Source organism: Ochotona princeps, chromosome 16, assembly GCF_030435755.1.
Source record: "Ochotona princeps isolate mOchPri1 chromosome 16, mOchPri1.hap1, whole genome shotgun sequence".
NCBI lineage: Eukaryota > Metazoa > Chordata > Mammalia > Lagomorpha > Ochotonidae > Ochotona > Ochotona princeps.
The window spans coordinates 29,291,905-29,363,318 of record NC_080847.1 but is presented as its reverse complement, the minus strand read 5'-3'; the positions used below and the strand labels follow the sequence as shown (position 1 = coordinate 29,363,318).

Sequence of the window (71,414 nt, the reverse complement as noted above, 5' to 3'; positions counted from 1 at the left end):
GAGTCTCTGATCTGCCAGGGGTGTAGGAACCCAAAACGTACCATCTTCTGGTTCTGGGAACTCAACACTGTAGCTTCCTCCTGAGTGTTGGCTTTGCTACCAGTCATAGACACTGACTCCAGCGATCTGGAATCCCAGCATTCAGACCCCCCTGCTGACAAATGTGGACTCCAACAAGTCCACCTTGACACATGGAGCTCCGGTTTCTACGTCTCACATAATTTTTCTTTCTGATCCCTGACTTTGTGCCAGGCAAGCCTCCTGAGACCCACCTTAATGGCCTCCCAGGTCCCACACCCAGGATCCTGAAGAAAGGCTGAAGAAAGGGTGTCCCCAGACAGCTTCTCATTTAAGGGCCCCTGTGTTCACCTGACATGGCGGTTGGTGTCCAAGTCTCAGTGTTTCCGGGTCCGTTTCAGGTGCCTGATTATGGACCGTGGGATGGTCAAGAGGCGAAGCCTTGGTCGGTTACTGCTGTCATTGTCAGGAAGGTCATCGTATCTGCTGGGTGTGATCCCTGCATGGGGAGGGGACTCTCAGGCTGATGGAGCAGTGGCAGCTGAACACACTATGTGCATGTGCTCACACACAGATCGCTGAGGCCATGGGCTAGGCCAGGACTGTGAACTTACCACTGAACAGCATTTGGAGATCCTTGTTGCTAGCAAGCCTCTGGGCTCTTAGGCGGAAGACCTCAATATCATCTGTGGGAATGAGGAGAAGGATGTCAGAGTGTGTGTGAGGCTCAGCAGGCCCCTGAGGAAGAGGAAGGAAGGCGCAAACTCCAGGGGACTCCTTCCTGCCTAGTGCACTGCTCACCACCACATGCTGCAGGTCTTTTGCCTGACAGTGACTTCCCCTACAGCTCTCAGCTCAGGTGTCATCTCCACTAGGGACCTTCAGGGTGCACATCCCCTCCTGCCCATGGCATCACTGCTTTCTCTAGAGCATGTGACCTCTGACATGGGTATTTGGCTGTTTGTTTCTCTACTGGTCTCAGTACAGAGCAGGATGCACCTGAGTAGACATTCTTAAATATTCCATTCTTACACTCTTACAAAGGCTAGTTTCTGTGTGCCAGTGTGCGGTGATGAGGGTTAAGCAACTGCCTTTGATGACAGCATCCCATAAAAGCATCAGTTCATGTTCCAGATGTTTCATTTTCTTTTAAAATATTAGCTATTTTTGTTTTATTTGAATGGCAGAGTTCTAAAAAAAAAAAGAAAAAAGAAAAAAGAGGGAGGCATCGCTTCCTGCTGGTGGTTTACTCCCCAGATGGCCTCAATGGCTGAGAATAGACCCAGCTGGAGTCAGGAGCAGCATTGGCATTTCCCAGGTGATGCAGTTCTGCTGCTTTTCCTGACATGACAACAGGGAGATGGGTCAGAAGTGGGGCAGCTGTTACTGAACAGGAGCCCTTGCAAAAATAAGACATGACAGGACACAGCCTAAACCATTACATATTAGTGCTGTACCACAGGCTGCTCCACTTCCAATCCATCTCCCTGCTGATGGGCCTGGAAAAGCAGCAGAACTTTGTCACATGCTGGGGTGCTGACAAAATGCCAGGCTCTGGGATTCAGCCTACCCAGCTCCAGCTACAGCAAAAATTTGGGGAGTGATCAAGCAAATGGAAGATCCCTCTGTCGGTCTCCCACTACTGTCTCTATGACTTTCAAATACACTGACTCACAGAAAGAGAGAGGGGAGACAGATCTTTCACCTACTGATTCATCCCACATTGGCCACACAGCCTGGGAACTGTGCAAATCTTGGGTTGGTCCGATGCTGGGAGGGAAGAGTTTCCTGTGAGTCTCCAAGGTGGATGCATAGGTTCAAGGACTTGGACCATCTTTTCCTGCTTTTCCAGTTGATCAGCCAGGAGCTGGATTGGAAGGGGAGCAGCTGGGGCTTGATCTGACACCCATATGGATTGTCTGTACCACAGGCAGCAATTTTAGTCTACTGTGCAATGGAACTGATCCCAATAAATACATTTTTAGACAAGAAACAACCATCGTTGTAAGCATCAGGGGAGAGACCCAGTGGGTGGAACATCTCTCCATCTCCATCCCTGCCTATGAACAACAGAATCCACAGGACAAGTAGCTCTGTCCTAGACCTTCATGTGTGCTGTCATCACCTTTAGCACTCAGCCACCCTGACCTCCCTACAGTGCTAGTAGCTGACGCACATGGAAAGGAAGTGACCTGCATGTGGTCTGACAGCGGCCAAGGGTAGAAGACAAAGCTACACCCAGGACAATCCATGGTACGCTATGGGAAAAAAAGCAAGGACTGTGCTGTGTTAGTCATCTGTGTCTGTTCCTCATCCCCCATCCCAGGGCAGGGCACAGCAGATATAGTTACCACTAACATCCATCACTATCACTCAGCTTTGAGAACCTGATAGCAGCATGTTGGGGGTGGAGTGAGTGGAGAATGCAGAGTACTGGGAAGGGGGACCTAGGAGAGTAAGGGTGGGTTGATGATCTTCACCTTCTTGGATCAGCCACCGCCGCACAACTTCAGTGACATCAAACCGCTGCCAACCTTCTGTGTTGCATGAGCTCATGGTGTGATTGGTGAGGTAGATCCAGGTATTGTTTCTGCATTTCTGGAAGACAAAAACAGGGCACTGGGCTGGCAAAGACGTTCCAACGCACTGCATATTTCACCGCCACTCTACCTGCCCATCCAGTCCTGCCCTGACACATACATTGTTGTCAACAGCTTCACCCTCCTACAGTACTTGCAGAAAGCAGAGACCTAGACTCCTTGGTCCTTCACCTGCTGCACTCGCTGAGGGGTGTGTGATGTTCTCATCCCTTGAGGCCACAGTCACCACTGCAAGGCTAAGCCTCTCCCCACCACACAGCCCCCTAGGCCAGGCATCTGTGGACAGTGTTCTGGGTCTGCAGGGGACACAGCCAGCAGATCTGACAGCCTGGGCATTTGAGCTGGTGGCTATGTTAGATGTCATTCTCTGACAGCAGTGGTTGATAAGGCCTAAGAAGGACAGGCCTAAGAGCCTGAGGAGTTTGAGTCTTGTACAACTCCAGGAATATGAGACTGATGTGGTGCTACAGTGAGTTCAGTTACATTCTATGATGCTGCAATCCGTGTTAGGACCTGTATGATTCTGGTTGTTCCACTTCTGATGCTTGCATGCTCTTGAGGCTGGCAATGCAACAGACTATATCCCACCTGTTCTGCCACACACATTGGAGACTAGGATGGAGTTCCGGGTTCCTGGTTTGCACCTGGCCCCACTATGGTCATTGCAGGTGTTTGCGGAGTGAACCAGCATATGTACACTCTCTGTCTACACCTTTCTGTTTCTCAAAGAAATAATGGTAAAAGAAAGCTCAGAGTCTGAAGTTGTGGTACAGAGGTGTGACCTGTGCCTCAGGCATTCCAATGGACGTAGGTTAAAGACCCAGCTACTTACCTGTGGTCCAACTACGTGTCAATCCTCCTGGGAAATGAGTACAGGCCCAAGCACCTGTGCTGCTGGCACCCATGTCAGGAACACAGGTGGATCTGGGCTCCTGGCTATGACCTGGCCCTGAACTAGTCATTGTGGCCATTTGAAGAAGGAACTAACAGATGAAAGATCTCCCTATATTGTTACCTTTGTCTCAGTCCCTACATCTTTCTCTCACTGTCTCTATTTCTGTAACACTGGCTTTCAGCTAAATAAATAAATCTTTAAAAGAAACCTCCAAGAACCACCCAAAGAGATCATAAACCGGGGCTGAGAGAGACCCAAGAGGGAAGTGGTGGGGTTCCCCGTCTTGGGTCACTACTCCCGCGAGAGGGCATGAAAACTAGGACGGTGGCTGGGGTGGCTAGAAGGAGAGGCACTCAGCAATATCCGTGAGGGACGGATAGCTGAGTTGGTTGGAAGGAACTAAGCTTCAATGCCCATTGACAGGTACTGGAGCCATATGGGAAGCGGGACAGGCTGGACTAGTCTGCTATGTATACTGGCAGGCCAGGGTGAGGGGCAGGCCTGGTGGCGGTTATTGTGGGTCACCCCGACTGGGCTGCAGCTCCCACTGGTTGATGAAAGAGTTGAGTGCGTGCTGGGCAGAACCAGGCTGGACTGCAACACCCTTGGTTCTAGTGCAAGTCGGGACTGAGAACGGAGCCAGCCCAGCAATTGCAACCACCAACTGATTGTGGCGATGGACTGTGCCGGACCCGGTGATTGCTGGAACATGCGGGAATCTGATCTGGGAATACCTCTAAGTCTCTTCGGTGATCTCCCCAGTCGAACTGCTGGACTCAGAGCCCTGGCTAGGAGAGGACGGAGGACAGAACAGGTCAATCAACCACCTCAGCTAAACGTTGGGCAGCGAAATACTGGGCAAATGAAGACTCCATGATGGAGTGTGACAATCAGTGGCTTCTTCAATGACCTAATCGAGCTGGGAGGGATGTGACTGGCAGTGATCCATAACTGGAAGACTATCAAGACCACTTGAGCAAGTATCTCAGCATGCCCCACATCTGGGACCTTGGGCGGGTGGGAGACTGGGTGGGGATTCTCCCTCAATATCCCCCTTCACCTCAGATACATAAATAATATAATAAAAATATATATTAAAAAAAAAAACCGCATGAGCAAGACCCTTGGAGAATGCCTTACATTGGATACCCTGGTATGGTTGGGAAGCTGGGTGTGGCTTCTCCCCTTATATCTCCCCTTTCCCCAGATACAGGAAGGAAAAAAGAGAATGTCAAAACAATGGTTTCACTCACTTTCCTCTAGCCCTTGACCCTTTGTACCCTAATCAAATATGTAAAATTATCAAAAAATAAAATTTATTTAAAATTAAAGAAAAAAAAAAAGAAACCTCCAAGAAAATGAATAAAAAGTAACAGCCACTATCTCTATGATTTGGGAGCCCTGAAAATATTTCCTGCTCATAGCTTAAATTTTAAGCAAGTTCCATGTGGCCAGTGGCTCCCATAGTGAGCAGACAAGTTTGGAGCCTCCAGCCTTCCCAGAAATTTCATGTTTCAGAGTCATGTCTTCTTTAAGGGTCCAGAGCACTGAAACATTTTTCAGAGTCTGAGAGTTCTGAAGTCCCCAGGAGTCCCTGTTCTGAGCTCCTTGAACCTCTGCAGGGCAGCACCTTCCTCCCCACCTGATCTCAGCTTGGGCTCTCACCTCACCTCATACAGTGTAAAAGACTGCTCCTTCAACTGCTTGCGCCCATACAAGTGCAGCTTTGCCCGGAATAGCAATGCCGGTTCAGGTACAGCTTCCCGAAGCTCCGTTTTGTTGAAGACCATGTACATGCTATGTGGGGTGTTCCTGAATTGTTTATAGATTGCTACGATGAGAAGGTGAGAGAGGTGTCAGGAGATTGGCAGGGGTGGAAGCAGAAGGGAGGTCCTGGCTAACAGTTGGCCCAGAGCATTGGAGTTGCACTGTCAACTTAGCTGAGGGACCTTGGGGGCATTGGTGTCCCCTTTGTGGTGGCCTCTGCCCTGCAGAGTGGGTCCTAACTGCATGACTGCATGGAGAACCCCCTCTACCTGTCCAGGGAGGTGCTGTGCGACTCGTACCTCCTGGCATGTCCAGATCTACTCTGACTGTTCTACTTTGGACTCATTCAGTCCCAAGGGTTCCACGACCTCACTCTGCCCCCTCAAACTACCCCTTTCCCAAGTTGGTCCCCTCCCTGGAAACCGTTTCCCATCCCAGGGATTCTCAGTTTCCTGGGATTCCCTACTCTATGCCTTTCTGTTCTGGTGCAAAACACCAGGACCCTCAGCATGAATCCCCTGCTGCCCTCCCGGATCTTGGATTCTCTCACCAGCTTCTCCCTTCCCACTGGATGCACGGCCTGATCTTGCATTCCTCATAAACCCCACCATCTCTCTCTCCACAACTCTAGCTGTCCTGCTGTTTCCTTATTCCCTGGATGTGGCACTTAACTGGGGTCCCTCACCCAGCTCTGTTCCTTCAATTTTTCATTTTGTAATCCTCTAACCTCTGGGTCTGTTTTCTCCACTGGCTCCCTTTCCCAAAGTTTTGGGGCTCTGCCTGACCCACAGAGTACCCCTCTCTGCAGTTCCTTCCAGGTGATCCCACATTCAAGTGCCCTAAGGGAGGCAACCACCTTGCCCCTATCACATCTCCACTGGAACCACCCTGGATGACTGTGTGGCTTCTGTTCATTTGGCTGCCTTTCCCCAGATCACATCGCTAAAGGATAAAGAGCTCAGAGGCACCCTAAACAGGATACCCATGCCTCCCAGGTTTGAGCGCTACAGGGATGCCCCTTCCTCCTTCTCCTTTCCTCTGCCTTGCACTGTAATGATCCCGAGTTCTCCAACTCACCATTGTTGATGTCCACCATTCGCACACGGATGAAACTGAGCGTGTCCTCACTCAGTATGCTCTCTGGCATGTTGCCCAGGCTTAGTGGACTAGAAATCACAATTCTGGGCATCCATAGTAGAAGCCACAGCAGTGGCAGCATCTGCAGCCCAGTGGGCAGCATGGAGAGGCTGTGATGGAGGTGTCTTGCTGTCCACGAGAAAACCAAGACAAAGATGGGCAATCTGTGGAAACAGCGGCTGGACCGTCTCTGACAGAAGAGTTAGGCAGGTCTGAGAAAGGTGTGGCAAAGCCTTCCTGGCTGACAGAGTCCAGAACAGTAGTGTGGCGTCGTGGTGGGTAAAGAGAATGGGCTGATGTCCCCAAACTCTCCCTCCTCTCTGGCCAGCTCAGTGAAACTCCCAGGTGCAGTAGTAAAGTTTTAGAACTTCTGACCTTTTATGCTAATCATTTAGCCCTCCTCTAGCTCCTCCTCCTGCTCCTCCTCATAGTGAAAAATGCCACTCACTTCACACTCTGGCCTCAGGCAGTTGTTTGGTGGTTCCTTTCTCTGCTCTGGACCTGCCCTGGCTGCAGGTGGCCCTGACCCAGGGGTACCCCAGAGGGACAAGGCAGTTCCGGCACCCAAGGCACATAGGTACCTAGGCATTGCTGTCTGTCCGATGCCCTCAGGGCTACTGCCTCCCATATCAGATCCCAGTTGTAACCCCAGCTCCTCTGCTTCTCATCCAGTTTCTTGCTAATGTACCTAAAAAGGCAGTGGTCAGCTGCTCCAGCATTATTTCTTGCCTCTCTATGGAGGCCAGGATGTATTTTATGTGCCTTCCTTCAGCTTGGCCAGGCTTCATTGGGGAGAACCTGTGGATGGAAGATCTCTGTCTCTCTCTCCCCCTATGTCTCTTTCTTCTACATTATACCTTTTACATAAATAAATGAAGCTTCATTAATAAAGCACAGATTCTTGGAAATTCCTCTTTAATGAGGTAGCGCCTGGTCTCTCCTCCCCTTGAGTCTGGCTAGTGCTGGGGCCTGGCTTCTCACTCACAGAACAGTGTTAGAGTGTGACTCCCCTAGGCTGGGTCAAAGAAGGCATTAAATTCCCCCCTGGTTCTCTCTCTCAGGATGCCACACTGTAATGTTGGAGGGAGGGATGAGGAGAGAGAAGCAGCCATGAGAGAGGCACATTCAGGGAACGGCTGAGTCTGTGGCCAACCACCAGCACAAGGTGAATGGCCCATGGAGGGGGCAGGTCTCCTTTTGCTAATCTGGTCTGCATGTACGTGCAGCATTGGTTGACACCTGACTGCTGATTCAGGAGAGACCCTGACTTACAAGAAGCCTGTGAGAGATAAATGTAAGGGGGGGGAATCCCAGTACCTATGAAATTGTGTCATGTAATGCAATGTAATTAATGAATAAATGAATATTAAAAAAAAAAAAAACATTTGTTTTGGGGCCAGATCAGTGGCATATCAGAGTAAATCTCTGCCTGCTAGAGCCAGCAGCATATATGGGCACTGCTTTGTGTCTTGGCTGTTCCGCTTGGGATGCTTGAGCAGAAAGTGGCTCAAGTCCTTGGGTCACTTCACACAAGTGGGACCCTGGAAGAAGTTTCTGATTCCCAGCTTCAGATCAGCTCAGTTTGGCCTTTGCAGAAATTTGGGGAGTGAATCAACAGATCAAAGTGCTTTCTCTCTGTTTCTCCTGGTCTCACTGAAAAATTTTCCTTTCAAATAAAAACAAGTAATCTTTAAAAAAAAAAACCCCAAACATTGTTTATTTGGGACAGTATTGTGACACACTTGGTTAAGCTGCCACCTGAAGCTCCAGTATTGGACAGGGCATCCTGCTTGAGTCCTGATGCTCCATTTCCAATCCAGCTCCCTGCCCAGAAAAGCACCTGAAGCTGCTCCAGGGGCTTGGGCCTCTGCCTCCCATGAGGGAGACCTGGATGAGGCTCTTGCCTCTGGGTTTCAGCCTGGCTCTGCCCTGGCTGTTGTAGCCATTTAGGGAAAGAACCAGCACATGGGAGATCTCCTTTGCCTCTCCCTGTTTGCTTTTAAAGCTGCCCTATGTGTTACTACAACTGTGTGGCTGGCTGCATCTCCTCAGTTTTACAGATGAAGAAATTGGGGTTGAGGTGGGGAAGGCATTATCCAGAGACCACTTGATTCGAGTCTTGAAAAAACCTAGGACAGTCTCATGACACCTGCGAATCAGCACTTCACCCACAACCCATTCCCCCCTGCTTTCCTTCCTTCCTTCCTCCTTCCTTTCTTCTTTCCTTCCTTCCTTTCCTCCTTCTATCCTTTCTTTCTTATTGGTATTTTTTTTATTAGAAAGGTAGATTTACAGAGAAGAGCAGAGACAGAAAGATCTTTCACTGATTGGTGCTCTGCCTAAATGGCTAGAAGAGCCAGAGCAGAGGCAATGCAAATCCAGGAGCCTCTTTCATGTCTCCTGTTGGATACGTGCTCCCAGGGACTTAAGCCACTTTCTGCTTGGGAACCTTAGTGCCCCAGACCATTAGCAAGACCCTGTGTCAGAAGTAATCAGTTGGGATGTAAAGCAGCATATATACGGGTTGGTTGCCCGGACACTTGAAAGTGGCAACTAGCCTGGGGAGCAACCAAACCAGCCCCCCAGCCTCCTTTTACTTGATCATACCAACCCACCTTTTGCCTCTGCTTCTTATAGCCCCAACCTGGAGTCACCAAAGACCACAGACCTGGGTTCCAGTGCTGCTCCTTGGGCTGTCACAAGGAATCACTCCAGTGTATTCACCTGCAAATGGGAATCAAAACAGAGCAATGGGAAGGAAGGAAGTAATGCTAGGAAGGAAGAACAGGAAACACTTTCCATGGGGCCCGGGACACTCAATGAGCTGGCAGTGTGCTTTTGGCAAAGTTACCCAACCTCCCTGTGCCTGTTTCCTGTTACAGGATTGCAGATGATAGCATGCCCCAGGGTTGTTCTAAGCAATGCATTCTTTAATGAATGTTCCTCCTCCAAGGAGAAGCCTTCTGAAGTCTACAAAGAGCAGGCAAAGCCCAGAGCACAGCACCCATGGCTGGTAATGCTATTACTGATTTTTGAGTGGTAAAGGGGAGTGGTTGGTTTGTAGGCCACCCTGGGGGATTTTAACCCACAGCGCTGGGGCATGGGTTTTAGGAGGAGTTGAATGGCCTCACTCATACTACTAATATGGATGCCATGTCCCGGCTATAGCTAGGTTCAATGGCTGCTATGCTAGCTTCATGCACCTGAACTGTATACAATATTCTAGAATGCCTCACACTCATGATCATGCCATTCTTGGTCTTTATCAGTCACTAGTGTCAGAATGATGTCTAACATAGCTGTGAGCCCCCAGAGCCCAGGTTGCTAGATGGGCGGGCTGTTTGCTCTGCTAACCCTACAATATTATCACACTAAGCTGGTCTGATAACCCTGTGTTGGGTGTTTGGGAACACATTGGTGAGTAAGACAGCCCTGGGTCCTTCCCGATAGAGTGTAGTTCACTTCCAGAATACTTATGAGTCCTTGAAACAGCCTTGGCATGCACAGACACTTTGAATGAGTGATGAGTGAAGTGCGATTGGAAGGCATGGGGTTGGGGGTCATGTGAGGGTGCCCTAATTGCCATGGGGGCCCAGAAAAGGCACTCATACACATTTGGGGCTCTGGAGGGGTGCCGGGAGGAAGATGACTGTTCTGATACTCAAAGGATAATTTATATGGCTAGATAAAGTAGGGATCAGGGGGCAGAGAGCGGTGCCAACGACCAGAACAGCTACCTGGCAGGATGTCTGCTGAGTCCAGGACCAGACCTGCAGGCAAGAGGAGCTTAGAAAAGATCATTCAGTTACTGCAGACACCTTTATCCCACACCTACCCTACAGAATGGTCCAGGAGGATCTTTATCTCTGACTTTTTATTGCCTGTGGCACCATGCTCAACTAGTGCATGTTTGTCAGCAACTAGCACTGTAGCATGGGCAGGGTGGTTGAGGGTTAATGGCAACAGGACACTGGAAGGGTCTAGGACAGAACATCCTGTGGTTTAAAGTCAGATGGTGAGGATGGTTCCTCCTCAAATGTTTATTAAAATTTTTGTTATTAATAGATTCAATGAAATCTAACTTAATAATACAATATTTATTATTCATTATATTATCATATATTATATAATTATGCATTATTATCCATCATATATAATTATATAATTATTATATTTAATAACCATAATTATTTATTAATATATTTGACAGGCAGATTTACAGAGTAGTCGAGAAGAAAAAATGAGTGAATCTTTCTATTGCTGGTCCTCTATTGAATCAACAACAACTGAATCTGAATCTGTCCCAGGATGAGCCGTGAACCTGAATTCTACTTGGGCTTGCAGTTGGTGGCAGGGCCCTGCACAGGGTTGCACTTGCACCACTTTCCTATTTGATAGGAGTCAGAAGTGGAGTTGCAGGCATTTGAACAAGTGCCCACGTGTGAATGCTGGCATTTTAGGTTTCTGTTTATTTATTTATTTTTAATACATTTTATTATTGTTGTTATTATTTTATAATACAGTTTCATATTCCCTTATCCCCTCCCCAGTTCCCTCCCCCCCAGTTCCTCTATATCATTACTAACATATAGTACATTACTGCATATAGTTCTTCATACTCAGTCTTATGTCCATCATTGCGGGCATAGACAATGGCAGAGAGTCCAGAATCCTTTTGTCAAGATATAGTAAACAGTTTCATTGTAAGTCCATCTTTGTCTGGAAGCAGAAATGCATACCACACTGCATCCTCACATCTGGATGATTGTCTCCATTTCACAGCTACTGTACATCTCCTTAAATGAAAAGTCATGATTCAAAATCAACAATAGAAAGAAAAGAAGAAATTTACAATGCCATGAAGTTAAATGATATGACATTCTCCATTACACAACTAATGTACATCCCCTTAAATGAAAAGTCATGATACAAAATCAACAATAGAAAGAAAAATAGAAATTTACAAAGCCTGAAGTTAAATGACATGTTACTAGATGTGGCAGTCTCCATTACACAACTACTATACATCCCCTTAAATGAAGAGCCACAAAACAAAATCAACATCTGGGAGAAAAAAGAAATTAACAACATGAAGAAGTTAAATAACATGCTACTAAATGACTAATGTGTAGCTGAAGAAATGAAAATCAAGATCCTTCTTGAAGAAAATGATGTCACTGCATGATCTACGAGTCATTGAATGATTTAATCAGAAGGAAGTGTTTTGAAGAGATGAAACTAACAGAAAACAACAAAACCCATGTGACATAGTTTCTGCTGATCTTTGTTGAAGTGTGTCTCCTCCAGACAATAAGCAGATGGGTTTTGTTTTTTAATCCAGTGTACTAATCTATGACATTTGATTGAGCTTAAGCCATTTACATTCAGAGTTTAATATACATGGGTGTTACTTTGGTCCTGTCATTTTAGGAATGGGTTGTTCATTGGTTTAGTCTTATGTTGTCATGTTACTGGAATCTTCTTCACATTTGCCTTTGGTTTTGGTAGGTGCTATTCCTCTTTTCTGTCAAGAGAACTTCTTGAAGTATCATTTGTAGGGCAGGTTTGGAAGAGGCAAATTCTTTTAGCTTTTCTTTATTGTGGAAGAATTTTATTTCATTTCAAACACAAAAGAAAGTTTTGCTGGGTATGTTATCCTGGGCCAACAATTTTTTTTTTTTTTTTTAGAATCTGAAATATGTCACTCCATTCTCTTCTTGCCTGTAGAGTTTGCTGTGAGAGGTCTCCTGTGAGTTTAATTGGCTTTCCTTTATATGTCAATTGATTTTTTTCACATGCACATTTAAGGATCTTTTCCTTATGTTCAATTGAAGAGAGCTTGATTATCATATGTCGTGGTGAAGATCGCTTTTGATCAAGCCTGTTGGGAGTTCTGTGCTCCTCCTGGAACTTGTTTCCCAATTCTTTCTCCAGATCAGCGAAATTTTCCTTTATTATTTCATTAAATACATTTGCAAGCTCAGCTTCTCTTTCTGCACCTTATGGGACTCCCATAACTCTTATATTTGGCCTCTTAATAGTGTCTTTTAATTCTTGAATACTTTTTTTAGCCTGATCCAGCCCTGCTTCCAGCTTTTTGTTTGTTTCCCCATGGTGACAGAAAATATTATCCAGTTCTGAAATTATTTCTTCTGCTTGCTTCATTCTATTTTGGAGACTCTCCACTGTACTCTTAATTTGCTCTACTGTGTTCTTAATTTCTGATATACCAGCCTTGATTTGCTTTATTGCTTCCTTAAATTCTTTGAACTCTTGCATGAGCTTCTCATTGTTGATCAGAATCTTTAAAATGAGTCTAATGGATTCTGTGTGCCCCATTTTCTCAATGGTTAACTCTGAGTTAACTCTGAGGTTGGCAATGGGTTTTGCTACTTTGCAGGGGAGTCTTCAGTAATATTCATTGTGCTTTTGTCTCTTCTTTTGCTCTTGGTCATTGTACTTCTGGTTAGCAGAGTCTTCTCCTTGGGGCAGGTTTCTAAGTTCTGTCACCCACAGGGCTACAATGCGATTCTACTTATTGTGGTTGGTACACAACTTTTTCCTTGCAGCCACTTGTGCCACAACCTCCAGCAAGTTCCAGGTCTGGGTTCTTATATCAGATTTCCACCATGGTCTCCACAGCCCCAGCTCTTGTCTCACCACTCTCCACCTCCTGTGATACCATGCTGAGGCTGCACTGTTGTCTCTGCAACCTTTCTCCCACTTCCGGTTGGAGCAGGTCCCAGGATTAGAGAGACACCAGGTGTCCTATATAATTAGGTTGTTGATGGCGCTGATCTTGCTGGAACCTGTTTGGCATTAGGTCTGGGTGCCACACAGACCAATTTTGACCGGTAGGCTGCCACAGTCAGTATTATTTTCCTGCGGGACCAGTGCAATCACAGACCTCATCAAGTTCTCGCGAGATCAGCACATGCGCAGTTCACTATTGTCCCCTGCAGTCCCAAGCAATTGCCACAGTGCCCAAAATGGCGCCTGATATACAACCACTACAGTTCTTGATCTGCTGGCCGTCAGATCCGAGGGTTATGCAGACCTGCCCTGGGTGGAATCCGTAGAATGCCACGTCGTTGCAGTTCACTGAGTCAGAAATGAGCTCACTTTCAGCTCAGCACATGCTCCGTCCCTTCCCTTGCCCTTTCCTCCTTACGCAAAATGGCGCCCAATTCAGCTCTAGGGGGCTGACTGGGCTATGGAATCCACTCTGTTCTCGCACTGCCCATCTGAGATCTGCTGCTCTGTGTCTGCTCCTGATCAAATCAAAAGTACCAGTAGAACGGACAGTTCTTGGTCTGGGTTTACCACCCGAGCTCCCAGTGAAAGTCCCTTCCCACCTGGTTGCTGGTGGAGTTTTGGATGCTGGTCGAGTTCAGATCGCCATACTGGAGTATCAGTCTCTGCAACACCACACCATTGTGTCTGCTGCTTTCCTGTGTCGGTCAATCTCCAGGTACCCCTCTGCTGTTGTTCTGTCCCTTCCTATTTCCTGAAATAGGTCCTCTCTGCTTCATATTGATTAGATGTTTTTCTGTCCGTTTAAGCGTGTCCTTACCCTATTCCGCCATCTTGATTCTCTTAGGCTTCTGTTTAAATTATGGTGCCATAGTGCCGGCCCATTCATCCTGCTCTTTTCCTGATCTTGGCTTCTGTCTGCTCAGTCTCTTCTGAGGCTTGACCTCAGCAGCACATGACTACACAAGAGGCTCAAGGCAAAGGGGATGAAAGAGAGTGTCCCTCAATAACTCTAGTTTCCAACGTCCTGAGACACTGGTGATTCTGAGTGACCTGTTACATATGTGACCAGGCCCTGCTCCACTGCCAGGATCCCAGTGGGAATGCAGGGCAGGCCAGGAGGATGCACCTGACCCCTGCCTGTCCCCCTTGGCCTTGTTGCTAAGCAGAGGCAGAGGGCGGTGGTGACCAAGGCATCCTCTCATCCCCCTCTTGCTTCTGATAATGCCAGGCCTTGCCCTTGTCCCTCCCATTCCTAACCTTCTTCATTCAGTCAATGATTCCCATGTTCCATGTTTGAGGTGCTCACCATGGGACAGGCCTTCCTGGCGCTGGGCACTGGTGACAGGACACATTCCTTTGTGCCACTGTTCTTGACCTCATGTGATTCTCACAACAGCCATAACTCAGGTATTCCTGTGATAAAGGTGAGAAAAAAAGGAGCACAGGGATAAAGAGGGTCTTGCCTGAGATTAGACAGCAGAGTTCAGGTTCATGGCAACGTCTGAAATGTACCTTACTGTACTCTGGGTTTCTGCATGGACGTTCCACCCATTCATTTCCTCACTCCATCCCTAGCCACAGCTACTCCTATTTTTTATTTTGTTGCCCCTTCCTTCCTTCCTTCCTTCCTTCCTTCCTTCCTTCCTTCCTTCCTCCCTCCCTCCCTCCCTCCCTTTCTTCCTTCCTTCCTCCCTCCCTCCCTCCCTGTCTCCTTTCCTTCCTTCATTTCTCTCTCTCTCTTTCCTTTCTTCCAAAGATTTATTTATTTTTATTGGAAAGACGAATCTACAATGAGAAGCAGAGACAGAGGAAAAATTCTTCCATCCCCTGTTTCACTCCCAACCAGTCACAATGGCTGAGCTGAGCCAATCTTCTAGATCTCCTACATATGTGCAGGGTCCCAAGTGCTTGGGTCATTCTCTGTATTCTCAGGCAACACGCAGGGAACTGGATGGAAGTGGAGTAGCTGGGACAGGAATCAGTGCTCATGAGAGATCAGAGCACACGAAGGAAAGGATTAACCATTGAGTCATTGCTCTAGGCCCACATTTTTCTTTTTGTGTCCATTGCCTCCCAGTCCCACATGTTGCATCCATACTTGACTACAAAAACAGAATGCTACATCCACCACAAATTTTAACACAAGGGGAGGTAAGGCTACTGACCAACCAACCAGCATCAACATTCTTAACAGAGTGAGGCCCAGAACAGCACATTCATATGGTTTTTACAAAGGCAGCTAACAAAAGCTTCTTGTGGCTGGACAGCTTGTGCCTGGCTCTTCTCTGGTCTAGATTCAAGAGAAGCAGACTTAGGCGTTGCAGCCACATGTGAGAAACCCAGACTCAGACTTTGATTCCTGGGAATTGAGAGCTGTCTGTGCTGAAGGTCATGTAGACGGCTCAGCCTGCAAGTTCACACAGCCTCACATAGCTTCATCACCAAGCAAGCAAAGCAGAAGTTATAAAAGTGAAAAGTATTGCAATTAGAAATGAGCCATGTTAACTCCATTTTGTTTTCAACTCTATACATACAGACTGAACTTCTGGAACAGGCAGAGGTGACAATGCCCACGGGCCAGAAGCAGCAGAGCAGAAGTCAGCCAGGCCCAGGTGTTCGGGAGGTAGTGCAGGGAGGGATAGTCATCACCATCCAGTGTGAGTCATGGCTGCTGTGCATCGGGTCCTGTGCAGAAGAGGAGCCAGCCTGGGCATCTATGGCCACCACTTTCACCCACTGCTGTACCCCCCCACAGCCCACAAATCCAGCCTCTCCCAGCACCTCTCAAGACACACAGGCTTGGGATCTAGCTCCTGGGTCCCTTTAGGGGAAGTTGTGCATCCTGTCCCCAAGAAGAATCCCACCCAATCCCAGAGACTTTGATTCATTTTCTTTCAGTTGAAAAGGCAGATCGGATTTACAGAGTTAAGGAGAGACAGAAAGAAAGGTCTTACGTCTGCTGGTTCACTCCCCAAGTGTTCACAATGGACTGGGGGTGAGCTGATCCAAAGCCAGGGACCAGGAGCTTCTTCTGGGTTCCTCACAGTTGGTGCAGGTTACCAAGGCTTTGGGCCATCCTCTACTGCATTCCCAGGCCACAGCAGGGAGATGGATAGGAGCAGCCAGGACTAGAACTGGCACCCATATGGGATGCCTGTGTTTGCAAGGTTGAGGATTTAACCATTAAGCAAATGTGTTGGTCCCTTTTTCATTCATTTTCAAGGGCTTCACGGATGAAGGCATGAACTTGCTAACTGCTAATGATCTCTCAGAGTAAAATCCCCTGAGGTAGAGACAGTTTTCAGAAAAGGACATTTGTGCCAAAAAGACATTTGGTGCAGTGTTTAAGACAAATTTTGACCCAGAGTCATCATGTAGTAAAGTAAGTTTCCGTTAGAAGCAATACATCCCATATGGGTGCTGGTTTGAGTCCAAGCCGCTCCACTTCCCACCCAGCTCCTAGTAATGTCCCTGCAAAAGCAGAAGAGTATGGCCTAAGTGCTCTTGGACCCCTGCACCTACATGGGAGACCTGTAATCTCTTGCTACTGGTTTCAGACCAGTCCAACCCTGGCCTGTATGTATGAGCCACTGGAAGCAACATCTAGCAATCTCTCTCCCTCCCTCTTTCCCTTTTAACCTTCTCTTTAAAAACATCTTCAAAAGGATACCACTTGGTATCTCCACATCCCTTTTCACAGTACCTATATTCATCTTTGTTCCACATCCAAGCTTGATTTCCTACTAAGATTGAAGCTAATATAAACACATACGTGTAGTTCCCTACACTTCTTAGCTGTATCTGGGGAAAGCCAGGGCACCTGTCAGCTCTGCCCTGCTCCCATGGCCTCTGGGAAGGGTCCACAGTCTCAGGCCAGGATTGAATGGGCACTGACCAGGATGACACAGCAGGTCTGTCCCTTGTGAGGGAGGCAATTGTGGCTTACTGCCACCCACCCGAGCCTGCATGACCAGTAGGCACCAAGGGGGGCATCAGGCCAGCAGGGAGAGTCAGAGGCAAGAGGCCATGGCACACTCTTGGGGTTTCAGCCATGCCATGGCCACAGCCTGGAGAGGGGCCAGCAGCAGAGGAGCCCAGGAGCTCGGCCTCTGAACGGGGTCTCAGTTGTTCCATCTACTCTAGAAGTTGGGACTGCCTGTGGAGAACAGACCTCAGGAAGGCCTGGACAGGGGAGGGCACGGACTTCTGGGGAGAAGGTGTGGCCTTGGCCCTCCAGTCAGAGCCAGGGTGGCCTTTGTACTCACCTTAAGGGGACACAGATCTGTGTCCACAGTTCAGGGGAAACTCTGACGAGGACCCTCAGGACTCTGTCACACACCTCAGTGGTTTTCCACAGGATTGCTGGGCCTGCAGCAGCCAAAATGCATGAGTTTGTGTGCACAGAAAACAACTCAGCAGGATACCTGCAGTACAGCACACCCATGGGGGACCCGCCCTCCTGAGTGGACCCAGATGTGTGCCCAGAGGGACCCTGCAGGACAGGATGTGAGACCTCCAGGACCCTGACTCACTCAGCACTCCGCTTCACAGGCATGTCCTCTTCCTCTGTCTGTGAGCCCCAGGGATACCAGGAGGCCTCACAGGACCCTCAGGGGTTTTTCTCAACTGGCCTCAACTGGTCTCTCCTGCTGAGTGCCTGCTGAGAATTGCAGATGAGAAGAAATTTTCTGAGACATGACTTTCATAAAACCGCCCAAGGTGTTCTGAGTTGGGAATATTTGCAGACTGTTCCAGTTGAGCCTGCCAATTGCAAAACCTGAAATTGCAGGCTCTAACCTCCCTACAGAGACAGGGAAGCTCAGCTGTGGATAGCACCCAGCCTAGCCCAGCCCCTCTTCCCCACACAGACCACATGGAGCTCAGCAGGGTCTTGTGCAGTCCATGAGGCTTGGAGTGGGACCGGGAGATAGGAAAGGCGGTCTGAAGCAGTCCGAACATGGTGAGAATCCATGAGGCGCCTTGTGCCATCGCTCAGTAGAACTTCCAAAAACTGCCTCACCTGCATCTTTCTAAGTTTCATAAAGATCCACATCAGTTCTGTGCTTTGTGAAATATCCCTCAGAATCCTTTACTTTTCCCCTAATATTTATTGACTTGAAAGCTAGAGCTTCAGAGAGACAGAGATCTCCCATCTGCCTGTTCAGTCCCCAAATGACCCTAACGGCCTACAGGAGTGGTCTCACCCAGGAGCCACAGTCTCCTGTATGGGTACCAGGTGGGGTGCGAAGGCAAAGTACTTGTGGTACAGTCTAGGTTAGGGCCTCATATTTATATCCTCGGTTCTTATCTCTTATGTAAGAAACCTTTTAAGCACAGGCAGTAACACAGATTAAGAAAATGATAAGATTTATTCAGAGGTTGAGGGATACAGGCACATGAGGGCCACATTCAGGGAGAGTGGACCAGGAAGCAAAAGGGTAAGGGAAAGAGGTTGCTACCTTCTGTCCCTGGAGTCCCTCCTTGGACAAACAGGAGAGCAAACCCCCACCCAGCATGGGCTGTAAGGGCTTGAAAGGGGAGTGGTTATGCACCTGCAGTCCACAGCCTGCCCTCCCACCCCTGGTCTCCAGGTAACGATATGTAAATGTCATTGGGCATTGGATTCACAGAGGGGTAGAAAGGATTACATAGGTGGGGGCAAGTGTGGTTTCCAAAGTCTTGACCCTGAACTAGCTGTCTACCTAAGTCCACATCACCTGAGCCCTCCTCGTCTCCTTTTCCAGGCGTATTAACAGGGAGCTAGATGGGGAGTGGAGAAGTGAGACCTGAATAGACCCCACCTGTGATGCCCACTGAGCAGGTGGCACCTATCCCTGCTGAGTGTCAGTGTCACCTCACTTCCTATAGGAGAGCTATCTCTATATAATATCTATGCTTACAAAACATCAAACTTCATATTTATATAGTTAATATGTGTATAAAAGGTCAATTATATTTTTGTATGATGTGTAGTGTAATATCCATTTATATACTGTGTAAATATTCTCAACTTATATATCATAGTTATCTACATAATAAAAGTATCCAACTCAATGTATACTTAACATATTTATATAATGTGTGATTCTAGATATAAATATCCCTATTCTAATCTATAAAATCTGGTATCAATATTAGAATATAAGATGTATATTTGTATGTATTAAGTGCATGGTTAATATCTTTATGAATATTCTACATGTATTTCTGTATCTAAAGAAATATAATCTTTATATACAATTATGCTTTTATTTAGTCATTTATTTGATTAAAGATAGGCTTTAATTACAATCTACAGCAATAAGAAGAGACAGAGTTTCCACACGTTGCTTCACTGCACAAATGGAGACCAAGGCCACAGCTGGGCCAGCCCTGAGCCAGGAGTTCATGCTGCTCTCCCACGTGGCTGCTCGGCACAAGCCCCTGGACCATCGTCTGCTGCGCTCCAGACCTGGTGGCAGGGAGAAGGATCAGAAAGGGAACAGCCAGGACACAAACTGGTGCCCAGGAGGGCTGCTGGTGCTGCAGGAGGGAAGGCTTTACCTCTGATGTCACAAAGCTTGCCCCTAGAGTATCTACTGATAGATATTATTAAGGACAAAGTAATTTTGGATGCAAACTCATTTTCATAATGCATGGAAAACGTGCATTATAAAGACCTACGCATAGAATTTGAGATTCTTTTTTCACCTGAAAAACTTTTTGATTTTAATTGCAATTGTCCGTATACTTTCTGAATCCCTGGTACTTGTGTGTACCGGTTGTCCCTGCATGGGTCTCTCAGTGTCTGAGGTTAGCAGGCTGCTTCTCTGTGGCATTGCTGCATGATTTGGAAAAGAGCAAGGTGTACCCACCACCTGTATGAGATTCAGGTCTGACCCTTACCAACAGCCTCCCCCCTGAGCCCATAGCCTGCTACACTGTGGGGAGGCACCTCATCACCTCAGCCCCTTTCTCCCTAAAGATGCAGGCACAGGGAATTAGATATGATGATAGGAGTTTCATGGGGAAGGGACCAACTCCCAGTCAGGGAACACTCTGAAAGAAAGGCCAGGGCACCACTGCAGGGTTCTCAGCAGGCAAGGGGTGGGGTTCCAAGGCTCTGTTCAGCCCTCTCCCTCCCATTCTCACTGAATTATAGCAGTCTGGGCCCCAATTGACTTTCAGCTCTCTAATCCCACAGTGCTTCAGCTACTTGGGTCATTGCCATCCTGGCCATCCTTCCACTTGCCAGAGCTCCAGGCACCTGGCTGTCCTGAGCTCCCATAATTGAACCTTCCATTCCAGCCCTGGCAACAGGCAGCAGCACATGTGTTGCCCTGCCTGGCAGCTAACAGGATGTCTGCCTCTAAGCATGGAGCCCTGCATCCTCTTGATCAGCCTTCCAATTTCTCTGCCTCCAGGATGAGTGTGTGTGTGTAAGAAGCACAGGATGCTACCATTTCATCCCAGAGTATGGATATTCAGAGTGTAATGTCTCAAGATGCCAGGGGACTGGCTCTGGGGTCTCTGATCTGCCAGTGGCATAGGAACCCAAAACATACCATCTACTACTTCTATCACCCCAACACTGTAGCTTCCTCCTTCCCAATGGCCTTGTTACCAGCCACAGAAACTGAATCCAATGATCTCAAATCCCAGCATTCAAAACGCCGCACTCTCTTCTGCAGGCTACCTTGCCATTTGGAGTTCATTGTCCCCTACCTCATATTCTAATGCTTCCTGATTCCCACTCTTTATCAGGCAAGCCCCCTGACACCCCTTGATACCCACATCTTGACCACCCATATCCCACGCCTAGGATCCTGAAGAGGCTGAACAGTCAAGGCCTCCTGTGTTCACCTGAAGCAGTATTTGGTGTCCAGGTCTCAGTATCTCCGGGTCCTTTTCAGGTGCCTGGCCTTGTCCATTGGGGTGGTTATGAGGCGCAGTATGGGCTGGTAAATGCTGATGCCGTCATTGTCCAGAAGGTCACCAGGTCTGCTGGGTGTGATCCCTGTGTGGGGTTGGGACTCTCAGCCAATGGAGCAGTGACAGGTGCACAGCCATGCATACATGCACATGCCTGCTCACACGGAGATCACTGAGGCTGTGGACTGGGTCAGGGCTATGTACTCACCACTGATCTGCATTTGGAGGATATCAGTATATGTGCCGTCATTTAGCTTCTCAGGTGTGAGGCGGAAGACCTCAAATTCCCCTGTAGGAATGAGGGGAATCGTGTCATTGTGAGTGTGAGGCTCAGCAGACCTAAGAAAGAAGAGGAAGAAAGGAGCAAACTCCAGGGGGCGCCTTCCTGCCTGGGACACTCTTCACCACTACATACTTCAGTTCTCTTGTGTGCCAGCAATGTCCCCTGCAGCTCTCAGCTCAGGTGTCATCTCCACTAGGGACCTACAGGGTGCATATTACTTCCTGCCCATGACGTCACTGTTTTCTCTAGAGCATGTGACCTCTGACATGGGTAGTTGGCTGTTTGTTTCTCTACTGGTCTCAGTACAGAGCAGGATGCACCTGGGTAGACATTCTTAAATATCGCACTCCCACACTCTCACAAAGGTTAGTTTCTACGTGCCACCATGTGGTATGGAGGTTAGGCAGCTGCCTTTGATTCTGGCACCCCATAAGAGCATCAGTTCATATTCCGGGTGATTAATTTCCTTTTTTTTTTTTAATATTAGCTATTTGGGTTTTTATGTGAATGAAAGAGTCCCAAAGAAGGATGGCAAAGCTTCCTGGTTCTGGTTTACTCCCCAGATAGCCTCAATGGCCAGGACTAGTCCTGGATGAAGCCAGGGGCTTCATCGAGTATCCCAGGTGATGCAGTTCTGCTGTTTTTCCAGACATGCCAGCAGGCAGCTGTGTCAGATGTGGAGCAGCTGCTATTGAACAGGAACCCTTGCAAGAGTCAGGCATCACAGGATGCAGCCTGAATCACCATACCTTCATTCTGGCCTCAGGCTGCTCTACTTCTGATCCACCTCCCTGCTAATGGACCTGAAAAAGCAGCAGAAATTGGCTCTGTGCTAGGGTCCTGATACAATGCCAGACTCCGGGATTCAGTCTGACCCAGCCACAGCTATGGCAGGCATTGTGAGAATGACTACACAGGTAAACATTTTATCTATTCTTCCATTCTGTAAGCCTGCCTTTGAAATAAACTTTGATTTGAAGGCCAGACTTACAAAGATAGGGCAAGAAGGAGACAGAATCCTCCATGCATTAGTCCATGCCTCAAATGGCCACAATGGCCAGAACCGGTCATTGGCTGGGTCAGACTGAAGCTATGAGACAAGAGTTTCATCTGAGTCTCCCCAGTGGGTACAGTGGCCCCAGGACTTGTGTTATCTTCCAGTGCCATCCCACGCGTATTGGTAGGCAACTAAATTGGAAACAGAGCAGCTCTGGTCCATTCCACTATGCAACGACAGAGGGCATCATAAATAAATGTTGAAACAAGAAAACAAGCAGCTTAGGAGGCAACTGGGACCACCCAGACAATCAACCATTTCCACATCCCCACAGTCTGCCTTTAAACAACAGAATCCACAGTACCAGATGCTCTGTTCTAGGCTTTTCGTGTGTGCTGTCATCACCTTTAACCCTCAGACACCCTGACCATCCCGCAGAGCTAGGAGCTGACGCACATGGAAAGAACGTGACCTGCTCATGGTCCCACAGCTGCCAAGGGTAGAAGGTAAAGCAACACCCAGGCCTTTCAAAAAGTCACATGAGTGATAGAATCTTCTCCAAAGATAAATGATGTTTTCTAAGCTCCTCCTTCCTGTGGTCGCTGGGCTGAGAGTCTAGACTCAACAGAGCTCACACACAGGAGATCCCACCAGGTACTGGCTCTAGCTCAGGAACCCCTCACTCCTCACTGCTACCTACTGCCCTAGCTACAACTACAACCGGCCAAATGATTTTCACTGCAAGCCTCAACACAATCAAATTCCTCCAACTCACCCTCCTACAATCTTTGCCTGAGTCTGGGCACCTTCTCTGGACCTCCACAGCTGCCCTCAGTGTAACTTCAATCTCTCTGCCTTCACTTCCCCATTCAGGGCATCATGTGTTCATGGTCACTGCTGCCTGCCCTGGCTGTGGTAACACCTTGTAAGTGTGTGGGAGCGAAGTGGGCTACATGGGACCAGGACTCAAGGCTGTCCTGTTCACCACTGATTCCTGCTCAGCCATGCCACCCAACACATCAAGTGGAGGGATGGGCCTGTGTGAATCCCAGACATGAACCCATCAGGAGGGTGAGAAATGAGGACTGGGTAGGGAAGTGACACAATCCTTTCATGGACAGATCCAGTGTGCCAGGATTTCCCTGACTCTGGCCTTTGCATAGGTGTTCCCTTGCCCAGAATCTCTGGTCCTTCCTTCTGGTCCTTCCTACTTTAACTCATCTCTCAAAGTTTATCTCAGAGAAACCGTGCTCCAGGCAGTCCTCCCTGGCTCCAGGCTGGGGCATACAAAGGCTTGGGGCTCCTCATCCCAGCCCTGCCCACCCACCCTAGATCATCATTGCACAAACACAGGTGTGTTACCCGTTCCTTCCTGCACTAACAAACACATTACTCATGTCCCAAATCTGAGTGTCTGATACCAGCATGCAGTGAGGGCAGGGTGCAGAGCCAGGGGACCCAGGAGAAGCAGGACTGAGGCAGACAGACCATGATCTTCATTTCTGTGGCTCATCCACTGACACACCACTGCAGTGACATCAAAGGACAACCACTCTGCTGTGTTGCTGGGGGCCAACACCCAGTATCTGATAAAACGCCAGGACTTCTTGCCGTACCTCTGCAGGACAAACAACAGGGAACAAAGATGCTGGAGACTTGCACATACCTCAAACTAGCACATGTGCCCCTCCCTCCAGCTGTTCCTCAGGCCAGACTCCAGCTCCTGGCTTGGTCCTGACCCCAGTGTGGCCATTGTGAAGCAGCACATAGAGGATCTATCAATTTGCATTTCTGCTAAATAGATGTCTTTTTAAAAACCCAGTTTTTATAAACAGCTGGTCTTATGACCAAAAGAAAAATGAGTGGATGAATACAATACTCCAGATTCTACAGGGAGAACCTGAAGCCTTAACCTTTGTGAGGAGCTACCAGGCCATGTTCTCTTGCTGCCATGCCAGTGAACCAGGAAGGTGTCTCATGTATCTGGTCCAAGGGACCTACACGGGAGACCTGGACAGAGCTCCAAGCTCCCTGCCTTGGCCTGGCTCTCCCTGGCCACTGCAGGCATTTAGCAAGTGCACCAGAAGACATCAACTCTGTATCTACATCATTGTCTCAAATAAATTATCAGAAAAGTAAATTCAGGGACTAGAGTTGTGGTACAGAGCATTAGGCTATGGCCTGGGACTCAGGCATCCCAACTGGGCACAGGATAAAGAGCCAACTGTTCTAATTGAGGTCAAGCTCTGTGCTAATGTGACTGGAAAATCAGCGAAAGATGGCCCAAGTGCCTGGCTCCTGGAGCCCAACAGGGAGAGTCATCTGTACTGCACAACCTGGACTGTGCTCCTCCTCCCTCCCCTCGGCCATCTCTCAGGAGCTAACCCAGCACCTTTTCCCCCACTTGGCCTCAGGTCTTCTCTGGCCTCACCTCAAACAGCAGCACTGCCTGCTCCCGATTTTGCTTGATCCTGTGCAGTTCCAGTTCTGCCCGGGTCAGTATCGATGGCTCAGGTAAGGCTTTCTGGAGCTCTGTTTTGTTGAAGACCATGTACATGTGATGCGGGCTCTTTCTGAATTGTTTATAGATTGCTAGGAGGAGGAACAGAGAGAGTGGTCAAAGGATTGGCAGGGGTAGAAGATGCAGGGCACTCCAGGCTGAGTGGGCCCAGAGGGTTGGAGTTGGACCCACACTTAGCTGAGAGACCTTGGTGGCCCTAATACCCTGTCAGAATGGTCTTAACACCCTGCAGAATGGCCCTAATACCCTGTCTGCCCAAAGTCACCGCAGCAGGGTACTGTGTGACTCACTTCTCCCAGGGCTTCAGCCTCAAAGGTGCATCCCTCAAAGGCACAAGAGGAAGGAAGCTTCATTGTGTCCATTTAAGACTTGGGGAAACTGAGGCCTAAGGACATCCATGTGCCCCACGGCCCCCTAGGTAGCAGTGAGCAAAGTGTGATTGCAGCTCAGACAGCTTGTTTCCAGAGCCTGCAGCATCTGTAGCACTCAGCTCTTCTGAAACCCTGCAAGGTGAGTCTGCGGGTGTGGCTGCTGTCACCAACAGCTCCCTCCCCACCTTCCACAAGTTTCAGAGTCACTCTAGGTCTCAAGTCCCAGGGACAGAAAAGAGAACTTCCAGGCATTGGGGTGAAGGTGCTATTACTCTGGGAGTCCTGGAGTGAGAGTTTGCGACCCAGATTCACCTCTTCCTGTGGGGCTTCCTGGACTCCCCCAACCCAAGTTAGTCCAGTCCTCACAAGAACCAGGAGAAGGGCAAAGTCCAGGCTTAGGACAAGGGACAGGAAGTGAGGAAGGACGGATGGGAGAGGCAGGAGGGTGCTCATGGAGAACAAGGGGGACACAGGAGGGATGCTGTACTTTAGCAGCAAGACTGGCTGGGTTAACTTGTGATGAAACACAGGCACAGGTGCAGAGCCATACATCTTTAGAGGAAGTGCAGGTGGCTCAGGCGAGAGGCTCTGAGTGACAGGAACAGCTGCCACAGGCCAAAGTGAAGGCAGAAGGAAGGCCAGACAAAGCAGTGGGCAGGGATGGGGCATCATGTGGACACAGCAGCCAACTGGGAGCAGGGATGAGTCATGGACCCTCATGCCCACTGCCCAACAGAGAAAGTGCCATGTGGAGGATGGCCCCACACTCCTCAGACATGCCACAGCCTGGGATCCCTCACTGGTGTGCAGTGGGGTTGGGCCAGCAGGAGCTCCATACAGCTGGAGTGAGCTGGGCAGGATGAAACACAACCATCATGGTCATGACTGGATCCACCCTAGGCTCTGCCAGAAATCCTTAGGCTCCAGGGCTGAGGAAGGAAAGGGATGTGAAGGTGGGACGGCTAGACACTGGGGTTTTCCCAACCTTCACGGTAGGATCTGTAGCTTTGTGGTCTGTACTATGGGTGTTAAGTTCTGTGGGGTGCTCCTTCTCCCTTCTGGATGCTGCAACTCCTGCCCTCACACATGGCAACCAAACATTGTGGCCACGCCCCTATCTGCTCTGTTTTCTTACCATAACCTCTGACAGGCACCATACCTGTTCTTACCCCCACTGTGTCTTTTCATTTTGGTGAGAAGGACCGACATTTTCCTCATGTGTCTTCTGCTGTCCTCCCATTAGCATCGTGTCTCAGTTCTTTTTCATCACACAGACCACCACCTTTCTCCCCATGGCCACTTCTGGACTGTTGTTGGTTTTCGCAGCCTAGAGGTGGGTCCCCTCTTCCTGACACTTTGCTGGAGTTCTTCACCTAACTCTCTTCCTTCAATCTTCCCATTTCGTGACCCTCCCCCAATCTCAAGGCCTGTATTCTCCAATGGATCCGTTTTCCAAAGCTCTGGGGCTCTTCCTGTTTCCATCCCTCTCTGCAACTCCCTCCAGATGAACCTTGCGTTCAAGTGCTCTAAGAGAGGCAACTGCCCTTTTCCAAGCTTTCTCTCCTGAACTGCCCCTTATGACCCTGCAGTTCCTGTCCACTCAGCTCACTGTCCTTGGACCACATCACTAAGTGGTTCCCTGTGCTGGTGGGAATGACCCTTCCGCCTGCTCGTTTCATCTGTTAGCAATTCCTTCCCATGTCCCCAGTCCTGGATGCTCCCAGATCCCCCGGCTTACCATGTCTGGTGCCCACCATTAGCACCTTATCAACCTCTGTGGGGTAGTACTCAGCCTCTTCCTCTGGCTCCACTGTGGTGGTCTCGTTGCCCACTGCCTTGGGCTCCGCTGTGGTGGTCTCGTTGCCCACTGCCTTGGGCTCCGCTGTGGTGGTCTCGTTGCCCACTGCCTTGGGCTCCACTGTGGTAGTCTCATTGACAACTCCCTCAGGCTCTTCTGTGGTGGTCTCATTGCCGACTCCATCATGAGTTCTATTGTACAGAGTGGACATGTTTTCATTGACTGCGCTATTTGTCGCATTCTCTGGGATTGGTGTGCTATAGAGCCCCGGTTTGGGCATCCACAGTAGCAGCCACAGTAGAGGCAGCATCTGTAGCCCAGTGAGCAGCATGGGGAGGCTGTGATGGAGGAGTCTCGGTGACCTACAAGAAAACTAAGATGGAGATGGGTGAACTGTGTTACCAGCAAGTGGAAGATCTCCGGCAGAAGAGTTAGATCAGAGAGAAGCAAGGCAAAGTCTTCCTGGCAGTCAGAATCCAGAACAGGAGTGTGGGGTTGTGTTGGGTGAAGGGGGTGGGCTGGTTTTCTGAAGCCAGCCTCCTCTCTGGTCAGCTTAATGAGACTCCCAGGTGCAGTAGGAAAGTTTCAGAACTTTTGACCCCTATCCTAATCAGTTAGCCCTCCTCTAGCTCCTCCCTCTGCCCCTCCCCACAGTGAAAAAAATGCCACTCACTTCACACTCTGGCCTCAGGCAGTTGTTCGGTGGTTTCATTTTCTGCTCTGGCTCTGCCCAGGTTCCAGGTGGCCCTGACCCAGGGGTACCCCAGAGGGACATCCCAGTTTCCACAGCCAAGGCACACAGGCACTGAGGCAGTGCTGGCTGTCAGATGCCCTTGGGACTGCTGCTTCCCAAATCAGATCCCAGTTGTAACCCCAGCTGTTTTGCTTTTCATCCAGTGTCCTGCTAATGTTCTTGAGAAGGCAGTGGTCCATGGCTCCATCATTTCCTGTCACTCACATGGAGACCAGGATGTGTTTTTCGTGCCTCTCCTCAGCTTGGCCAGGTCCTACTTCAGTTGCATTTGGGGAGAAGCAGCGGATGGAAGGTATCTCTCTCTCTCTCTCTCTCTCGCTCTCTCTCTCACGCTCTCTAGATAAATGAATGAATATTCAGAAAATAAAACAGATTCCTGGAGAGTCCTGTTTCAGCAGATGGAGTCTGGTTCCTCCTCCCCTTGAGCCTGGCTGGTCTTAGGGCCTGGCTTCTCACCCACAGAACACTGCTGTGGTGTGACTTCCTAAACTGTGTCAGAGAAGGCTGTTGCAGTCAATTAGGGAGTGAACCAACACAAGAATGAGTGATTTTTTTTTATCTCTTCTTCTCTCTGTAAATCTGCCTTTCTCACAGAAACTAAAATATATTTTTAGAGAATTATTTGTTTATTGAGACCAGTAGAGATAGACACTTGGTTAAGCTGCCCTCTGAAGCTCCAGTATTGGACAGAGCATCCTGTTTGAGTCCTGATGTTTTATTTCCAATCCAGCTCCCTGCCCAGAAAAGCACCTGAAGCTGCTCCAGGGGCTTGGGCCTCTGCCTCCCATGAGGGAGAACTGGATGAGGCTCTTGCCTCTGGGTTTCAGCCTGGCTCTGCCCTGGCTGTTGTAGCCATTTAGGGAAAGAACCAGCACATGGGAGATCTCCTCTGCCTCTCCCTGTTTGCTTTTAAAGCTGCCCTATGTGTTACTACAACTGTGTGGCTGGCTGCATCTCCTCAGTTTTACAGATGAAGAAATTGGGGTTGAGGTGGGGAAGGCCTTGGAAGAGACACAGGTCCAGAGGCCACATTTCAGAGACTTGAAAGAATCTAGGATATCTTCATGACACCTGAGAATGAGCGCATCACCTGAAGAACTAACTTCCTTCTTCCCTCTCTCCTTTTCTCGTTTCCTCCATCCATCTTCCATCCATCCTTCTTTTCTTCCTTTATCCTCTCAAACTCCAACCCTTCCTCCTTCCCTCCCCGCTTTCCTTCCTTCTTTCCTTCCTTCCTACATCCCTTCCATTCTTTCTTATTGGTTTATATTAATTGGAAAGGCAGATTTACTGAGAAAAGGAGAGGCAAAAAGATCTCCCATTCAGTGGTTCACAGCGCAAATGGCCAGAATAGGTAGAGCTGAGCTGATCCAAAGCCAGGAGCCTCTTCCATATCTCCTGTTGGATACAGGATCACCACTACTTGAACCATCTCTGCTGCTTTCCCAGGCTATTAGCAAATTGCTGGGTCTAAAGTAGAGCAGCTGGGATGCAAACGAGCACACACATATGGATTACTTGCCTGGACACTTGAAAGTGGCTATTAGCCTGTGGAGCCTCCACACAGTCCACGGCCTCCTTTTACTGGATGATACCAACCCACCTTCTGCCCCTGCTTCTTATAGCCCCAACCTGCAGTCACCAAAGACCACAGACCTGGGTTCCAATGCTGCTCCTTGGGCTGTTGTTCACTGTCACAAGGAATCACTCCAGTGTATTCACCTGCAAATGGGAATCAAAACAGAGCAATGGCAAGGAAGGAATGCTAGGAAGGAAGAACAGGAAGCACTTTGCATGGGGCCCGGGACACTCAGGGAGCTGGCAGTGTGCTTTTGGCAAAGTTACCCAACCTCCCTGTTTCTGTTTTCTGTTACAGGACTTGCAGATGATAGTGTGCCCCAGGGTTGTTCTAAGCAATGCATTCTTTAATGAATGTTCCTCCTCCAAGGAGAAGCCTTATGGAGTCTACAAAGAGCAGGCAAAGCCCAGAGCATAGAATCAATGGCTGCTAATGCTATTACTGAGTTTTGGGCAGCAAAGAAAGTGGAGTGTTTACAGGAGAAATTGGGATATTCTGATCCACAATGCTGGGGCATGGGCTTTGTGAGGAGTGGAATGACCTCACTCATACCATTAATATGAATGCCATGTCCCGGCTATAGCTAGGTTGAATGGCTGCTATGCTAGCTTCATGCACCTGCACTGTATACAATATTCTAGAATGCCTCATGCTCATGGCCATGTCATTCTTGGTCTTTATCAGTCACTGGTGTCAGAATGATGTCTAACACAGCTGTGAGCTCTCAGAGCCCAGGTTGCTAGATGGGCGGGCTGTTTGCTCTGCTAACCCTACAATATTATCACACTAAGCTGGTCTGATAGCCCTGTGTTGGGTGTTTGGGAACACATTGGTGAGTAAGACAGCCCTGGGTCCTTCCCGATAGAGTATAGTTCACTTCCAGAATACTTATGAGTCCTTGAAACAACCTTGGCATGCACAGACACTTTGAATGAGTGATGAGTGAAGCAGGGACTTGAACCTGCACTGCGACAGGAGAAAGGATGCCCCTAAAAGTGGATTACCTGCTACACAATAACACCTGCCTTTAATCCACCTCCATGAGAATCTTGGTCCTCAATGTCAGGGCAAGGGTCAGCAGCCTGGCATCAGCTGAGAACCTGTTGGAAATATAGAATCTCAGATCCATCCTTGAGCATCTGCGTGTTAACAGAGACCAGGTGACTGGTATGTAAGAGTAGAGTAGCTTGGGCAGCTCTGGCCAACAGAAGCGGCTTCCCTTAACCATCTCTACTCACTGTACACCTTGTTTCCACCAGCCATGAGGGATGACAGGGAGCAGGAAAGAAGGGTTGCCAACCTAACCAACTCCTTTAGCCCTTCTGAGACTTGAGGACTTAGCAGTAATGAGCAAGCGAAGCTGCTTCTGTGCTTCTGATGCCATAATGAGGACTTCCGTAGGCAGGTTTTTGTTTGTTGGTTTTTTTGAGTATCCAGGTTGTATCATTGCTTTCTGAGGCTTTCTCCAGTCTGTGGCCCATTTGGCACTCAGAAAATCAGGTACAACAGCTCAGGATCCATGGTTGAGGATGACAGTGCTTCCATGTGGCCATGTCTTGGAATTACAGAGAACTTGAAATTCCACCTCATAGACTGGGCCATCTCAGAGCCTGCAGTTTCCAGGACTGGCATAGCCTTAGCCATTTGCTAGGGAGGCTAGCTTTGGAAGCAGGTGCTGGACTAGGACATGGAGGAATATCCTGGCTCTTAATACAGGTTTTCAAATCATGTGGCAAATTTCCTCTGTTGCGAGAGAAAGAACCCTGCTAATGTATAGCGACTCTCTTTATTCTCTCTTCTCACCTGTGTTGTATTACTCAGTAGAGCCAGGCAGTGAGTCCTGAGTCCTGGGATTATCATCCCCCAAGCAGTCTCAGGCTGTCAGTGTCAGAGGGACTAGAGGCTGGGACCTGCTTTCTTGATGGCATCTCAAAAGTTTTTAAATTTCACAAACATAGGAGGTAGCACTTTAGCTCATCGGAACTCAAGTCCTTGTACCTCCACTGCTGATCCAGCTCCTGCTGCTGTGTTCCCAGCAGGCAGCAGTGGAGGCTCAGATCGTTGGGACCCTGCCATCCCTCTGCAGGACCCTGGTCATGCTCTGTTCTCTCTACTCCAGCCTGGCCCAGCCTTGGTTATTGCAGGTATTTGGGGGGGTAAACTCTCTGAGAAGAGAACTTTCTCTGTCTTTCTCTGCTTTTAAAATAAAGTAAATATAATGACAAACTTTAAAAATTAAAGAATTCTATACATCTAGCTTTATGGAAAATAAGATTAAAGATAAAAATATAAGGTTATTCCTCATTAAAGAATTTACATTTATTTACATTCATTGTATTAAATAGACACACACACACACACACACCCTGAATAGGGAGTTTTTCTGTCTACTGGTCTCTCCTAAAATGCCTGCAATGGTCAGGTCATGTTTTAGGCAGTCTGAAGCCAGAAGCATGGAAGCTAATCTAGAATTCCAAGTACTTGGGTACAATGGAATCAGCAGGATCCAGACCGGGTTGTGATGACCACAGTGGTCACACAACGAGTCCTTCCCCCTTCCTGGAGCACTGGTTCTCACAGGAGCAACTCCAACATGCCAAGCTCCTGGGGTGTGGAGAGATACATGCGATGAAGGCATTCCTATGTTGCCACAACCTGGGGTTGGGTGTTCAAAGAGGCCATCAGCTTAGCCTCCACTTTTTCCCCCATTTTTGATTAATGTGGCCCTGTCTATGCAGAATCAACAATCTGTGAACATGGGTACCCTGGATGGGCAGCCCAGACCCAGGATTGACCCATACTACTAAAGGAGTTGTTTATTTTAGAGGCCGCCAGGACTTGTATCAGGGCCTGCTGCCTGGAAGAGAGAGGAAGAAGCTGTGCTTCCTTTCATGTTGAGTTTCCCTATGGGATCCTATGGCCAAACTCTCCATCCTCCACCAGCCTGTGGCCACTGCTGCCCTGTTTTCTGGTCGTGGGGCTTGGCTTCCTGTAAACGCCCACAGGGATCAGAGTAAGTGTAAGGCACTGGCCAGCAGAAGTGAAGCTTAGTCCCTAGGTAAGCTAAGCCACCCTCCTCTGTGTCCCCAGGTAAGACAGATGCTATTCTCCCAGGAGCAGCACCAGAAGTAGAAAGGACTTATTCCTCTAACTCCCTAACCAGTACCTGCTCACACTTGGAAAAGATCAGAATCTGTACGTGGGCCCTCTGGGTCCTCATGTCAACCTGCACAATCTGTAAGGCAACCCCTCAGCATGACCAGAGGAGGAGAGCTCGCAGGACTGCTCGCCCAGAAATTTCTCCTTGAGTTTGTTGTCTGGTTCCAAAAATGTGACCAACGTGGAGGCAAAGGGAAAATCAGGCATCAAAAAGCTCCTCTCATTTCCTCTGCTTTCAAGAACACTTCTGCCCGTGTTGAGCTTCTGCTGTCCTCTAGCGAGCAGCACTTCCAGTGCCCAGAACTCTCCCTACCCTACTGCTCCCACTAACATCTTGCAGGCTCTCACAACAGGGCATCCTGTCCCAGAAGAGATAAAAGTTGAGCATCATACTTGGTCTTGATCTTGTATCCCGCACAGAGAAACACACTCACGCTTCTTGCACAGCCCAATGTGAGACGTGAAGCAACTGTATACATATTTTGCACACAGCACCCTTGAGGGCTCTGTGTCATCCCCTGTGGAGACAGGTCAAAGTGGATTCCAGGGTAGCCACCTGAGAATGACTGTCCCAACACTACAGAATATGCAGATAGCAAGTCTCACTCATCTTCATCCAGAACCCATCAAATTCTGTAATCTGTGCTCCTGCCTTCACTGTCAATAGCCACTCAGCGCGGCTGTCAGCAGAGGACTGGCCACTGTTTGCCTCACGACCCAGAGGGCACACCTCCCAGTGACTGTGATGTCATAGAATGCTGCTAGCCACTCACAGGTGGGGTCTCATGTGGCTGGAGGGTGAGGGTCCTTAGCCCTGCCTTCATCCAAAGCCACCAGATAGATGTGGGACTCTGGTTTCTCTAGGGCAGTTGAAGAGGGGCGTGACTCTGGCTGCGAAGGGCCCAGGAGAATCAGTCAAGGTAATTTATTTAATGTTGTGTGTATTCCATCGTTTACTTGAGAAGTAGGAGATTGGCTTGCTCCAATGCTGGGTTTTTCTGTTTTTAACTGTCAATGTTTACTGAATTTTTTAAAAAAAGATGTTTTATTTATTTATATGATAGTGGGAATGACAGAGGACACCCACACAGAGATATCTGCTAACTTTGGGTTCTGTTAGAGATGAGTAAATGTAGAACAAGTACAGAGCTGAATTTTTATTATTGTAGCAGTGTGGCTATCATCAGCAGGATGATTGGCCAAACATAGTACAAAATTAAGCTAATTGCCGGGTAATGATAAACTAGGCTTGCATAGTGTTAAGTTGACCACAATGGTTCCAAGCACAGAGCAGATAATGAGCTCTTACTATAGGGAGTATAGGATTCGGCAACATTCCAAGGGATGATAAAACATTCAACTCTGGATAACACTGTCCAACCCAGCTCCATGGACATGCAAAAAAACCAGAGTGTACAGAAGGCATTTTTGCTCCCGCTTTTCAGACATCATGAAACCTGGATGGAGCAAGGCCCCATGGCTCTCTTTGGGTTGCACCACTTTGCTCCATGGAGTCCTGTCACCATAAATATTCCTTCCTACTCCCTCCGCTGTTCTGACTGCTTGCAGTGTTCACCAGCCTGCTCACCCCTTGCCCATTCCAGGGGTCCTGGTGGAACCCATGCAGATCTTCACTCCTCACCTTAGGATGCTCTCAGAGCCAGCATGGTACCCTTCTGAGCTGGCTCTGTGTTGCCAGCATCTGAGCACACCACTACCCCACTGGTGCCAGAAGGAGCATTCTCAACCATGAGATCTGGGCTGGACTTTTCCTGAATTGTTTCAGTTGATGATTGGAGGGATTGAGCTATAGAGGATTCGCGGTGTGGACATCAATGTACTTCATTTAGGCACTTGTCTTGCTCCAACTCTGTTTCACCCTCACACCTACCTCCTGATTGCCCCTGTAGGCCCATCAGCACAATCTGCATGGTTGTGACCCCACCTGACAAGCTTGCAGGTTTCTTTGCCAAACACAAGTCTGCCCCCTTTGAGAGGAAGAACGCCTTTGTGGTGCTGGCCCTGCAAGTTGTCCCAGTTGGTCCACTAGAGGGAACTGAGAACTTACTGTACACTCATAGTCAGGCAAGACCTGCTGCTACAGCAGGGACCAGCCCATGTACCTGCTTCCATAGAGAGGATGACTGGGTGGCATGACCACACAATGAGCAGCCAATAAAGAAGGACCAAGGACAATGGGTTGAATGCAGGCTCATGAGCATCAACATTGAATGTCATACTCGGCAACAGGTCCTCTTAGGAAGGGTACTTATAATGAGCAGTTGTCTAGAGCCTGAGGTTAAGTCAGAACAACTTTCCAGCAGGTTTTGAGATGTGGAGCTTTCTCCATGCCCCTCCTTAAACCACAGGATCCTGAATTACTTAATTATTCTCTCCTTGCCTATATTAATGATGGATGGACTGGACAAAGCAAGATGCCTAGGATGTTTGTCCACCTAACAACATGGCCAGCGTGCCCCCATCTTCCAGCTCTATGATCACTTGACTCGCAAATACATATACAGTATACATATCTAAAAAAGTAAATTCCGTTAAGCTGCTGGGTGATAGATGCAGTGGTAGATATTTATCCTTAAAATATTAAACTCTAGACATTGATATGCAAAAAAGAGTTTCCTGCCATTTGATGAGAATTGTGCATCTTGCACTAATAAAATATTAAACTCCAATTTAAAAGAAAAGTACCTTACCCACTTTTTTCATAATGAAGCATTTTATCATTCTCATAAAAGCAAATGTGCCTCAGAGTTTCCATGCAATATTGTATTTACAAACTTTCATGCAAGTTTTCTATCTGCATTTGTCAAGGGCTGGTTTTACCCCATCATCCTGATTATCTGCCCTAATGTCAAGGTGCATTGCAATAATGAATGACGCAGGGTACAAACAGGCTTTGTTTTTGTGCATGGCAAGTCCATTGTTTGGGCGAGTGTCAGTTAATTAAAAGACGGTGGTCTCTAAGATTGCATTATCTTTTTTGGTCCCCATTATATAAATTAATGTCAAACAGGTGCAATGCTTTATGTTTAAAATAACAGATATAAGTGCTAAAAACTATAGCCTCCAATTTTCCTATGTGATGATTAATTATTTTTAGCTGCACATGTCATTGCCTAACCCTGCCAAGGATAGTGTGGCAATGACAATAAGTTCTAAGTGTTAGTTATCAAACTGAGTATCTTCTGAAACATGCCAGCTGTTGCTCAGGTGGGGATGGGAATTGCCCAGAGTACAAATGTGTGAGAGCATCACTTACAGTGCCCATTGGGACAAGAACGAGTGATTATACAGTCCACAGGGCCTAACTGAAGTCTTATGGGGCCAACAGGGGGTGTTGTCCTGAGTATTCTGAGCTACGGGTATTCAAAAAATCAAATAAGCTAAAAACCAATGCACTTTCCCTGGAGGGTCAAATGTTTCCCAGTCACTTCACTTGGTTAAAAGTGGACTGCAATTTCCTCGATCTCTTCCCAACACCATGATGTTAAAGGCTGTCACTCTGTACTCTTACCTTGGCTTAGTGTTGCTGAGCTGGGTTTTGGACATTAATGGAATGTTCTGGAAATTCCCAGAGCACTCCTGTCTCCAACAAGAGGGAGCTACATAAGAAAGAAAACTCCCTTGTCTCTCAGTGGAAGTGGTCTTTGGCAAACAAACTTCCATTAACATTCTTTTTTTTCCTTTCTTGTTTTGATAGATGTCAATAGTTATGCCTTCAGAAATGTAATTGTTCCAAAGGATGGTTAGAGGAAAAATAAATAGGGGAGCTAAACTGGATAATGCTTTAAACTAAGCACAAGCTACCATTCAAGCAAGGAATCATCCCTGACCTTCACGCTCTGGTTTGGGATTAAGAACTGTGATGTAAAAATCAAAGTGTTATCATTCAACTCATGTGCTGTGGAGAGATGACACTGAAGAGGTCTAGCATGCAGAGACACCATGACTTCTCAGAGAGACACTGTGAAGCAACATTGCACCTGAAGGGACATTGACTGACATTGAACTTGACATTATCTGTCGGAAGAGGGGTGGACACACTCGTCCCTGCAGTAGACAGACAGATGCTTAGCAAGTGGTGGCCACACTGTCCACGCTGGCCACCAGTTCTAAATGTCAGAATCAAGCATTTTAGCAGAGAGGACACAGGTAGAGACTCACAGAGCTTTACAAACCCCCAGGACAGCGGGTTTCCCAGGGTTGTTCTGTGGGGTATGAGTCCAAATGAAGCAAATGTAAACACTCTTGATTTTCTGCCGAGGATGTTAGTACACACAGTGTTTCTGCAGGTGTGACGGACAGTTACCCAGAGTGACACCAACTAATGGATGTATGGCTGAGTGGGGACCCCAGATAAGTCTTGAAGAGAGGCTCTATGCTTTCCTAAGGGGAGGCAGGCAGTAATAGACAGCCTTATTTCTGTGAATTACTATAGAAACAATAAGCTGCAATAAGCTGTTGGGTCAGGTGCTAGGCTGGTCCATGTGCAGGCAGTGACCGGAAGCTCAAGTCATTAAAAAAAAACTGAATGAAATTTGTATTGTCATTGAAGTGTTGGGCAGGCAAGCAGCAACCAGGCACATGCATATCCTGTGCTTGGGACACTCAATGTGGATGCAAACAAAGTGATTCATGTTGAGCAAGGGATAGCGAATGATATGCAGTTAACCAAGTTAGCCCTACAGTTAAACGGGCAGTCTGCATCGCTGATTCATGCAATCCCAAATTTGCCGACTCTCTTCAGTTCTGTTCCACAGTGGTAATGCAGCCAGACGGAGGCATGTTTGGGGGTATATGCAATTGTCTTAAGCTTTGTCCTCATCTTGTGCTGTGAGGCAGCACTCAGAGGAGGCCCATGACTACGAATGGGAGGGCATTGGCCAACACAGACCTTTGGGAAGAGGGCAAAGCAGCGGATGGCATTAACCTCTGCTCAAGTTGACAAAAATCCTTGAAATGACAGGTGTATCCAAAGCATGGGCATTCAAACTGTTTATTGCCAACTTCCCAGCCCAGAACTCTAACATTTTGCAAAGAAATGTCTGAAAATCCACATTTCTTTCATCTATCTTTTCTCTATCATGGGTGTTAAATCTATCATTGTTGTGATAGATTATTTTTTGTTTTGGGAGACTGTCACCATGGTGACATCTTCACTCTCTTGAAACGGTAGTTCCCCTGGGTCCTTAGGAGAGAACTGGTAAATGCTGGAATATTCTTGGCCTTCCTGTGTTTGTAAATTATGTGATAATTTCAGTGGCATTGAGCCCTTGTGCAGCAGTTTTCAACTTTTTGAGGCTGCCTCTCTTTCTTGAGATGCTGGAAGGTTTCCAATGGTTTCTTCTGGTCCATTTGGAAGTGAGTTGTAATAGATCACCTGGAAGTCACAGTTCAACATTCTTAAGCTTATCAATAGAAATATAATATTAAATGCTTTTTAGATAATTAGAGCTTTGTGTGAAAATGTGAACAATTTGGGCATAAACTTGTTTTACACTTCTTCATGACAAAGGGGAGGATAGAGGCAAAGAGAGACCAACCATATGTGAGGCTGGAGTGTCTTCTTGGGGGCTTTTTCCACACCTTGAATTCTTGGTGTAGACACGCTGCTGACTGACAGTTGGAAACCTATGCAGGTGACAGATAGCAAGGTTCCTTGTCCTTTTGTCCTACACTGTTCTGTCCTAGCGGCAACAGCAGGAATTAGCAGTCAGACACTTCACATCGCTCCAAGGGGCAGACTCAGACTGACTTCCTTTGGATAGTTACCAAATTAAAGCAACCAACTGAAAAGGCTGACATCCATGGAGAGGGTGCAGAGGGAAATCCTGGAACCAACTAGTCCTGCCTGGAAAGCTTGTTGTCTTTTAGGGATGCTAGAAATGCTTGCTTTCCCTTCCTGGCTGCTCCTGGCTGTGTAGGCACTTGTTAGGTGAGTGGGAGAAGAAGGGTGGGTTGGAGTGGGTGGTGAGTGGTGGGAGCTAGTTCAGTTTTCCCAATGCTCAGTCCTTGGGGCAGGTCCTGGGGCCCAAGAGGATTATTATCATACTACCTGCAGCAATGTATACATTCATTCATTCATTCATTCATGTATGATTTGAAAGAGATAGAGAATGCCCATAATGGCCCAGGCCTGTTCAAGCCCAGGCCAGAAGCCAGGAGCTCTACCCAGGTCTCTGACAAGAGTGGCAAAGGCCCAACTACTAGAACTGCCTCCCAGAGGCTACATTAGGAGAAAGCTGGAATTGGGAGTAAGGCTGGGACTTGAACCCAGGTAGACTGATACAGAATGAGGATATCTATTATTTTGAAAAGTGTTTATTTGCTTTTACCTTTTTTTTTGAAGGACAGAGTAACAGAGGAAGAGATGTTTTTTCTTTCATCTGCTGGTTCACTCCTCATGTGAACTCGAGTTGGGACTAGGCTGAGGAGCCTAGCTAAGGTTTTCTGTCCATGCAGGGGTGGGGACTCCACCCTCAGGTGTCTTTAGGAGCACCTGCCACCCTTGCAGGACTCAGATGATGTTCCTCCACTAGACAGGACAGAGCTGTAGTGGTCATGCCCACGGGGTCTCTCCACAGTGGTCTACTCTCACACTGCAAAGGCCCACAGTGTTGCCTAACAGAGATAAGCTTTCTAAGAAAACAGATTTTCGCTCCTACTGCAACTCACTCAGAGAACACAGTAGCTACCTCTGGCCTCCAGGTTTGACCCTTGACTTTAGGGTGATCAGAGTGGGAAGATCTGTGGCAGCCCTTGAAACCCACAAAAACATGGTGCAAAGGCCTTTCGTTCTAAAAAGAGGATAGTCCTGAGAATACGGAAGCCAGCTATTTAGTCTCCAGGTGATGTTTCCAGATGGACCACAGATTTCGGTTTCCCCAGTCCTGTCGCCACTCCTCTACTCACATATTCATTAATCACACATCCAGGCATCTTCAAGATCCAGGGTCCTCGGGGTTGCAGCTGTGGATGTCTGCTGTGAGTTAAATCCATTTCCTGTGGCTCTGGCCAGCACCCCTCCAAAATCAAGACTGAAATGATTCAATGCATTGACAGAAGTGATGGGTAATGGAAGGAGCAGTCTGAAATTGCAGCTTCAATGGATATTCAGCCAGACAGACTGCAGTCACTAAACTGACCAAAATCTTGTCCTTTCCTGGTCAGCCACCGCTGCCAAATTCCATCCTCCTTGAGTCCCTGGGCTTCTGCCACACTTTGCCCTTCCGTTTCAGTAGATGATCTTGCTTCTTCCATTAAAGACAAATAGCAGTTGCCATAAGAAGTCACTGTCACCACACCTGCCACAGTCATTGCATCAAAACACTTCTGTTTGTCCCTAGCCTGTGTCAGCAGAGAAAAGGGAGCCTCCCCTGCCCAGCACACACCCTCTGGCTTTTGCCTCCTCTGGAACCCTGATGATCTAATTCCTCTGCTTTGTTCAGCATGGTAGTTAAACACCCTGCCTTGGAGCCAGCCTGCCTGGCTTTGGGATCTTAGCATAGTCTCAGAAGGGTGGACAGCACTAGTTTCCACTCAATGTGCTCATTTTGAAAAGAAGGGAGTTAACACAGAGAAAATGCTTAGAAACACAGCTTGCATATATGACCATAAAATCAATGTAGGTTAGGTTATCTGATGATTCCTGCTTCCTTCCTGCCAAAATTTACACATGCTCAGATCTCTCTTATTTAAGGAAGGATTTTTCTCAGTCTACCCGCTACTTGCATTGCTGATAGAGGAGCTCTGGAGGACTCTGTTGCCATCCACATCTGTGAATCCACCCTTGGCGACACACGTCATGGAGCCAGGGCATGTGATGACTCGCTCCTTTCCAGAATTGTCTCTCCTAAATAATCAGTGATCCACACCTCTCTACCCACTTGCTTTCCTTGAAGCTGTTTGTGTCATGAACTTCCTGCCACTAAACTCATCAGACAGCTTTCCTAGATGTCATCTCACCTTCATGTATCAATGGCTGGTGCCATTGTTCATTTGACCACCCTTGGAGTGTGGGGATGAAGGCAGCCAGAGGCGACTGAGGGAGCATCTGGAGAGGAAGTCCTTTCCTGGATTTGAGTTGCCTAATCCAGCCTTGAGAGACTCTGTAGAGCAGGTGAGACAACAGATCATCAACCACATCAACCACAGTTGAATTTAACTGATCGTTAAGAATCAGGCTTGTGAAGATGGAGAGAGTTGGAGAACTCTGGGGGTGCCTGGGCTTGAACTTGGGCTTCTCTGTAACAGAAACCATTCCCAGCACTAGATCTCTTCAGTGGCAAGTCTGTGTTCTGCTTTTATTCTCCTCAGAATGAAATGACAGAGTCATTGTGCTTGGAGGTTCCATGGTGTAAGCACAATATGCAGTTTTCTGATAATTAGACTTTGAAATGCCCTACATATGCCTACAACAAGCATTTCGCCGTTTGGCTAATCCTATTCATTGGGAGCCTTGGAAGACAGAGAAAATGGTTTTATGATTAGATCTAGCTCAGAGCCTGGGGACAACACCAAGGGTCTGGGCTGCCCTGCATCTCATGAGCAAGCCATCTTTTGCAGGAAAGGTGGACTCAGACTCAGAGGCTCAGGGAACCTTGTATCTGGGAAGAACCTCGAGGCCCCTGGATCTGCCACTCTGCAAGTTCACTCTCCAGCAAATGGCTCTGGATCTTTCTACAGTATACACATGCCTGTTGGGCCAAATTTATCAAAATTCTTCTCAAACAGCCAGGGCATACTACATTTTGTAAACCTCTCCTTGGGTTGGTGGTAAGTGAGAGTTTAAAAACTGCAAAACAAGTTCTAACATCATGTTCAAATCCAGTGTCCATCACTGCTCTCTGCCTGCTTGTCTTTCAAAGGGGAAAAAGTACAGGATACATCAAATTCCTGGATGTTAGAGTACATGTATCAGAATCCTACCCCTACTACTTTTTCTATATAAAGCTTGACTTCTAATTTACATATGGTAAGACATTGACAACACTTAGTAATGGTAAAATTGAGGAATTATGAGCCTACACTACAAAAAAAGTTATGCAAGCAAGGACTGTCTCTTTTGTGATCCAACTCTCTTGCTAGACTTTCATCTTTTCATTTAAGGGAATTGCTTCACAGTTTCTATATTGTTCAGCTGCTTTTCATAATAAGTGTCTGAAGAAAGACATTTATCCTCATGCTTGACGCCGCACAGATCTCAGGATCTCACATCCTCATTCTAGCAGCATATCCTCCTTGCCACCATGACTCAGAAAATGTCTTCACATCCGCTCTTCTCAGTAGGTGCTCAGCAGGAGAGGTCAGCTGATCCTTTTCTCAACACCTGAGTGCCCTGTGAGGCCTCCTGGAGTCTCCAGGGCGAACAGACTGAGGGAGAGGACCTCCCTGTGAAGGAGAGGTCTGAATGAGTCATGGTGCAGGAGGCCACACACCCTGTCCTGCAGCTTCTGGAGTGGATGGAAAAACCGAGGCCCCACACACAGGCCAAGCTCCTGGGCTTCTCTGCTCCTGCCCCCTCCTTAGTCTGTGGTCATGGCAAGGCTACCTGAAATACAAAGAATGCCTGTGCCATGACCTCTTGCCCTTGACTCATCAGCCGAAAGGCTGATGATCCCCCTGGTGCTTGATGGTCATGCAAGGTGGAGTGGGTGGCCATAAATTGTACCTGCCTACCTCACTGGGTACCTACCTCCTGTGTCACTCTGGTCAGTGCTTGCCTCATGAGATTGTGGAACCTTCCAAGAGGACATGGGTACAGATGGGAAGCAGGAGAGAGCTGACAGATACCTTGGATTTCCCCAGATGTAGTAAGAAATAAGGGGAGTTACAAGTAGTTATTTACATTGGCTCCAATCTAGTAAAACACTGAACTTGAAAGTGGAGCACACATGAATGCAGGTCCATGATAAGGCGAGGAGAAGCCCAAAATTGTGCCTTCTTTTTTTAAAATTTTATTTTTGGTGATGCTTACTTAGTTGATCAAGGTGGAAAGGGTCCAAGATAAGGGCAAAATGGGTGAGACCTTTGTTTCCACATTTAATTTTCCTTCTTCTGTGTCTGAAGGACAGGGAGAGATAAGGGCAGAAGCCACCAACTGCCTCCCAAACACCGCAGCACCCGGGGATGGGAACATACACACAATGTCAGCTCAAAGTCTCTGACATGGAGCATGCTCCAAGGGTTCTTCTCTAGTTGGCTTGATAGTTCTGAAATATGATTGATCTCATAGATACAAGGATGAGGATACCCTTCCAGGATCCATTGGTTGACACAGTCCACCTCTGAGTCTCCGTTTGTTCAGAAATTTGTTCTCATGCTTCACTGGGGTAGTTGACCATTTTGCTCTGTCCTCCTTCCTCTGCTATGGTTCCAGGTGTCCTTGTGCCCTCTTTTAAAAGTTTACAAGGGAAAGTTAAAAGCAGAAGGAGAAGGAGAGACCTAGGAGAGAGAGATCTGGGGGTTGAGTAGTAGTTCATCCTCCACTGTGAAGCAGCATCCCATATGGGTGCTGGTTCAGGTCCAACCTACTCCCTGCCTGTGGCCTGAGAAAGTAGAGGAGGATTGCCTAGGTCCTGGTGCCCCTACACCATGTGGGACATCCAGAAAATTCTTCTGGCTCCCAAATCACATCTAGTCACTGGCCTCTCTGGAGTGAATCATCAGGTGGGACATTTATCTAAGTCTGTCTCTCTCAGTAACTATAATTTCAAGAAAAATAAATAAATCTTAAGAAAGAGAAAAGAAAAGAAAACAAACAGAGAGAGTGCTTCTACCAACTGGTTGCCATTCAAAATGATAGCAAAGCCTGGAACTTGCCTGGTCTGAAGTTGGAGCCAGGAGCTTGTTACTGGTGTCCCATGTAGCAGGGGCGGTGGGGCAATGAATTTGGCTACCCTCCTTTGGATTTCTAGATGCATTTCCAGAGAGCTGAATCAGAAGTGGAGTAGCTGGGTCTCAAACCAGCATCCATATGGAATGCCACACTGCAGAGGGAAGGTTAATTTCCTACACCAGAACACCACACCAAGTTCTCTTACACAGCACTAAACACATGCTTCCACATATTCTTTTATTATTTTATGATTATTACTTTTTAATTCTCTCTCTAGTTCCCAGTGGTAACTACTACATCTTGACTCTTGGCCATAATTTGTCTTAAAAACTGTGCCACATGTCTGCTTTGTAACCCCTCTTTTGTTTTCTGTACTCCTCCTCCCAAGTGTAACTGAGTCCACTTCAGGGGCTTTTTACTCTGAGATCATTAGCAATTGGGTAGGTCCATGCTTGTATCTGGGAACCCCTTGTAAATAAGTGAAAAGCTCTAGGGTGGCCAGGAATATTCTTGGAGACAGGACACACAGCTTCCCCAAAAGAGAACCAGGAGACAGATCCCAAGGCTATCCCTGTAGGGATCCAGGGAGGGACTGGATTTGGGGGCTGAGGGGGAGTACAGCAGTGGGTGAGGTCTATGACTGCAGAGGGATGCACAGGCCTTGCTGACCAATGGGACATCCCTTGATAGTGCCATTTCATCCGGTGACAGTGACTCAGACTGGGATGGGGAACGCCACCTCACCCTCTCTACCCCTCGATCACCTGGGCCTGGCTGTCTTCTCCTGTGCTGCTGCTTCAGGCCTTTGGGCATTACTGCCTCTGCCTGTCCCAGAAGGTATGTCTGTGTGAGACCAGGAGGGGAGTGGGCACAAAAAGAGAGATATGTACAAAAGCCCCCAAATAGGAGTAGCTATGGCTACGGGTGCAGTGAGGGAAGGAAGCGGAGGGATGTCCCTGCAGAAAACCCAGGGTACAGTGAGGTGCATTTCAGAGGCTGCTCTGCACCTGAACTCTGCTTCTGGCTCTGCTCTCTAATCTCAGCTAGGCCCCTATTATCCCTGTGCCTCAGTTTCCCTCACCTGTATAATGGAAATACCAGAGTCAGGGTTGTTGTCAAGAACAGTGCACAAAATAATGTGTCCTGTCATCCAGTGCCCAGGTGAGCATCCCGAACATGAAACATGGAGATCAATGACAATGAATGAAGTTAGGTAGAGGGGGGACAAGGACAGGGCCTGGAGTTCTGGGAAGCAAGGGAGGATGTGGGATGCCTTGTTCAACACTGACCTCCGCCTCTGCCTCTGTTCATCAAGGCCTGTGGGGACATGCAGGGGTCTGGGACCACCTCCTGCCCTGCCTTGCTTCCCTGTTGGCATCCTGGCATCCCTGGGCAGGTATATAAGATGTCGCTCAGAATCACTAGTGTCCCAGGACATTGGGAACTGGAGTCCATGAGGGATGCTGTCATCCTTTTGCACTGAGTGTCTTGTGTAGACATGTGGTTTGAGCTCAAGCTTCAGAAGATAATGAACAGATGGAATCCCACCCAGTTCTGTGCTTGTGGCCAGGGAAAGTAGTTGAAGATGGCCCACAGTCTTGGGACACTGTACCCACATAGAAGATCCAGAACAAACTACTGGCTCCTGGCTTCAGACTGGCTCATCTCTGACCCTTGATGCCACTTGGTGAGTGAATCTGCAGACAGAAGATCTTTCTATCTCATTCTGTCTAAATAAACCTTTCAAATAAAAATAAATCAATAAACCTTAAAAATTTTAGTAATAAAGCAAAGAAATAATATCTTATTATGCATTTGGTAAGGAACCTGTGAGATGATGGACAATTTGCTCTTTGCCACCATGTGCCATTAAAGCAACAGAATCTACAGTACTGGGATCTCCTTTGCAGACCTTTCCCCTTGCTGTCTCAGCCATCCTGACCATCCTGACCATCCTGCAGAGCTAGTAGCTGACTCACACAAGAAGGCAGTGACCTGCCCCCGATAAAACAAGGAGTGAAGAGTAGATTTAGATACACCGGGGCTGTCGTGTAGGACAGATGTGGGGTAAAGGTGACTCCAATGAGTGAGTGAGCTTTCCTCAGCTCCTTCTGCCTGTAGGTCCTGGCTGCGTGCCTAAATGCAGCCTCACCCAGGCAGAGGAAACTGCATGTGACCCTAGCAGCTCCTCTCTGCCCCCTTTTCCCTATGACACCTGGCCATACAAATTACCCTTTCAGTCTCAGCACAATTACTCTCCTCCAGGCACACCTCCTGGTCTCAAAATGAGTTAGGTGCTTTCTCTTAGCCCCCAGGGCAATTAGGACACCTTCACATGACCCCCAACCCCATGCCGTCTAATCTTGCTTCACCCATCACTCATTTGAAATGTCTATGCATATCAAGGCTGTGTCAGGAATGCCTCATAAGTATTCTGGAAGTGAACTGCACTCTGTGGGGAAGGACCCAGGGCTGTCCTGCTCACCACTGTGTTCCAGTAACACCCACAACAGGGCTACAAGACCAGGTTCAGGGTGCCAGCATTGTAGGGTCAGCAGAACATACAGAGGGCCCATCCAACAGCCTGGTCTCTCAAGCTCACAGCTATGGTAGATGCCATTCTGATGGCAGTGTCTGATAAAGACCAAGAATGACATGCCCATGAGCATGAGGCGGTCTAGAATATGTTGTACATCCCATGTGCATGAAGCTAACATAGTGGCACAATGAATTAAGCTATAGCCTGTGACATGGCATCCGTATTAGTAGTTTGAGTCCAGCCATTCCACTCTTCACAAAGCCCATGCGTTAGTGGCATGGGTCAGAATCCCCCAAGGTGTCCTATAAACACTCCACTTTGTTTGCTGCCCAAAAATCAGTAGTAGCACTAACAGCCATGGGTGCTGTGTTCTGGGCTTTGCCTGCTCTTTGTATACTCCAGAAGGTGCCTCCTTAGAGGAGGAACATTCTTTAGAGAATGCATTGTTTAGAACAACCCTGGGACGTGCTATCATCTGTAGTCCTGTGATGGGAACTTTGCCGAGAGCACACTGACAGATCACCTAGTGCCCCAGGCCCCATGGAAAGTGTTCTGTTCTTCCTTCCTAGCGTTCCTTCCTTCCTTCCCATTGCTCTGTTTTGATTCCCCTTTGCAGGTAAACACACTGGGATGTTTCCTTTGACAGTGAGCAGCAGGTGGAACTCAGGTCTGTGGTCCTTGCTCATCCATGAGTGAAGGGGGAGGTGGTAAGCAGCAAAGAGAGAAGGTGGGTTGGTAACAACCAGGGAAAGGAGATTGGAGGCTGGTGTGGTGGTTCCACAGGCTAACTGCCACTTTCAAGTGTCTTGGCACCCAATCCATGTTTGTGCCGGTTTGCATCCGAACTGCTCTGCTTCAGACCCAGCAATTAGCTAATAGTCTGGGAAAGCAGCAGAGAAAGGCTCAAGTCTTGGTGATCCTTTTTCCAACAGATGACCTGGAAGAGGCTCCTGGGTTTCGATAGGCTCAACTCCAGCTGTTTTAGCCATTTGGGCTATGAACCATCGAATGGGAGATCTTTATGTCTCTGCTCTTCTCTGTAAACATACTTTACCAATAGATATATACCAGTTAGAAAGGAAGGATGGATGGAAGGAGAAAGGGAGAAGGAAGGAAGAAAAGAGGAAAGGTAGGAAGTTAGGGGCTATGGGTGATGTGCTGATTCTCAGGAGTCATGAGGCTGTCCTAGCTCTTTTCAAGGCTCTGGCCATGTGGCCTCTGGACCTGTGGCTCTTTCAAGGCTCTTCTCAGCCTGAACCCCAATCCTTTCATTTGTAAAACAGAGGAGATGCAGCTGGCCAAGCAGTGGTAATAACACATTAGGGCAGTGTTGAAAGCAAGGAGAGGCAGAGATCTTCCATGTGCTGGTTTTTTCCCTAAAAGGCTACAACAACCAGGGTGGAGCCAGACTGAAACTGGAAGGCAGCAGCTTCATCAGGCCTTCTTCATGGGAGGCAGAGGCCCAAGCCCCTGGAGCAGCTTCAGGTGCTTTTCTGGGCAGGGAGCTGGATTGGAAATGGAGCATCAGGACTCAAACAGGGTTCCCTGTCCAATACTGGCGCTTCAGGCAGCAGCTTAATCGCCTGAAGTGTATAACTGTACTGGCCCTAATAGACAAATACTTTTTTAAAGATGTGTTTTATTTTCTATGGGAAATGCAGATTTACAGAGAAGAAGAGAAAAAAGTAGGTCTCCTTTGTTGGATCACTCCTTAATTGGCTGTAACAGCCTTCTCTGACCCAGCCCAGGGAGTCACACCACAGCACTGTTCCGTAGGTGAAAAGCCAGACCACAAGACCAGGAGGGACTAGACTCTACCTACTGAAAGAGGAGTCTCCAAGAATATGCGCTTTATTAATTAAGGTTCATCATTTATCTCTGGGAAGAGAGAGAGAATGAATCTTCCATCCGCTGCTTCTCCCCAAATGCAGCAATAGTAGGGTCTGACCAGGCTGAAGAACAACATACATCCTGGTCTCCATGTGAATGACAGGAAATGATGGAGCCATGGACCACTGCCTTCTCAAGAACATTAGCAGGACACTGGATGAAAAGCAGAACAGCTGGGGTTGCAACTGGGATCTGATTTAGGAAGCAGCAGTCCCAAGGGCATCTGACAGCCAGCAATGCCTAGTTGCGTGGGAAGTCCCTCTGGGGTACCCTGGCTTAGGGCTACCTGTAGTCAGGGCAGGGCCAAAGCGGAGAAAGGAACTACCAAACAACTGCCAGAGGCCAGAGTGTGAAGTGAGTGGCATTTTTTTTTCCACTGTGGGGAGGAGCAGGAGGAGGAGTTGGAGGAGGTCCAGATGAGTGGCATAAAAGGTCAAAAGTTCTGAAACTTCTCTACTGCACCTGGGAGTCGCACGGATCTGGTCAGAGAGGAGGCAGGCTTGGGGACACCAACCCACTCTCTTCAAACATCACAAGCCGAAACTCCCATTCTGGACTCTGTCTGCCAAAAAGGCTTTGCCTTACCTCTCCATTTCCTCTGCTAAAAGATTGTCCCCTGCTGGTACCACAACTTGACCATCTCCATCTCGGGTTTCTTGTGAGTCATCGAGCCTCTTCCAACAGAGCCTCCCCATGCTGCCCACTGGGCTGCCGCTGCTGCCGCTGCTGTGGCTTCTACTATGGATGCCCAAATCAGGGCTCACTAGCATACCATCTCCAGAGAATGTGACAAACAGCACAGTCCATGAGGACATGGCCACCCTGTACAATAGAACTCAGCATGGAGTTGACAACAAGACCACCACAGTGGAGCCTGAGGGAGTTGTCAAAGAGACCACCACAATGGAGCCTGAGGGAGTGGGTAATGAGACCGCCACAGTGGAGCCTGAGGGAGTGGGCAACGAGACCACCACAGAGGAGCCGAAGGAGGAGGCTGAGTACTACCCCAAAGAGGTTGATAAGGTGCTAATGGTGGGCACCAGAAACGGTGAGCTGGAGGGGTCTGGGAACACACAGGGCAGGAGACCTGGGAGGAAATTGCTGGAAGAGGAAATCATCAGGTGGTAGAGTCATTCCCACTAGCCACAGAAAACCCTTAATGATGTGGTCTGGGGACAGTGAGCCAAGTATACAGGATCCGCAGGATAATGAGGGGGTGGTTCCAGGGGAGATGCTTTTGGGGGCAGGCAGTTGCCTCCCTTAGGACACTTGAACACGGGTTACCCACAGTGAGCTGCGGAGAGGGACATTCTGGAGACACGCAGAGCTCCAAACGCTTTGAGAAAGGGAAGCAGACCTAGAGCTTTTGGGGTCGCAAAATAGGAAGATGAAGGAGCAGAGTTAGGTGAATCACCCTAGCACATTTCTGCAAGAGGGGGGTCCCCACCTTCAGACTGCAAGGAACCAACAATCCAGAAGTTGCCATGGTGGGAAATGTGGTGGTCTGTGTGATTAATAAGAACTGAGGCACGAGGCCAGTAGGAGAGCAGAAGACACATGAGCAAAATGTTGGTTCTTTTGACCTAGAAGCAAAGGCACAGTGGGAAATCCCAGGAAATCAAGGATTATGGTATCAGGAAGGGGCTTCCAGAGAGGGAATTTAGTGGGAAAAGGTCAAAAGGAGGGGGCGGAGGAGAGGTGGCAGAACACAGGTGATGAAATGTAGGCCCAAGGGTGGGAGTGGTGTGGGGAGACAGTGAGGGTAAGAGCAGGTATGGTGCCTGTGAGAGGCCAGATAAGGGCGTGGCCATAATGTTTGGTTGCCATGTGTGAGGGCAGGAGTTGCAGCATCCAGAAGGGAGAAGGAGCACCCCACAGAACTAAACACCCATAGTACAGACCACAAAGCTACAGATCCTACTGTGAAGGTTTGGAAAACCCCAGTGTCTAGCCGTCCCACCTTCACATCCATTTCCTTCCTCAGCCCTGGAGCCTAAGGATTTCTGGCAGAGCCTAGGGTGGATCCAGTCATGACCATGATGGTTGTGTTTCATCTTGCCCTGGTCATTCCAGCTGTATGGAGTTCCTGCTGGCCCAACCCCACTGCAAACCAGTGAGGGATCCCAGGCTGTGGCATGTCTGAGGAGTGTGGGGCCATCCTCCACGTGGCACTTTCTCTGTTGGGCAGTGGGCATGAGGGTCCATGACTCATCCCTGCTCCCAGTTGGCTGCTGTGTCCACATGATGCCCCATCCCTGCCCACTGCTTTGTCTAGCCTTCCTTCTGCCTTCACTTTGGCCTGTGGCAGCTGTTCCTGTCACTCAGAGCATCTCGCCTGAGCCACCTGCTCTTCCTCTAAAGATGTATGGCTCTGCACCTGTGCCTGTGTTTCATCACAAGTTAACCCAGCCAGTCTTGCTGCTAAAGTACAGCATCCCTCCTGTGTCCCCCTTGTTCTCCATGAGCATCCTCCTGCCTCTCCCATCCGTCCTTCCTCACTTCCTGTCCCTTGTCCTAAGCCTGGACTTTGCCCTTCTCCTGGTTCTTGTGAGGACTGGACTAACTTGGGTTGGGGGAGTCCAGGAAGCCCCACAGGAAGAGGTGGCTCTGGGTCTCAAACCCTCACTCCAGGACTCCCAGAGTAATAGCAGCTTCACCCCAATGCCTGGAAGTTCTCTTTTCTGTCCCTGGGACTTGAGACCTAGAGTGACTCTGAAACTTGTGGAAGGTGGGGAGGGAGCTGTTGGTGACAGCAGCCACACCCGCAGACTCACCTTGCAGGGTTTCAGAAGAGCTGAGTGCTACAGATGCTGCAGGCTCTGGAAACAAGCTGTCTGAGCTGCAATCACACTTTGCTCACTGCTACCTAGGGGGCCGTGGGGCACATGGATGTCCTTAGGCCTCAGTTTCCCCAAGTCTTAAATGGACACAATGAAGCTTCCTTCCTCTTGTGCCTTTGAGGGATGCACCTTTGAGGCTGAAGCCCTGGGAGAAGTGAGTCACACAGTACCCTGCTGCGGTGACTTTGGGCAGACAGGGTGTTAGGACCATTCTGCAGGGCAGGGGTCACCCTAAAGGGGCCACCTCTGACCCCAAGGTCTCTCAGCGAAGTGTGGGTCCAACTCCAACCCTCTGGGCCCACTCAGCCTAGAGTGCCCTGCATCTTCTACCCCTGCCAATCCTTTGACCCCTCTCTCTGTTCCTCCTCCTAGCAATCTATAAACAATTCAGAAAGAGCCCGCATCACATGTACATGGTCTTCAACAAAACAGAGCTCCGGAAAGCCTTACCTGAGCCATCGATACTGACCCGGGCAGAACTGGAACTGCACAGGATCAAGCAAAATCGGGAGCAGGCAGTGCTGCTGTTTGAGGTGAGGCCAGCGAAGACCTGAGGCCAAGTGGGGGAAAAGGTGCTGGGTTAGCTCCTGAGAGATGGCCGAGGGGAGGGAGGAGGAGCACAGTCCAGGTTGTGCAGTACAGATGACTCTCCCTGTTGGGCTCCAGGAGCCAGGCACTTGGGCCATCTTTCGCTGATTTTCCAGTCACATTAGCACAGAGCTTGACCTCAGTTAGAACAGTTGGCTCTTTATCCTGTGCCCAGTTGGGATGCCTGAGTCCCAGGCCATAGCCTAATGCTCTGTACCACAACTCTAGTCCCTGAATTTACTTTTCTGATAATTTATTTGAAACAATGATGTCGATACAGAGTTGATGTCTGCTGGTGCACTCGCTAAATGCCTGCAGTGGCCAGGGAGAGCCAGGCCAAGGCAGGGAGCTTGGAGCTCTGTCCAGGTCTCCCGTGTAGGTCCCTTGGACCAGATACATGAGACACCTTCCTGGCTCACTGCCATGGCATTAGTCGGAAGCTGCAGTCAGGAGCTGACTCAGCTCCCTAACTCAGGCAGTCTGCTTTGGGCATAAGCAACTGAGCTAAAGAAATGTCCCAGCGTATGCTGTCTTAGACATCATTGATTGTGAACATTTCCAGGAAGTTCTTTTGGACAGAAGTGCTCTAGAAGGTATTTTTGCCTCAGAAGTGCTGGAGTTTCTAGATGCCCACTTGATCTAGAATCCTTGTCATCTGCAAATAGGGTTGAAGGACAGTAGATGATAGAGCCTCACAGCAAGAGAATATGGCCTTGTGGCTACTCTTGAATGCTGAAGGCTTCTGCATCTCCCTGTAAAACGAAGAGTGTAGTGTTCATCCCCTCACTTTTCTGATGATCTTCAAGACTAGCTATTTATATAAACTGTTCTTTAAAACCGTTTATTTATCAGAAATGCAAATTGACAGATCCTCTATGTGCTGCTTCACAGTGGCCACACTGGGGCCAGGACCAAGCCAGGAGCTGGAGTCTGGCCTGAGGAACAGCTGGAGGGAGGGGCACATGTGCTAGTTTGAGATATGTGCAAGTCTCCAGCATCTTTGTTCCCTGTTGTTTGTCCTGCAGAGGTACGGCAAGAAGTCCTGGCGCTTCATCAAACAATGGGTGCTGGGCCCCAGCAACACAGCAGAGTGGTTGTCTTTTGATGTCACTGCAGTGGTGTGTCAGTGGATGAGCCACAGAAATGAAGATCATGGTCTGTCTGCCTCAGCCCTGCTTCTCCTGGGTCCCCTGGCTCTGCACCCTGCCCCCACTGCATGCTGGTATCAGACACTCAGATTTGGGGGATGAGTTATGGATTTGTCAGTGGTGACTCCAATTCTAGAATACCTGCTATGCACCCACCTGGAAAAGGGAATGAGGGGACAGCCACAGTGTGATCAGCCCAGCCCAGCTCTTGCTTTGACACAGCTTATGCTCTGTGGGTGTGGAGAAGGAATGGGTAACACACCTGTGTCCATGCAGTAATGAACCAGGATGGGCAGGAAGGGCTGGGATGAGGAGCCCCAAGCCTTTGTATGACCATGCCTGGAGCCAGGGAGGACTGTCTGGAGCATGGTTTCTCTGAGGTAAACTTTGAGAGATGAGTTAAAGCAGGAAGGACCAGAAGGAAGGACCAGAGATTCTGGGCAAGGGAACACCTATGCAAAGGCCCGAGTCAGGGAAAGCCTGGCACACTGGATCTGTCCATGAAAGGATTGTGTCACTTCCCTACCCAGTCCTCATTTCTCACCCTCCTGATGGGTTCATGTCTGGGATTCACACAGGCCCATCCCTCCACTTGATGTGTTGGGTGGCATGGCTGAGCAGGAATCAGTGGTGAACAGGACAGCCTTGGGTCCTGGTCCCATGTAGCCCACTTCGCTCCCACACACTTACAAGGTGTTACCACAGCCAGGGCAGGCAGCAGTGACCATGAACACATGATGCCCTGAATGGGGAAGTGAAGGCAGAGAGATTGAAGTTATACTGAGGGCAGCTGTGGAGGTCCAGAGAAGGTGCCCAGACTCAGGCAAAGATTGTGGAAGGGTGAGTTGGAGGAGTTTGGATGTGTTGAGGCTTGCAGTGAAAATCATTTGGCCGGTTGTAGTTGTAGCTAAGGCAGTAGGAAGCAGTGTGGAGTGAGGGGCTCCTGAGCTAGAGCCAGTACCTGGTGGGATCTCCTGTGTGTGAGCTCTGTTGAGTCTAGACTCTCAGCCCAGCGACCACAGGAAGGAGGAACTTAGAAAACATCATTTATCTTTGGAGAAGATTCTATCACTCATGTGACTTTTTGAAAGGCCTGGGTGTTGCTTTACCTTTTACCCTTGGCTGCTGTGGGACCATGAGCAGGTCACGTTCTTTCCATGTGCGTCAGCTCCTAGCTCTGCGGGATGGTCAGGGTGTCTGAGGGTTAAAGGTGATGACAGCACACACAAAAAGCCTAGAACAGAGCATCTGGTACTGTGGATTCGTTGTTTAAAGGCAGACTGTAGGGATGTGGAAATGGTTGATTGTCTGGGTGTTCCCAGTTGCCTCCTAAGCTGCTTGTTTTCTTGTTTCAACATTTATTTATGATGCCCTCTGTCGTTGCATAGTGGAATGGACCAGAGCTGCTCTGTTTCCAATTTAGTTGCCTACCAATACGCATGGGATGGCACTGGAAGATAACACAAGTCCTGGGGCCACTGTACCCACTGGGGAGACTCAGATGAAACTCTTGTCTCATAGCTTCAGTCTGACCCAGCCAATGACCGGTTCTGGCCATTGTGGCCATTTGAGGCATGGACTAATGCATGGAGGATTCTGTCTCCTTCTTGCCCTATCTTTATAAGTCTGCCTTTCAAATCAAAGTTTATTTAAAAGGAAGAATTACAGAATGGAAGGGGAAAGAAAAAGAAAGATTTAATTTGCTTAGTCATTCCCACAATGCCTGCCATAGTTGAGGCAGAGTCTGACTGAATTTCACAGGTTGGCATTCTATCAGGACCCAAGCAAGTTTTCAATTTCTGTTGCTTTTCCAGGGAGATGGGCCAAAAGTGGAGCAATGTGCTGGCCAAAATTAAAGTATGGTTTTTAGGTTGTGTCCTGTGATGCCTGAATCTTGCAAGGGCTCCTGTTCAATAACAGCTGATCCGCTTCTAACCCAGCTCTCTGCTGACACGTCTGGAAAAACAGTAGAATTGCATGCATGTTGGAAATTCCAATGACGCTCCGGGCTTCAGCCAGGTCTATTCCTGCCCATTGATGCCATCTGGGGGACTAAAGCAGCACCAGGAAGTTGTGTGTTGCTGTAGTATTTAAAATTGTATCATTTAAATAAAACAGAAATATTTAATATTAAAAAAGGATATGAATCATATGGAACATGAACCAATGCTCTAATGGGATGCCAGTGTCAAACAGAGTTGCTTAACCCTCTATATTACACACTGTCATACAGAAACTAACCTTTGTAAGAGTGTAACTAGAGATAAAAGTAACCTTTGTAAGTGTGTAGGAACGCATTATTTAAGAATGTCTACCCAGGTGCATCCTGCTCTGTACTGAGACCAGTAGAGAAACAAACAGCCAACTACCCATGTCAGAGGTCACATGCTCTAGAGAATGCAGTGATGTCATGGGCAGGAAGGAATGTGCACCCTGGAGGGTACCTGTAGGAGGTGACATCTGAGCTGAGACCTGCAGGGGAAGTTGTTGGCATGCCAGAGACCTGACGTAGTTGGTTTTGAGGGGTGTCCCAGGCGCAAGGAGCCCCTGGAATTTGCTCCTTCCTTCTTCCTTCAGAGGTCTGTTGAGCCTCACACTCACAATGACACCGTTCTCAATCCCACAGAGGAAATTGAGGTCTTCCGCTTCACACCTGAGAAGTTTAGTGATGGCACACGTGATGTCCTCCAAATGGAGATCAGTGGTGAGTACACAGCCCTGACCCAGTCCACAGCCTCAGTGATCCCTGTGTGAGCAGCCCTGTGCATGTATGCATGGCTGTGCACCTGTCACTGCTCCATTGGCTCAGAGTCCCAACCCCACACAGGGATCACATCCAACAGACCTGGTGACCTTCTGGACAATGACGGCATCAGCGTTTACCAGCCCATGCTGCGCCTCATAACCACCCCAATGGACAAGGCCAGGCACCTGAAAAGGACCCGGCGACACTGAGACTGGTACACCAACTGCATGTCAGGTGAACACAGGAGCTCTTGAGTGTGAACCTGCCTGGGACCACACTCTGTTCAGTTTCTCTTCAAGATGCTGGGTGTAGGACCTGGGTGGTCAGAGGGAGGTTTTCAGGGGGCTTGCCTGATAAAGAGTGGTTGTCAGGCAGCATCAGAATGTGAGCTGGGGGAACTGGAACTCCAAATGCAAGCTAGCTGTAGACAGAGAGTGTGGCATTCTGAATGCTGGGATTCAAGATCACTGGATTCAGTTTCTATGACTGGTAACAAGGCCATTGGAAAGGAAGAAGCTGCAGTGTTGGAATCCTAGAAGTAGAAGATACTGCATTTTGGGATCCTATGCCACTGGCTGATCAGAGACCCCAGGGCTAGTCCCCTGGCATGCTGGGACATTAGGCTCTGAATGACAAAACTCTGGGCTGACATGGTAGCTCCCTGTGCCTCTTACTTAGAAACATGCTCATCCTAGAGGCAGATGAAATGGGAACTCTGATTGAGAGGATGCAGAGACCCATGCTCAGATGTGGGCATCCTGTAAGCTGCCAGGCAGGGCCACATATGTGCTGCTGCCTGTGTCTAGGGCTGGAATGGAGGGTTGAATTATGGGGGCTCAAGGAATTCAGGTGCCTGAAGCTCTGGCAAGTGGGAAGCATGGCCAGGATGGCAATTTCCTGTGATGCCAGAGCACTGTGGGATCAGAGAGCTGAAATCCCATTGGGGTTCAGACTGCTCCAATTCAGTGAGAATGCGGGGAAGGGATTGAACAGGACCCTAGGACCCCACCCTCTCCCTGCTGAGAATCCTGCAGTGGAGCCTTGGCCTTTCTTTCAGGGTGTTCCCTGACTGAAGTTGATCCCTATTCCATGAATCTCCTACCATCATTTCTTACTCCCTGTGCCTGCATCTTCAGGGAGAAAGGGGCTGAGGGGATGAGGTGCCTCCCCACAGTGTAGCCAGTTATGGGCTCTGTGGGGAGGCCATTGCAAAGAGACAGACATGATTCTCATCTGAGCAGTTCATCTGAGCAGTGGGTACACCTTGATTTTTTTCCAATTCATGCAGCAGGGAAGCAGCCTGCAAACTCTAGACACTGGGACTCAATGCAAGGACTCCCTCCCACCACACACACACATACAGGGGCCAAGGATTCAGAAAGCATACAATTGCAAAAAAAAAAAAAAAATCAGAAAGTTTTCCAGGTGCAAAAAGAGTCTCAAATTCTATGCATAGGTCTTTATAATACACATTTTCCATGCATTATGAAAACAAGTTTGCATCCAAAATTACTTTGTCCTAAATAATTGTCTATCAGTAGATACTCTAGGGGCCAGCTTTGTGGCAAAACAGGTAAAGCCTTCCCTCCTGCAGCACCAGCACCCCTCCTGGGCACCAGTTTGCGTCCTGACTGTTCCCTTTCTGATCCTTCTCCCTGCCACCAGGTCTGGAGCGCAGCAGAAGATGGTCCAGGGGCTTGTGCCGAGCAGCCACGTGGGAGAGCAGCATGAACTCCTGGCTCAGGGCTGGCCCAGCTGTGGCCTTGGTCTCCATTTGTGCAGTGAAGCAACTCGTGGAAACTCTTTGTCTCGGTCTCTCGTTTGTTAAACTAGGTTGTAATTAAAGCCTATCTTTAATCAAATAAATGACTAAATAAACAAATATTGTTGTACATAAAAATTATAATGCTATAGATACAGAAACATATGTAGAATGTTCATAAAGATATTAACCATGCACTTAATACATACAAATATACATCTGTATATTCTAATATTGATACTAGATTTTATAGATTAGAATAGGGATATTTATATCTATAATCATACATTATATAAATATGTTAAGTATACATTGAGTTGGATACTTTTATTATGTAGATAACTGTGATATATAAGTTGAGAATATTTACACAGTATATAAATGGATATTACACTACACATCATACAAAAATATAATTGACCTTTTATACACATATTAACTATATAAATATGAAGTTTGATGTTTTGTAAGCATAGATATTATATAGAGATAGCTCTCCTATAGGAAGTGAGGTGACACTGACACTCAGCAGGGAAAGGTGCCACCTGCTCAGTGGGCATCACAGGTGGAGTCTATTCAGGTCTCACTTCCCCACTCCCCATCTAGCTCCCTGTTAATACGCCTGGAAAAGGAGACGAGGAGGGCTCAGGTGATATGGACTTAGGTAGACAGCTAGTTCAGGGTCAAGACTTTGGAAGCCACACTTGCCCCCACCTATGTAATCCTTTCTACCCCTCTGTGAATCCAATGCCCAATGACATTTACATATCGTTGCCTGGGGCCCAGGGGTGGGAGGGCAGGCTGTGGACTGCAGGTGCATAACCACTCCCCTTTCAAGCCCTTACAGCCCATGTTGAGTGGGGGTTTGCTCTCCTCTTTGCCCAAGGAGGGACTCCAGGGACAGAAGGTAGCAACCTCTCTCCCTTACCCTTTGGCTTCCTGGCCCACTCTTCCTGAATGTGGCCCTCATGTGCCTGTATTCCTCAACCTCTGAATAAATCTTATCATTTTCTTAATCTGTATTACTGCCTATGCTTAAAAGGTTTCTTACATAAGAGATAAGAACCGAGGATATAAATATGAGGCCCTAACCTAGACTGTACCTGTTTGGGTCCAGTTTTGTCAATTTCCCGTGAACGCAAAGAGCCTGACTGATAATGCAAAAGCAAGCAGAGTTTATTGTGTCAGCATGCTGGGGTCAGACTGATCCTGGGGCACACAGGCCAGCCAAGGAGGGGTCGGACGCTGAACCAGCAAAAGGCTAGAGTTTATATAGTCCCCTTCAGTCATTACATGTATCATAGCCCGCGCAAATTCAAACACAGCAATCATACACGTCATCTTTCGGGCTTCCATGTGCAAACAGTCCACTTCGTTCCCAGACACATTATCTTTAAGGCCTCTGGGTCTAGACAGCTGATTCTGTTCCCAAACACATTCCTGTTCCTGGGACCAGGTGATTGTGCCACTGTCCTCCTGCATCTGGGTGCATTCTATAGATAAGGTGTGTGACACTGCTTACAAGGTCACAGAGGAGCAACATTTGTCACTATAGTGGAGTTTTCCCATGGTCCAGATGCATCCCGAACTAGCAAAACAGCAGCTTCTTGGCACGAAAAGGCCTAACATTGTCTAACACTAACATTCTAACATTCTAACATACTAACATTATACTAGCACTCTAACATACCACAAGTGCTGTGCCTTCCCACCCCACCTGGCACCCATATAGGAGACTGTGGCTCCTGGGTAAGACCACCCGTGTAGACCATCAGGGTCATTTGGGGACTGAACAGGCAGATGGGAGATCTCTGTCTCTCTGAAACTCTAGCTTTGAAGTAAATAAATATTAGGGGAAAGGTAAAGGATTCTGGCTCACCCAGTGGGGCTGATACCACTCATCATGCCTACTGATCATGCAGGGTGGGGTGGCAGTAAGCTGCACCTGCCTCCCTACTGGGGACCTACTCCATCTTGACCTGAGACTGTGGACCCTTCTCAGAGGACATGGATGAAGCTACAGATGGGTGGCTGGGCAGGGGTGACAAGTGCCCTGGCTTTACCCAGATGTAGTGAGAAGTGTGGGGAGCTACAAGCAATCATTTACATTGATTCCAATCTTAGTAGGAAACTGAACTTGGAAGTGTAGCCAAGATGAATACAGGTCTATGATAAAGGATGGGGAGGTACCCAGTGGTATATTTTTGAGTATTTTTTTAAAAAGGGGTGTTAAAACTAAGACTGAAAGAGAGAGAGAGAGAGAGAGAGAAAAGATTACTAGATCTTGCTTCCATTGGTTCATGTTCAGAATGGGTACACAGGACTGGGATGGACTGGTCTGAGCCAGTAGGCAAGAGATTACAGGTCTCCCATGTAGGTGCAGGGGTCCAAGAGCATTTGGGCCACACTCTGCTGCTTTTGCAGGGACATTACCAGGAGCTGGGTGGGAAGTGGAGCGGCTTGGACTCAAACCAATCCCTCCATGGAATGCCATTGCCACTGATGGAGGCTTAATCTACTATGCGATGACTCTGGGCCAAAATTTGTCTTAAACACTATAATAAAATTTCTTTTAGTCACCTCCTCCTTTTTTCTGCGCTCCTATTTCTTGTGAAAACTGTCTCTACCTCAGTGGATTTTACTCTGAGAGATCATTAGCAGTTAGTGAGTTCATGCCTTCACCTGTGAAGCCCTTGAAAATGAATGAAAAAGGGACCAGCACATTCGCTTAATGGTTAAATCCTCAACCTTGCAGGAAGAGAAATCCCATTTTAGTGCCAGTTCTAGTCCTGGCTACTCCTAGCAGCTCCCTGCTTCTGGCCTGGAAATGCAGTAGAGGATGGCCCAAAGCCTTGGAAGCCTGCAACAATTGTGAGAGACCCAGAGGATGTCCACGGTCCTTGGCTTTGGATCAGCTCACCCCCAGTTCATTGTGAACACTTGGGGAATGAACCAGCAGATGTAAGATCTTTCTTTCTGTCTCTCCTTGTCTCTGTAAACCTGATCTGTCTTTCCAATAAAAAAAAAAAAGGAAAATGAATGAAAGTCTCTGGGATTGGGTGGGATTCTTCTTGGAGACAGGATGCATGGCTTCACCAAAAGGGACCCAGGAGACAGATCCCAAGCCCGTGTGTCTTGGGAGGATGCTGGGAGAGGTTGGATTTGTGGTCTGTGGGGAGGTAGGTGGAGATGGTGTCCACAGATGCCCAGGCTAGCCCATCTATTGCACAGGACCCGATGCACAGCAACCATGACTCACACTGAATGGTGATGGCTATCTCTTCCTGCACTTTACTTCCCGAACACCTGGGCCTGGCTGATTCTGCTGCTTTTGACCTGTGGGTATTGTCACCTTTGCCTGTTCCAGAAGGTCAGTCTCTGTGTGTGTAGAGTTGAAAACAAAATGGAGTAACATAGTTCTTTGTTAATTGCAATACTTTTCACTTTGGTGACAGTTTATGCAGAATCACTATGTCCCGGGACGCCGGGAACTTGAGTCAATGAGGGGGTGTTACTGTTGTCCCCATTGCTTTGAGCCTCTTGTGTAGACACGTGGTGTTGAGCTCCAGCTTCAGAAGACACTGAGAAGATGGAAGCTAAGATCATGAAAAGGGTAGGATGATGATGCCAGTGCTGTGCCATCGAGATTTAAACAGAAATCTGAAATGCCCACATCACACATGGACACTGGTTCAAGTCCCAGCAGCTCCACTTGTGATCCAGGTCCCTGCAAATAGAGCAGTGGTGTAAGTACAACAGTGTGCTCGGGCCCCTGACACCTGTTGTAAACCCAGTGGAATTCCAGGTGCGTCCTGGGGCAGATTCAGCTGTTGTGGTTGATTCAACAGATGACCAGCAACAGGAAGATTAACTCTTTTTTTTTTCTGTCTGTCATTCATCTCTGTAAATCTGCTTGTCAAATACATAAAATTTTGTTTAATAAAGATTATTAAGTCTATTACTAACAAAAATCCTAAGAAACTTTTGATTAGGAACCCTCCTCACCACTGACTGTAAGCCACAGGATGTTCTGTCCTAGACCCTTCCAGTGTCCTGTTGCCATTAACACTCAACCACCCTGCTATGGCACAGCGCTAGCTGCTGACACACTTGCACTAGTTGAGCATGGTGCCACAGGCAGTAAAAAGTCAGGGGTAAAGACACACCTGGGCCATTATGTAGGGCAGATGTGGGATAAAGTTGTTTCCAACGATGAGTGAGTGATTTTTTCTAAGCTTCTCCTGCCTTCAGGTCTGGGCCTGAACTCAGCAGATATGCTGTCATGTCACAGCTATGGCCGTGGTGCCCCTCTCTGCCCCATGTCTCCCACTACACCTGGCCATACAAATTATCCTTTCAGTCTCAGCACAATTACTCTCCTCCAGGCACACCTCCTGGTCTCAAAATGAGTTAGGTGCTTTCTCTTAGCCCCCAGGGCAATTAGGACACCTTCACATGACCCCCAACCCCATGCCTTCTAATCTTGCTTCACCCATCACTCATTTGAAGTGTCTATGCATATCAAGGCTGTGTCAGGAATGCCTCATAAGTATTCTGGAAGTGAACTACATTCTGTGGGGAAGGACTCAGGGCTGTCCTGCTCACCACTGTGTTCCAGTAACACCCACAACAGGGCTACAAGACCAGGTTCAGGGTGCCAGTATTGTAGGGTCAGCAGAACATACAGAGGGCCCATCCAACAGCCTGGTCTCTCAAGCTCACAGCTATGGTAGATGCCATTCTGATGGCAGTGTCTGATAAAGACCAAGAATGACATGCCCATGAGCATGAGGCGGTCTAGAATATGTTGTACATCCCATGTGCATGAAGCTAACATAGTGGCACAATGAATTAAGCTATATCCTGTGACATGGCATCCGTATTAGTAGTTTGAGTCCAGCCATTCCACTCTTCACAAAGCCCATGCGTTAGTGGCATGGGTCAGAATCCCCCAAGGTGTCCTATAAACACTCCACTTTGTTTGCTGCCCAAAAATCAGTAGTAGCACTAACAGCCATGGGTGCTGTGTTCTTGGCTTTGCCTGCTTTTTGTATACTCCAGAAGGTGCCTCCTTAGAGGAAGAACATTCTTTAGAGAATGCATTGCTTAGAACAACCCTGGGACGTGCTATCATCTGTAGTCCTGTGATGGGAACTTTGCCGAGAGCACACTGACAGATCACCTAGTGCCCCAGGCCCCGTGGAAAGTGTTCTGTTCTTCCTTCCTAGCGTTCCTTCCTTCCTTCCCATTGCTCTGTTTTGATTCCCATTTCCAGGTAAACACACTGGGGTGTTTCCTTTGACAGTGAGCAGCAGGTGGAACTCAGACCTGTGGTCCTTGCTCATCCATGAGTGAAGGGGGAGGTGGTAAGAAGCAAAGAGAGAAGGTGGGTTGGTAACAACCAGGGAAAGGAGATTGGGGGCTGGTGTGGTGGTTCCACAGGCTAATTGCCACTTTCAAGTACCTGGGCACCCAATCCATGTGTGTGCCGGTTTGCATACGAACTGCTCTGCTTCAGACCCAGCAATTAGCTAATAGTCTGGGAAAGCAGCAGAGAAAGGCTAAGACCTTGGGATCCTGTATCCAAGGAAGGATGGATTGCTAGGAGACATGGATGATTCACCTGTCTTCGGATAGGCTCAACTCTAGCTATTCTGGTTATTTGGGCTATGAACCATTGAATGGGAAATCTTTATGTCTTCTGGTTTTCTCTGTAAGTCTGCCTTTCGAATAAATATATAGCAATAAGACAGAAAATAAAGAAGGAAGGAAAGAATGATGGAAGGAAGGAAGGAAGGAAGGAAAGAAGGAAGGAAGGGAGAGAGGAAGGAATGGGCTGTGGGTGAAGTGCTGATTCTCATGGGTCATGAAGCTGTGCTAGGTTCTTTCAAGGTTCAGGTCACGTGGTCTCTGGACAATGCCTTCCCCACCTCAATCTCAATTTTTTCATCTGTAAAACAGAGGAGATGAGGAGATGCAGTTGGCCATGCAACTGTAGTAGCATATAGAACAGTGTTAAAGGCAGACAGAGAGAGTCAGAGGAGATCTCCCATGGCTACAACAGCGAAACTACAACAGCCAGGGCAGAGCCAGGCTGAAACTGGGAGGAAGGAGCCTCATCCAGGTCTCCCTCATGGTGAGCAGAGGCCCAAGTCCCTGGAGCAGCTTCAGGTACTTTTCTGGGCAAAGAGCTGGATTGGAAATGGAACACCAGGACTCAAACTAGCTAGCGCTTCAGAAAGCAGCTTAACCAAGTGTATCACTGTATTATCCCAAATAAACAATGTGCTTAGGGTATTTTTAAAAGACTTACTTATTTTTTTTTTTAAAGGCCAATTTTCAGTGAGACCAGGAGAAACAGAGAGAAAGCACTTTTATCTGTTGACTCACTGCCCAAATTTCTGCAAAGGCCAGAACTGAGTTGATCAGCAGCTTGGAATCAGAAACGTCTTCCAGGTCTCCCACTTGTGTGCAGTGGTCCAAGGACTTGAGCCATTTTTTGCTCAAGGATCCACTGTGGAGTAGCTGAGACATGAAGCAGTGCCCATAAATAATGCTGGCTCTAGCAGGTGAAGCACTAATCTGATATGCTACTGATCTGGCCCCCAAACGAATGTTTTACAGCAACAACTAACATTTGTCTCTGCCAGACTTCTTGTAAGTCAGGGTCTCTCCTGAATCATCAGTCAGGTGTCAGCCCAGGCTGCAGACATTGCAGAATAGATTAATCCTAAAAGATCTGTCGCCTCCATGGGCTACTCACCTTGTGCTGGTGGTTGGCCACAGACTCAGTCCCTCCCTGTATGTGCCTCGCTGGTGGCTGCTTCTCTCTCCTCCTCCCTCCCTCCAACATCACAGTGTGGCATCGAGAGAGAGAGAGAGAGAGAGAGAGAGAGAGAGAGAGAGAGAGACAGCGAGCGCGCTGGCAGGGGACCTTAGTGCCCTCTCTGACCTAGCTTAAGAAGTCACAATCTAGGCCCCAACACCAGCTAGGCTCAAGTGGAGGAGGGCAGCAGGCTCTACCTCATGAAAGAGGAGTACGCCAAAATCTGCTTTATTTTCAGAAGGTTTATTTATTTATGTAAAAGGCACAATGTAGAAGACAGAGACATAGAGGGAGAGAGAGAGAGAGAGACGGAGGTGTTCTATCCACTGGCTCTCCCCAAATGAAGGCAGACCAAGCTGAAGGATGGCTCGTAAAAACACATCCTGGTCTTCATAGAGAGGCAAGAAATGAAGCTGGAGCAACTGACCACCGTTATCTTAGGTGCATTAGCAGGGACCTGGATGAGAAGCAGAGGAGCTGGGGTCAAGGTCACCTGCGGCCAGGGTAGGGCTAGAGCAGAGAATGAAACCACCAAACAACTGCCTGAGGCCACTGTGACGTGAGTGGCATTTTTCACTGTAAGGAGGAGCTAGAGGAGGGCCAAAGGAGTGGGATAAAAGGCCAAAAGTTCTGGAACTTTCCTACTGTACCTGGGAGTCTCACTGAGCTGGCCAGAGACGAAGGCAAGGCCTGGGAACACCAGTCCACCCTCTTCACCCACCACGACCCCACTTTCCCCTTCCAGACACTGTCAAGACGGCTTTGCCCCGTCTCTCTCAGAACGGCATAGCTCCCTCGTTAGAGACGTTCCTCTGCTGGTACCACAGCTAACCCAACTTTGTCACGGTTTTGTGGGTTACCAAGACTCCTTCATCACAGCCTCCTGATGCTGCCCACTGGGCTGCAGATGCTGCCGCTGCTGTGGCTTCTTCTGTGGATGCCCAAATTGGGGCTCTCCAACCCCCTAAGCCTGGGGGATGAGCCAACCATCACAATCCTTGAGGACAGGCTCAACTACACCCGTGTGCAAATGGTAGACATCGACAACGGTGAGTAGGAGTCAGTGCAAGGCAGAGGAAAGGGGCAGGAGGAAGGAGCACCCCTTGGCACAGGGACATGGGGGGCATGGATATCTCCAAGAGGGGTGCTCTGAGCTCTCTGTTCCTTAGCAATGCACTCTGGGACAGGGAGACAAGTGAAAACGAGTCACAGGATCATGCGGGGTGTTTCCAGGAGAGACATCACGGGGGGAAGATGATTGTCTCCTTTTAGGGGACTTGAATGTGGGGGTCACCTGGAGGGAATGGCGGAGAGAGGTGCTTTGTGGATATAAGCAGAACACCAAAGCATTGCGTAAGGAAGCCAAAGGAGAAAGCAGACCCAGAGGTTGGAGGCTCATGAAATGGAAAGATTGAAGGAACAAGTTGGGTGGGGGACCTAGTAAAGTGGCAGGAAAAGTGGACCCACATCCAGGGCATAAGGAAATAGCAGGACTGCTAGGGTTGTGGAGAGGGGGTTTGTGATGAATGCAAGATCATGGCATCTGGCTGGTGGGAAAGGGGAAGCTCATGAGAGGAATCCAAGACCCAGGAGGGATGTGGGGGATTCATGCTGAGAATTGTGGTGTTTGACACCAGGACAGGAAGCATAGAGTAGGGAATCCCAGGAAACTGAGAATCCTGGGATGGGAAAGGGCTTCCAGGATAGGAACCAACTTGGAAAAGGGGGAGTTTGAGGGTATAGATGGAGGTCTTGGAACACTTAGGACTGAATGAGTCCAAGGTAGAAGAGTTGGAGTAGGTCTGGACGTGCCAGGAGGTATAAGTCACAAAGCACCTCCCTGGGCAAGTGGAAGAGGGGTTATTGGGCAGACATGCTGTTAGGACCTATTCTTCAGGACAGAGGCCACCACAAAGGGGATATCATGGCCCCCAAAGTCCCTCAGCTAAGTTGACAGTCCAACTCCAACACTCTGGGCCAATTCTTGGCCAGGGGCACCCTTCTGCTTCTACCCCTGCCAATCTCCTGACACTTCTCTCATTTTCTCATCCTAGCAATCTATAAACAGTTCAGGAACACCCCACACAGCATGTACATGGTCTTCAACAAAACAGAGCTTCGGAAGGCCATGCCTAATCCATCATTGTTGTACCTGGCAGAGCTGCACCTGTACAGACGCAAGCAGTTCAAGGAGCAGCTAGTGGCGGTGTATGAGGTGAGGTGAGAGCCTGAGCTGAGGCCAGGTGGGGAGGAAGGTGCTACCCTGCAGAGGTTGAAGGAGCTCAGACCAGGGACTCCTGGGGACTTCTGAACTCTCATAGTCTACAGGATGCTTTAGTGCTCTAGAACCTTAAAAGTATCTGAAACATGAAATTTTGGGGAAGGCTAGAGGCTCCAGAACATGTCTGCCCACTATGGGAGCCACTGGCTACATGGAACTTGCTTCAAATTTAAGCTATGAGCAGAAAATATTTTCAGGGCTCCCAAATCACCAAGGAAATGGCTGTTACTTTTTATTCATATCCATCGAGGTTTCTTTTAAAGATTTATTTACTTAGCTGAAAGCCTGAGTTACAGCAATAGACAGAGAGAGAGGTGGGGACAAGATGTAGGTAAGAATATGGAGAGATCTTCTACCTGTTGGTTCTCTCTTCAAATGGCCACAATGACTACAACTGGGCCAGGTCATACCAGGAACCTGGAAATCCACCTGCGTTTCTCAATTGGGTGCCAGGAGTCCAGGAATAATGTACTGATGATTTCCGGGGAAGATTTTCAAGTAGTTGAACCAAAAGTAAGTAGCTGGGTCTTTAACCTGTGTCTGGTGAGATGAGAGTCACAAGCCACAGCTTAATCCTCTGTACCACAACTCCAGGCCCTGAGTTATTTCTCATTATTTATCTGAGATACAGAAAGGTGTAAATGGACATTGTGTATATGCTGATTCTCGCCCCAAATAGTTGCAATGGCCATGGTGGGGCCAGGCACAAACCAGGAGCTTGGAAATCCATCCTAGTACATGTGGTATGGCAGGAGAGCAGGTTAGACATTTTCTGTTGCATTCCCAGGCCCATGAGCAACTGGATCAGGAGTGGAACAAACAGACTCTTACTGATCCTAGTTGGGATTCTGGCATCACAGGCTGTGGCCTAGTTCTCTATAGCACTACACCAGTCTCATGTTCCTGGAGTTGTAAAAGACTTTTCTCAAACTCCTCAGGCTGATAAACTTGTCCTTCTTAGGCCTTATCAACCACTGGTGTCATAACATAGTCACCAGCACAAAGAGCCCCAACTGTCAGATCTGCTGGCTGTTTTCCCTGCAGACACAGAATATGGGCCTCAGGTGCCTGGCATAGGGGTCTGTGCCAGTGGGGAGGGGCTTAGCCTTGCAATGGTTCCTGTGGCTTCAGGGGCACCCCTGAGTGATTGGGGTCAGGTGAAGCAGTACCAAGAAGTCTAGGTCTCTCCTATCTATGAGTACAGTAGGAAGGTGAGGCTGTGAACTAAGGCATATTTGGCTGGAGGGGGGATCAGGGGTTGGATGGGCAGGTAGAGTGGGGGTACAATGTGCAGCGCATTGGAAAGTCTTTGCCATCCCAGATTGCTGTTTTTGTCCTCCAGAAATACAGAAACAATACCTGGCACTACCTCACCCATCGACTCATGACTCCCAGCTACACATTAGATTGGCTGTGGTTCAATGTCACTGAAGTTGTGCGGCGGTGGATGAACCAAGAAGGTGAAGATCATCTGCCCCCTGCCCCCAGCCTCCCCTTGCTTCTCCTGGGAGCCCCTGCCTAGCACCCTTGTCTTACACCCACCCAAGCCCCAGGATGCTGCTTCAGATTCTCAGGGCTGGGTTATAGTCATGGGTCTGTTAGTGGTGACTGCATCCCAGAGCACCTGCTGTGTCCTGCCCTGGGGTGGGATGAGGAGCAGCCACAATGTGACTCACTCAGAACAGTCCTTGCTCTTTTCTCATAGCATAGCAGGAAATGTCCTGGGTGTAGCTTTGTTTTCTACCCTTGGCCCCTGTCGGACTATGGGCAGGTCACTTCCTTTCCATGTGTGTCAGTGACTAGCACTGTAGGAGGGTCAGGTTGGCTGAGGGTTAAATATTATGACAGCACACATGAAGGCCTAGGACAGAGCAACTGGTACTGTGGATTCTGTTGTTCATAGGCAGAGGTGGGAATAGAGAGCTGTTCTATCCACTGGGTCTCTCCCCTGATTTTTACAACGATGGTTGTTTCTTGTCTAAAGATTTATTTATTGGGATCAGCATCGTTGCACAGTAGACTAAAATTCTGCCTGTCGCATAGGCAATCCATATGGGTGCCAGATCAAGCCCTTGCTGCTCCGCTTCCAATCCAGCTCCTGGCTAATCTGCTGGAAAGAAAGCAGGGAAAGATGGCCCAAGTCCTTGGACCCATGCATCCACCTGGGAGTCTCACAAGAAACTCTTCCCTCCAGCATCGGACTGGCCCAGGAGTTGCACAGTTGCCAACCACTGTGCCCATTGTAGGGTGAATGAGTGGAAGAAAGATCTGTCACCCCTACTCTCTTTCTGTGAGTCTGTGTATTTGAAAGTCATAGTTACAGAGACAGTAGCGGGAGATGGACAGGAGATCTTCCATTTGCTTGTTCACTCCCCAGATTGTTGCCATGGCTGGGACTGGGTCAGGCTGTATCCCAGAGCCTGGCAAGCTATCAGCACCCCAGTATCCGCCCCGTTTCTGCTGTATTTCCAGGCCCATCAGCAGGGAGATGGATTGGAAGTGGAGCAGCCTGTGTCCCAGCACTAATATGTAGTGGTTTAGGTTGTGTCCTGTGATATTGGATTCTTTCAAGGGTTTCTGGTCAATAACAGCTGCTCCACTTCTGACTCATCTCTTTGCTGACACGTCTGAAAAACAGACTGCATCCATTGGGGAAATGCTGATGATGCTCTTGGCTTCTTCCAGGCCTATTCTTGCCCATTGAGGCCATCTGGGGAGTAAACCAGCACCAGAAAGCTGTGTGTCTCCCTCTTTCATTTAGAACTATGGCATTTAAATAAAACAGAAATAGTTATATTAAAAAAGGAAATGAATCGTCTAGAGCATGAGCTGAGGCTCTTATGGGACACCATCATCAAAGGCAGTTGCTTAAGGTGCTATATCACACACTGGCACACAGAATCTAACCTTTGTAAGAGTGTTAAGAATGCGGTGTTTAAGAATGTCTACCCAGGTGCATCCTGCTCTGTCCTGAGACCAGTAGAGAAATAAACAGCCAATTACCTGTGTCAGAGGTCACGTGCTCTAGAGAATGCAGTGATGTCATGGGCAGGAAGGAATATGCACCCTGGAGGGTTCCTGTAGGAGGTGACATCTGAGCTGAGACCTGCAGGGAAAGTCGTTGGCAGGCAAGAGTCCTGCAGTATGTGGTGGCAAGCGGTGTCCCAGCAGCAGGGAGGCTCCTGGAGTTTTCTCCTTCCTTCCTCTTCCTCCAGGGGCCTGCTGAGCCTCAAAATACTCTGACATCCTTTTCCTCAATCCCACAGATGATATTGAGGTCTTTCGCCTAAGATCGCAGGGGTTTTCTAATTACAAGGATAGTGTCCTCCAAATGGACATCATTGGTGAGTACACAGCCGTGGCCCAGCCCGTGGCCTCAGTGATCTCTGTGTGAGCAGGCAGGTTTACGTATGCATGGCTGTGCACCTGTCACTGCTGCATTGATGTGACAGTCCCAACCCCACACAGGGATCACACCCAACAAACCTGAAGACCCTCCTGACGATGACAGTCTGACTCGGCCCTTCTTGTTCCTCCTGACCGCGCAGATGAAGCAACCAGCGCACGTGGACAGCTCCAGGAAGCCCTGAGACCTGGACACCGACTCCTGCGTCAGGTAAACACAGGGGCCCTTGACTGTGAACCTGCCTTGGGCTGCGCTCTGCTCAGCCTCTCTTCAGGGTGCTGGGTATAGGACCTAGGAGGCTAGCACGATGGGTCTCATGGGGCTTGCCTGGTACAGAGTGGGAGTTGGGCAGCATAGAATGTGGGATGTGGGGGCTTTCTAGAACTCCATTTGGCAAGCTGGCCTTGTTGTGTGGGAGCGGGGTTCTGAATGCTGGGATTCCAGATCACTGGAGTCAGTTTCTGTTTGTGGCAACAAGGCCATTTGGGGAGGAAGAAGCTGCAGTGTGGTGATCCAAGAAATGGAAGATGGTGCGTTTCGTGTTCCTATGCCACTGGCAGTCACAGACTCCAGGGCCAGTCTCCTCGCCTCCTGGACATGAGGCTGTGAATGGTGGGACCCTTGGTTGATATGGTAGCATGTGTGGCTCTCACATACACTCATCCTGGGGTCAGAGAAAGCAAGAATGCTAATCCTGAGATGAGGTGCTTGGTTCTGGAATGCGGGCATCTTGTTAGCTCCTGGCCTGTGGCCAGGGCTGGAATGGAGGGTTGGGTCATGGGAGCTCAGGACAGTCAGGTGCCTGGAGCCCTGACAAGTGGTTAGCATGGCCAGAATGGCAGTGTCCTGGGATGCCAGAGTACTGTGGGCTCACAGAGCTGAAAGTCAACTGGGTCCCAGAGTGCTGGAATTGAGTGAGAATATGGGATAGTGAGAGCGAATAGGGGCCTGGGCCTTACCCCTTGCCTGCTGAATATTCTGCAGTGGTGCCCTGACTTATCTATCAGGGTATTCTCTGAGTGAAGTTAGTCCCTTCCACATGAATCTTCTCCCACCAGATCTTACTCCATGTGCCTGGGAGGTAGGGGCTGAGGGTCTTGTGAGAGCTTTTCTCAGTGAATCTGACTGCGGGCTCAGTGAGGAGGCCGTTAGCAAGACTCAGACCTGAATCTCACACAGGTGGTGGATGCACCTTGCTGTTTTCCAAATTTCTCAGCAATCCCACAGGGAAGCAGCTTGCAAACTTCAGACCCGGGGTGACGCAATGCAGGTATTCCGTGCGCATTCAGGGCCCAAGGATTCTGAAAGTATACAGACAATTGCAATTAAAATCAGAAAGTTTTCCAGGTGCAAAACAATTCCTAAATTCTATGCGTAGGTCTTTACATGTTTTCCATGTATTATGAAAACAATTTTGCATCCAAAATTACTTTGTCCTAAATAATTATCTCTCAGTAGATACTCCAGGGGCCAGCTTTGTGGCATCACAGGTAAAGCCTTCCCTCCTGCAGCACCAGCACCCCTCCTGGGCACCAGTTTCCGTCCTGACTGTTCCCTTTCTGATCCTTCTCCCTGCCACCAGGTCTGGAGGGCATCAGAAGATGGTCCAGGGGCTTGTGCCGAGCAGCCACGTGGGAGAGCAGCATGAACTCCTGGCTCAGGGCTGGTTAAGCTCTGGTCCTTGTCTCTGTTAGTGGAGTGAACCAATGGATGGAAGCTCTTTGTCTCATTTTCTCTCTGTAACTCTGACTTTAATGTAAAACAAAATAAAATTTTAATGCAGATAAGAAGCAGTAATATTCTCTATTATGTATATGTGACAGTTATAATTTTATATATATATAGAAATACATGTAAACTTAAAAGGATATTTATCATACATACATAAAATAGATATTTATATTATCAGCTGGATACCATCTATTTTAGATTAGAATAGTTATACTTGCATCTAATTACACATAATATAAATATACAAAGCACATAT

The 71,414-nt window shown here is 48.4% G+C and overlaps 1 protein-coding gene and 1 long non-coding RNA gene across 2 annotated transcripts; both read right to left on the bottom strand.

The window, feature by feature from the left end:
* Nucleotides 1-21,041: 21,041 nt before the first annotated feature.
* On the bottom strand, nt 21,042-27,265 carry LOC131482247 (transforming growth factor beta-1 proprotein-like). Its single transcript, XM_058674849.1, has 5 exons — nt 26,995-27,265; nt 24,796-24,956; nt 23,853-23,982; nt 21,293-21,373; nt 21,042-21,169 (listed from the first exon to the last, which is right to left on the bottom strand). The coding sequence occupies exons 1-5, from the start codon at nt 27,263-27,265 to the stop codon at nt 21,042-21,044; spliced, it is 771 nt and encodes a 256-aa protein (XP_058530832.1).
* Nucleotides 27,266-37,733: 10,468 nt separating this feature from the next.
* LOC131482271 (uncharacterized) lies at nt 37,734-51,225 on the bottom strand. The gene is made up of 3 exons (XR_009246843.1): nt 51,121-51,225; nt 50,605-50,696; nt 37,734-37,944 (listed from the first exon to the last, which is right to left on the bottom strand). It is a non-coding gene; the product is annotated as an uncharacterized LOC131482271 (long non-coding RNA).
* Nucleotides 51,226-71,414: the final 20,189 nt, after the last annotated feature.

Bases quoted from the DNA above. Each gene is read 5' to 3' on its own strand.
- LOC131482247 (XM_058674849.1), bottom strand. From the start codon at position 27,265: ATGTCCACTCTGTACAATAGAACTCATGATGGAGTCGGCAATGAGACC. The intron at 24,957-26,994 runs GTAAGCCGGGGG...TCCTCCTCCTAG, and splicing joins AATGGTGGGCACCAGACATG to CAATCTATAAACAATTCAGA. The intron at 23,983-24,795 runs GTGAGGCCAGAG...TTTGTCCTGCAG, and splicing joins AGGCAGTGCTGCTGTTTGAG to AGGTACGGCAAGAAGTCCTG.